Genomic DNA, 72089 nt, shown 5'->3' with positions numbered 1-72089 from the left:
GGGGTCTTCTGTGCAAACCTGGGCTAACATATATAGAACAATTTTTTTTTTCCTGAGAGAATATAAATTTTCTGAAGGTTCAAACATCTTTTTGAGAAATGCTTTCAAGTATGACAAAGACATAGCATACTATACAACGGAATGATAAGTGTTTTGTACATTTTCATGCTACTAAAGTCAAATATTAAGCAAAGTAGAGAATTGTAAAAATGTGCCCCTAATGTGTCTCTTGGTTAACTGGCTTTATAAAATAGTCCTCAATGACTCCTTAGGCTGTATAGGTAATAATTTTTAATACATAAATACGACTAATATCATTACTATTACTAGTGTTTATTTTTTAAATAAACACTAGTTTAAAGTTATTGACTTTTCCACTATTTCCAAACTTTTTTTCCTATTTCCCTGGAAAATTACAATGAGGAATGCCTTAAAAATAATAAGCTGGGGCCGGCCACAGTGGCTCACACCTGTAATCCCAGCACCTTGGGAGGCCGAGGCAGGTGGATCACCTGAGGTCAGGAGTTCGAGACCAGCCTGGCCAACATGGCGAAACCCTGTCTCTACTAAAAAAAAAAAATACAAAAATGAGCCAGGTGTGGTGGCTGGCGCCTGTAATCGCAGCTACTCGGGAGGCTGAGGCAGGAGAATCGCTTGAAATCGAGAAGCAGAGGTTGCAGTGAGCCAAGATCACACCATTGCATTCCAGCCTGGGTGACAAGAGCGAAACTCCATCTCAATAATAATAATGATAATGATAACAATAATAATAATGAGCTGGGTACAGTGGCGTATCTGTAGTCCCAGTTACTAGGGAGGCTGAAAGCAGGAGGACTGCATGAGCTAGGAGTTCAAGATCAGCCTGGACAACGTGGCTAGTTCCCCTTACTAAGTAAAAAAAAGGGGGGTAAAGTTAAAAAATATATAATATGATAGTATGATAGAGTGGAAAACATAAAGGCTTTAGAATTAGAAAAACTGAGTTTGAAACCATAACAGCCTACCACTAGCAAAGTCTGTGAGACCTTCGACAAGTTATTAACATTTTTCTCCTTCAGTTTTCATATCTGTAAAATGAAAATAACATTATTTAACTTGGGGTTATTGAAAACTCAGTAAGTGAGGCGACTTCTGTAGGTCTTACAAGTAATGTTTGTTTTTATTTTATATTCTTTTTTGGCCCTGTATGCACTGAGACAGATCTATAAATATTCAAAAATGAATTTTGATTTAAAGATAATTTAATTGCAGAGACAATGTTTATCAAGCTGTTGTTGGAGGAATATATATAAACTATATATAACATACATTAGGCATGATATATACTTACCCACATATACAGACCTATTAGAACCAGAGTACTCATCTGTGGCTAATAAATTTATTTTAGCCTCTGGGCAACAAATTTTATAAATTGTATTTCAGAACTATTTTTGTTAAAAGCATTATGAATGCATTTTTATCTATATCCAGTGCTATAACAGAAAACACATTTAGAAAGATAAGATCATTCATCCCTATACCTGTGGCTCTTTTTCCTTAGAAGTTTCTCTTAGTAAAGTTTTTCATCTGAGTTGATTAATGTAGATGTGTATATACATACAACTATATCAGAAATTATATATAAAGAGGAGGAGGGGGACTTAGGGATCTACTTAGCCATTGGTTTTGCTCTGAAGATAGGAGAAAATGCTAGCTTTAGACAAGAAGTTCTCTCTTCAAAGGTCAAGAACTTTTCTTAACTTTGATAGCTCTGGCAACTTGTTCAGAAAAATCTACAAATCTAGATCTGCAAATGTTTGAAATGCTCCATCAGACAGACCAAAAATTCAAAATACTACAAACACTCACGGCCTGTAGAAAAAGATAATCTATATTATTCTTTCCTCTTGCCTATAATTTTAGTGCCTGCAACCCTGCCCTCTGGGATGATCAACTGATTTGGGCGAGATGGATAAAGGAGGACAAAGAAAGGGGTGGGAGGTAGGAAACAGCATCATCATTGTCGCTGATTTCCCATTTATTTTAGTAAAAAAATTTGTCCTCTGAGGTTTTTGTATCTAAGATGACAAGCCAGGTAAAAACCTGAGAGATTGGGTAGACTTTTCAGGAAGTGTTATAGTAGCAGGTGAAACCCTGGAGAAAAACCCATACCTGTGAGGGCATTTGAACCTGTGGGAGTGGGGAAGTGGGAATGACCTGTGTCTACTACTCCCTTCCTCTCTCTCCATCCTTGGGTAACCTGGCCAATGGCAGCTGCCAGAAATGAATGACTTCAGCCACTGAACCATCCTTAGGCAAATGAATGGCTTCCATCTTAACTCTAATTTTCCTTTAGCCAATTCTGTTTTTGTGCCTCCTGAGTTCTCGTTAAGGTCAAAACAACATTAGTGGTTTTTAAGGTGTTAAGTTGGTTGTCTTTTTCTCACATTTTACGTGCAAAACACAGAAAATGAGAAACAACAAGAAATCCCTCATGGTCTTAAAAACAATCTATTTGAAAATTCAGTGTGCAGATCCAGTTAAATTTAGACTTAAATTCAGTTAAATTTAACGTGCCAAATTTCAAATGGAAATTTGGTTCTCTGTATTTTAAAATTTGTAACAACTGCTTACAATATTCTGTTTAAAACATATCACAATGTACATGATAGAATTAAAGGGTCATTTATATAAATTGTTATAGACTACAGCATAAACATTGTTTTCAGAGGAATTGTTAAAATCATCTAATCCAATCCACTCATTTTTAAAATGAGAAAACTAAGAGAAATGGAGAGTCTATTCAGAAGCAAAATCACATTGTGGTTTTAAAAAAAAATTCAGCTGGCACATGTGGGTACAAGTATAAAAGTTGTTAAAATATATTGATATATTTCTGCTTCAGTTGGTAAATTGCCACTGCCCTGTGTCCTCTGAGTGCCCCACTCTATCATGGTCTTCTGTCACCTTCCCTAGTAGATTCTGGACCCTTCAATATAGCAACTAAGGAGTTAACACCTTGCAAACAAGAGACCCTTGGGAGCCAGGCTTCTCCACTGAGAGCCAGGTCCTTTCAGATTGGTTGATTGCATAAACATGCAGACAGATAAATAGTTTTTGGTATCTCCCTTGCATGCAGTCAATGGCAGAAATTTAAATAATCAATGGTGGTGGAAACTTGCCAGTTGACCCAGCATCCATTCTCATGCTTTCATTTTTCTCAAAATAATTCAGGACTCCCTACTCTTACCCTAGGCAGTCATCTATCTGGTCTTTCTCATGCAACTCACGTGTTTTTGTAAAAGTTGAACCCACTCTTAGCCTCCTGGCAAAGCCTTGATAGACTTCACTATAAGGTGGGCATGTGACCAACCAACAAGGCTGTTTGGAATGCCAAGACAGCATTGCTCTCTCTTCCTCTGTGCCCTATTGAAGCCACCCTATTAAACAAGGGAGGCAGACTTAGAATAAGGTTTACACGGTTGACTGTAAAGAGAAAAGACAAATACAAAACTAAGCAAAATGAAACAAAACGAAACATAAAAATGGAGTCCTTGTTGGCATGACTGAGCTTCTAGATTAACCAACCTACACCTGAGCCTTCCAAATAACTGCACATATACTCTTCTTTTGTTATTTAAGCCTGTTTGAGTTGAATTTTCTTTTACTTGAAATCCTAAGGGACTTACCTTATAAACTAGTTCCCCACCAAAGCTTTGCCAAGATTCTCTAATACAATCCTTTAGTTATATAATAAGGTAAAATTTCCCTAAATATGTTCTGAAAAGTACTAATTCCAAGAGAAATTAATAATTATGGTCCTGGAGAGGAACAGCTCAATAAACAGAGTTGGATAGACAGACCTGGATTATTTAACAAAGATTTGTGGTATACGCAAAACATGATTTTTATTTATTATTCCCATTCTATCCTTTTAAAATTTATTCATTAGGGCACTCTTCTTCTGCCCTTGCCTGAAGAATTTGGCAGGTCCATTGACTTTTCTTCTTACTCTTTGGGAAGAGCTTTGAAGCATAAAACACAGTGTCAATTTCGTTCTTTCCTTCCTCTCACTATTCACCTACTCACCAGCTGCTCAAAGAAAGGTGGAGTGGGGGTAAGGTTACCAGATTTAGTCAATAGAAATACAAGATGCCTAGTTAAATTTGAATTTAAATGAATAGTAAATGATTTTTTAGTATAAGTATGTCCCAAAGATTATTTCTCCATCTGAAATTCAAATTTAACTGAGAGCCTTATATTTTTTCTGATAACCTTAGGTGAGGCAGAGAGGAAAGGTAAGGGGATTTGGTTTGTTGAGCAACTTCCTGTTCTTTGGGCATGGCAGATAGCGAAGGTTATACAGTTGAGCCAAGTTTAAGGGTTCTTTGAACATCCCATCATAAGAGACATCTCCAGCATCAACTCTCAAGACTTAAATGATACTCCTCATTCCCCAGGATGCCCACCCCTCTTCAGCCTCTGGTCCACCAGCAGAGGGACTATACACCAGTTACTACCCCCCATCACCAACCCTTGGTTCACAGGCAACAATGAAGCATCTTTGCCCCCATGCAAAGTGGATTCCTGGCCTGATCATCTTTGCCCCCATGCAACATTGCCAAAGCATCTTTGTCCCCACGCAACAGTAAATTCCTGGCCTGACCATCAAAGTCCTAATGAACCAACTTTTGCATTTAGACTTTTCAGGAGAGAATCAACTTGTCTAGAGTGCTCTGGCATACTGCAAACACACTTAAGCTCTTTAAGAGTAGTCCCACGGAAGCCCCTGCCAACTTGCTGGGCTTGGTGTAGGAGACAGTAACTTTCCAAAATGGAAAAAACTGAGGCCCCATAGCACAGCTACTAGTTACTTTTAAGGAAAGCTCACAAAAACCCTCTCTTTATTCTCTGAAGGGATCCAAGAGTTTGGAATCCATTCCCAGATATTATGCTTGTACCATCTGCATATTGTGACTTAGCAACTTACTTGAGATTTTTGCATTATTTTATCTTTATGCCTTGTTGAAATTTCAATTTTAACATTCTGTTATATAGCTTTCTTTTCTGGGAAAATTCTCACAACTTTTAATATAGCATGACTAAAGCAAACCTGAAGGAGAGCTGAACTGCCTTCCTAGACTGGCTGTCTCACGCATGACCTCTACTATTTGCTGAAAATATCCTCCCTATAACAAAATAATGGCAGGAATTTTAGGGGACTGGATTATTTTAAGATTCCTGGTGAAACCACAGTCCCCAAACCATACCTTGAAAAAATTCTTGCAAGAGTTAAAAACATTTCCCCCTTATTGTATTCTTCTAATCTCCCATCTCATTCTACAAAACTCCTCCACGGAGGCCTTTCCTCCTCAGGCTTCTTATCTAAGTAGTGCCACGTGTCAAGCCCAAGGTCCCTGAATAGAAAGATTAGACTGGGGAAAACAGGAGTATGGCTTTCATGGGATCTGGGACCTATAATAACCTCTAACTATGAAGTTTAGGTGACAGGCTTCCTCATCCGGCTACAAAGACCTCAGTTTCTTAGGTGTGAAAGGAGGAAGTTGAACTACATAGTTTCAAACGACCTCTCCAACCTGAAAAACGTATGACTTTGATTCTAAATTCATAAGGGAGTAGGACATGGATGCTGCAATAGTCTTATACCTTAGGTTAATTCTAAGAATTAAAAGAACTTTCACTGAAAGGAGAGTGACACTGACGAAGGTAGAAAGTTTTTGTGGTAGCTTCCTAAGGAAAATGTGGCAGAATTAAATGATCCTACTCGGAAATAGAGAAGTAAGACTTGTAACTACAGCAGACCAAGCCATTCCCAGGCAGTGGATCTCACCGGGCAAGCAGAGACCTTGGCGTCTCTCACTGTACCTGGGCCACTTTCCATAGTCCATGCTCTGCCAGTGTTACTGAAACACCAGGGGTTTGGTCTAGGTCCTGCCGCTCACAGCACAGAAAGTCAATCACTGAGATAATGGTTATTGCCAAGGAAGAAGACTTTAATCAAGTGCTATAGCCTAGGAGATGGGAGGTCAGTCTCATATTCATCTCCCTGACTGACTAAAATTAGGACTTTATATAGCAGGAAAGAAGTGTAACTATGTATGGAAAAACAGGAACTTGGGAGGGATAAGGGTGCAATCATGATGAATGAGGGGCCCTGAGTCTCAGTGTCTGGATGCTATGATCTGGTGAGTTTCAGTTCTTTCATACTTTTTGAGAGGGCTAGGGGTCATATCCTCAGGAAGAAACACAGATAAAACAAATGTAAGTTTCAAGCTTTAAGAAGAGAAGGGACAATTTCTATGTTTATCCAAAATAACTGTCTATGAAACTATTGGGTGAGTTTCACCAAGTTTGAGTCCAAAGCCTATCTCAAGTCAGGTAATCCATTAATGGAAATGGAATCTCTCTCTCTCTCGCTCTCTCTCTCTAATTGTACAAAACTCTTAGATTACACTAAAAATGCCTCATATTCTTTCGTGGTATTAGGTGATGTATCAGGATCCCAGGAGGCAACAGACAGCTTGCCAAAATTAATCAAAGGGTGCTTTCCAAAGGGGATCACAAGAGATAGTGCAGCAGCTTGGGGTTTGTAACAACAAAACTTTTATCTATGTCCAAAAAGAAGAAGAAAGAGCAGTTCTAAGCCCCTGAAAGAAGACAGTGTGCTGCCCTCTCCACATTTCTCTAGAGAAGGCTTCCAACTTGAAGCAGCCCCACAGGGAAAGTGCCAAAATAAGTAGCCGTGAAGCCAGTAAAAGACATTTTGAAGTCATCCCAGTTCTTGCTAGCTGAAGTACTTTCCAAAGCAATTCTCTTAATGCTTACAGTTCATTGAAAGTGTATCCTCACTGAGGAGAAGCCAGAGGCAGAAAATTCTTCCGGCAATGCACATGCAAAACAACACTGACTTTCTGATGTGGGTTAGGTGTGAGTACAATCTTAATCTAAAATGACTCCTTAAATATGCTCCTCTACCTGAGATTAAGGTACTGGGGAAAAAAACATTCTGAAAGTTTGCTACTTGTTATTCTTTCTAATTAAATACAGGAAAACCTTATTTTTCTTTGGATACACTCAGTGTAAATAAAATTAACTCATGGACCAAATTCCTAGATTTAAACTGGAAGGAAGGAAGCTCTAGAGCCCTATCTTAAATTCCCAGCATTGTTTCAGAAGGCCACTGGAGTCAAACTTTCATAGCCTTAGCGTAGAGTTGTTTCATCTGAGGACCTTCTCGTGTGTCCTGCTCTATCCAGTATATTTCTTCATTTAAAAACTTCAGTTAGATCTTTTCTCTTAATTGCATTTTTATCCAAAAGAATAAGCCAAATTCCTGCAAGGTTTAGGAAATATATGGCAAAGTACTGGACTAGTGAATATATGGCAAAGTACTTCCTCACTTCACACCCATACTCAGAACAGATGTGGCTAATTAACTGTTTCCAGTTCTTGGAAATTGTAAAATATGGTAGTGAGTTTCTCTGTCAACAAATTCTCTGTTGGCCAAAGGAAGTAGCTTCTGCGTCCTTCCTCTTTTAGTACCTTCAGGCCTTTCAAAGTGCTATTAATATATACTATAAAAGCTTTGTTAGGATCTATGTAATAAATCATTACCTCATATAAATAGATCATTCCCTGTAATTAACCTTTTACCAGCATTACTAATCAATTATGCTTCTCTTTCTTATCTGCTCCTGTTAATCTTGTAACATTCCGTATGTTAAGAAGAAATCATAACTAATTAACATTTATCCTTTAGGTAGGCCAGGCTACTTACTAAAAATACTCTGCAAAACAGTTGTCTTCTTATGGTTTACTGTTTACAACCTGAGCCAGAATCCTTCCACTTCCGAGTAAGACTGGGGTTCAACTGAGGTGGGGAGCACATCAAACGAGGGGGTACTTCATTCCCTCCTTGTCTAATGCTTTAAGACTAATCAAATCAAATTCTGTAATACTAAAGTTGGAAAAGAACTCTCTTGATGCTTAAGATAAGTAATTTTTAAGACAATGTAAATACACTTTAATGAAAGGAAAGAAAAAACGGAAAAAAGACAATGTAATACACTTAGAACAAAAGACTTGTCATACACAATACCTAACAAAAAAGATTAGCTTCAAGAGAATGTAGATAATTGCACGATGGTAGATTTTATCTTTCACTCATTTGTTCAACAAACATTAACCATTACCAAGCCAAACACTTGCCAGATACTGTTTTAGGCATTGTATATAGGCTCATCCCAGACTTTAAAAATTGTCTGGAGAGTAACCACCAGGTTGCCATACATAATATCCCTGGATTGGTCTAAAACAGGTAGGATTTGGGTGGATGAATTGTAAATCTGATCCAGTTTGGCATTTTTTATAATCTAATAACAATTCATTGTGTATATTGATTTAAGAAAATATAGAAACATAATACTACCTAATGGAAACCCTTTGATCTGAGTGATAAAGAATTTGTATAAATAGACAAAAATAAACACCCAGACTGAAGTCCTACCTGTTCACTTGATTAAAATTGTATCTCTTTAAAAGATGGATACTTTGGCCAAATAGGTGGCTTTTTCTGTTCTATGTTCTGAGCTACACCAGTTTCTCCAATATCAAAGTTTCCTTTTCCACCACCTTAATTCACCATCCTGCTGTCCAAAGCTCATAACTTCAGAGCTTCACTTTGTCCCCAGACTTATACGCTGAATTCTAGTGAACCAGAAAGAATGCTCATAGAATACAATTAGTGACTAAACAATTCCAAAATGCTATTGGTTTGCTTTCTTTCTAGACGATGTACTTAGAAGAACAATAATAAAGTTTCAAAGGGACCAAAATCTTTCTTCCTGCTCCTCTCACATGAATCACCACCTCCTTTGCAAACAAGTGATTATTTACAAAGCTTGTTTAAAAAGTAGTTTAGGCTTGCATTTCATTTAGAATTGCTCTATTGCTCCGTATTGTTTTCTCCTATGATTTAAGAATAGTTTTATTGTACATATCTTTACAAATATTTAAAACAAAGAGAATTATTGTAGTTTAAAAAATAGAAAAATGGGGCCAGGTGCGGTGGCTCATGCCTGTAATCCCAGCACTTTGGAAGGCTGAAGCGGACGGATCACCTAAGGTCGAGAGTTTGAGACCAGCCTGACAAACTTGGAGAAACCCCATCTCTACTAAAAATACAAAATCAGCAGGGCATGGCGGCACATGCCTGTAACCCCAGCTACTCGGGAGGCTGAGGCAGGAGAATCGCTTGAACCCAGGAGGCGGAGGTTGCGGTGAGCTGAGATGGCGCCATTGCACTCCAGCATGGGCAACAAAAGTGAAACTCCATCTCAAAAAAAAAAAATAGAAAAGAAAAAGAAAAAGAAAAACAACAGAGGAAAAAACATGGCATGGGTTATGAAAACAGTTATCGAAACAAAAGATTATCTCAGGTGAAAAAAGGAAATTGACAGTGCTACATAAGCAAAAAGATCTCAGATTGTACTTGTTGACCAGGAGGTAACTGGTAATTAGGAGAGTAAACATTTCTGCCCTCATCTACTATGCAAAACTACATTGTCTTTTCATAAAATTTTGCAGAATCTTACCTTAAAGGGGAAGATCACAGGTTACTACATCACTGCTTTTTTATTCAAACTAAAAATCATACTTCAGTGTTTTTAAAAAGTTAAATGAAATCCAGAAAGCCAAATAAAAGGCCAATAGAGAAAAAGAGAAGGAAGCCAGATGCATGCCTGTATTTCTGGAAGGAGAGTTTCTGAAAGGCTTTTTTTTGAAACCTCCTTAGCTAGAGCTAAGGTTTGAGGTTAGCTGAGCATCGCGTGCCATTCTTGAAGGGTCCTAGGCACTGACTCATTTGCTTTATCATTTCTCATAAAAACAAGAGGTGGCAGCCATCACCAGAGAGCAAAGGGGTAACTTGGTGACTGATCTCGTTACTGAACTAAGGAGAGCACTCACACGCAAGGTTCAGAACCTCCCCACACCCAGAGAAACTCTGCCAGTTCATAGAAAAGAAGTTATTTCCACCCAAGAAGACAAGTGGCAACTGGAAACAGATGTGAAGAAAATAAGAATAAACACCTTTTTCAGAAATATAACAACTGTAACAAATAATCAGTTTTTCTAGCTCCCACCGGTACACCATGCTCTCAACTATATACTGCAAGTTAAGACAGAAGTGATCACGGTTCTGTATTTTTAAATTCTCTCGCTTTCTAAATACATCACTTCACTTTTAACAGTCCAAAGAGCTCTTTATAATTTACTTCCTCTAAGGTAAATTTAGGTGCAATTTTAATAGACTGGTAGGGGCAAATGCCTCATGCCCACCCAAAGTGTTGAGGAATGAGTGATGGACACAGTGAGCCAGGAGAAGCACAAAGTGATCAGTGCCCTGTGGGAAATAATGGGAATGGGAATGTCACAGATTTCTTCTTTTCTGGGTCACTGGGGCATGCCTTTTGATTGAGCATAACACAGATTAATGTCATCGCCTGTAGGTTTTGGAAGGAAATTGCAACAACTTTGGTTGATCACTTACTGGAGACGGGGAGAGACAGATACTTTTCTACTTTACAAACATATCTATTTCAATCCTTAAAACGACCAGGAGAATAAATATTTTTATTCCAATTTTAGAATAAGAAAGTGGACACATGGAGTTAATAGAAAAGGAGAGTAAAAATGATGGAATCCAGGCAGACTGGCCCCATTGTCAATCTGGAGTCTGAATGTTTCAAAAGCACATCTGTCTTTTTTGTGACCAATAACCAGCATTTTTGTATAACTATAATTAGTGAAGCATGTCCTCATATATTATCTCAATTTATCCTCATTAAAGCACAGATAGAATGTGCTATTCTTAAGCTTGTTACTCAGGTGAGAAAAACGAGTTTCAGGGAATTCTCAAGATCACTCATCCAGGAAGTGATAGAGCCACCACCAGAACCCAAATCTTGTGCCTTCAAATCAAATCCTCTCCTCTTTCAGTTTTGCCTCTCACCTCTCATCTCCACTCCCATCCTCTTATGATTCATGGGAAGGTTGTGAGCTGCTGTAGACTCTCACACCCACTTGCAAGCTGAACTGGAGCTTTAGCCTGTCAGCTATAGAGCTTCCTTGTAGTACTTGAATCTTTAATCAGTTATTTGCACCTTAATATGACAAAGGATATGAGATGAGGTTTTTTGGTGACACATTGTAATAACCCAAAGTTGTTAGTTTACATTAGGGCTCACTCCTGGTGTTGTATATTCTATGGGTTGGGACAAAGGCATAATGACATATATCCACCATTACAGTATCATACAGAATAGTTTCACTGCCCTAAAAATCCTCTGTGTGCCACCTATTAACCCCCCCTACTCCCCACAACCACTCATTTTTTTACTCTGAGATGAGTTTTTAACGGTAGGAAAAAAAATGAAAATTTGAACAAACAGAAATACAGAAGATGAGGGCATTTAGTACTTAAAATATGTGGGGTTATGTGGGTGGGAGAACTGAAGATCTAAGGAGAAACTGCAACTTTGTAAGTGAATTAGAGACACATCTTTCTCTTCCCCACCCATCCTCACATCTTGATAAAGACTCAGATCAGTGGTTTGCAAACATTTTTTTAAATTTAATTTAATTTTATTTTAAGTTCTGGGATACACGTGCAGGATGTGCAGGTTTGTTACACAGGTAAATATGTGCCACAGTGGTTTGCTGCGTCTGTCAACCCATCACCTAGGTATTATGCCCAGCCTGTGTTAGTTATTTTATCCTGATGCTCTGACAGGCTCTGACAGGCCCCAGTGTGTGTTGTTCCCCTCCTTGTGTACATGTGTTCAAAAACCCTATCTTGAAGTCAAAGCTTACATATATATACATCACATATTAGGTAAGAACATAATTGACATAAATTTGTGTTTGAATAAAAGCATAGCTATTTTAATCAGATTTATAGTCCTATATGTACTTCAGCATTCACTTCAGCTGTTTGGAAAAAAAGAAAAAAAGAACAAAATAAGAAGCTGGATCTCTCTCAACCCTTATGTCAAAATACATTTCTGGTGCAGTGATGTGCTAGAGTTGGCATGTATCAGCTGGCAAGAGCCAACTGTGCACATCTTTCCCTAACTCTGTGTTCAGTGAAGTCACATGAGCAGCTTGAAATTGGACATGATGGGAGTATTTACACTTTGGAAATTGGCAAATACTACAATTCAGAGCTTTTTGTTGTTGTTTTGAGAGCCAATTTTGTAGTCATTGCTACTGGTAGGAAAAAACTGGTATCTTATTAACTCAGAAGATAACATAGGAGTTTTCCTTTGAATATTTCCCAGTATGGTAGGGAAAGCTTTATAAAATCTAAAATCTTTTTCTAAAAGATACATTTTACACAAACACATAGACCAATGGAACAGAATACAGAACTCAGAAATAAGACTGCACATCTACAACCATCTGATTGTCGACAAACCTGACAAAAACAAACAACGGGAAAAGGGTCTCTATTTAATAAATGGTGCTGGGAGAACTGGCTAGCCATATGCAGAAAATTGAAACTGGACCCCTTCCTTGTACCTTATACAAAATTAAAACTCAAGACGGATTAAAGATTCAAATGTAAAACCCAAAACGATAAAAATCTTAGAAGAAAATCAAGGCAATACCATTCAGGACATAAGCACAGGCAAAGATTTCATGGTGAAAACAGCAAAAGCAATTGCAACAAAAGCAAAAATTGAAAAATGGGATCTAATTGAACTAAAGAGCTTCTGCACAGCAAAAGGAATTATCATTAGAGTGAACAGACAACCTACAGAATGAGAGAAAATTTTTGCAATCTATCCGATGGACAAAGGTCTAATATCAAGAGTCAACAAGGAACTTAAACAAATTTGCAAGAAAAAAATAAACAACTCTTTTTAAAGGTGGGCAAAGGACACGAATAGACACTTCTCAAAAGAAGACATTCATGCAGCCAACAACATATGAATAAAAGCTCAAAATCACCTATCATTAGAGAAATGCAAATCAAAACCATAATAGGACACAATTTCATGCAAGTCAGAGTAGCGATTACTAAAAAGTCAAGAAACAACAGATTCTGGTGAGGTTGCTGAGAAAAAGGAACACTTTTACACTGTTGGTGGGAATGTAAATTATTTCATCCATGTGGAAGACAGTGTGGCAATTCCTCAAACATCTAGAAGCAGAAATACCATTTGACCCAGCAATCCCACTACTGGGTATATACCCAAAGGAAAATAAATCATTCTATTTTAAAAATACATGCATGCGTGTGTTTATTGCAGCAGTATTCACAATAGCAAAGACATGGAATTAACCCAAATGCCCATCAATGATAGACTGGATAAAGAAAATGTGATATATATACACCATGCAATACTATGCAGCCATAAAAAGGAATAAGATCATATCATTTGCAGGGACATGGATGGAGCTGGAAGCCGTTATACTCAGAAAACTAATGCAAGAACAGAAAACTAAGCACTGCATGTTCTCACTTATAAGTGGGAGCCAAATGATGAGAACACACGGACACACGGTGGGGAACAACACATGTTGGGGTGTGTCGTGGGGGCAGAGGGAGGGAGAGCATCAGGAATAATAACTAATAGATGTTGGGCTTAACACTTAGGTGATAGGTTGATCTGTGCAGCAAACCACCATGGCACACGTTTACCTATATAACAAACCTGTACATCCTCCACATGTACCCCAGAACTTAAAATAAAAATTGATGAAAAAATAAAAGATACATTTTACTACAAAAAGTAAACATTTTCTGCCCTAAAAAGATATATAAACTATGTTACAATAAAAATTTCAAAACGGGGAAAAACATGCATACTTATAAAAAAAGGGCAAATTTTCTTATTATACAAAAAGCTCTAATAGGAAAAAGATCAATTCAATATAAAGCGAGTAAAGACATAAATTGGCAGTTAACAGAAATATAAATTGTCAATGAATATTTTATAAATGCTCAACCTCCTGCATAACTAAGTCCAAGTTGGAAAAAAAAAACTTTTTTAAAAGTTATAAAATGGCAAAATTATAGTGTGAGCTTCAATGTTGAGGGTAGGTATGGGGAAGCCCACTCATTCACTGTGGGACACTGTTAAATTAAATTGCATATTATTAAGTGAAATTTAAAATTCACATTCTTTTCAACTATTTTCAATTTTATTCCTAAGAATTTGTTTTACAGACTTTTGTATTCTCACAAAAATAAGTAGACGTGGATGATCATTGTGACATTGTTTGTCTATTAGTTATCTACTCCTGTGCTTAAAAATTACCCCAAAACTTACAAGTTTAAAGTCATAATAGACATCATTATCTCATAGAGTTTCTGTGTCTCGGTTATTGGAGAGCAATTTAGTTGAGTGGCTGTTTCATGGGGTTGTAGTCAACATGTTGACAGAGACTGCAGTCATCTCAAAGTCTTTCTGGGGCTGGAAGATCCAATTCCAATTTGACTTGTGGGCTAACAAGTTGCAAGAGGGCCAAGCTCCTCACCCCTTGCCTCCCAATATAACTGTTGGAGGATCTTCATGATAAGTTAACTGGCATCACCCAGAATGAGTAATTCAAGAAAATACAAGGCAGAGGCCACTATGCTTTTTATAACCTAGTCGTAGAAGTCATATGTTGCCATTTGCACAATGTCTTCTTGTTACACAGGACAGCCTAATTCAATGAGGGAAGGGAATACACAAGGAGATAATGCTCATTGGGGGCCATCTTTTGAGACTGTCTGCCACAGTTTGGAAGGACAAAAAAAACAAAGAAAGGAAAAGTATCGTAATATCCATTGATAAAGTACTGGGTAAATAAATTTTTAACCTTAATTAAATGTTATAGTGCATTTAATATAGTAATTAAATGTTATAGAGCTTTTAATATATATTTAATATGTAATATAAAAGTATAAGGTGTTTATTAAAAAGAAGGAAGCAGCCTAAATGTGTTGCTATGGAAAAATGCCCAAAATACACTAAAGTATATAAAGCACATATTTATATATTTATTATATGACTCCCTCAATATTTTTATAAAAATAGACATTTATGCATAGTTATATGCATAAGAGTGAGAAATTTCCTCAAAGATTTATAAGGAGATCTATCAGTGGGTGGTGAAACCTGGGGGTGAGATAGTGGTAGGGATATATAACTTTTTATTTTATGCTGTGTACTTATACTAGTAATGTTTGAAAAAAAGTTACAATGAAAATATATTACATTTATAATATTTAAAACTAGCAAAATTATGCTCCACAGAGCTCTACAGGACACATAGCCAAAGGGGAATATCATTTGAGCCAAGCTCAGACAGACTTCTCCCTGACTATCTCCTGCTCAGAGGAGCTGAGTATGTAGGCAGGAGAAACATACGTTGGTTTTCTGAATAGAGAACTGAGAGCTACCCAATCTCTAGTCTTCAGCCTTTGCAAAGCTGGATTAACAAGATGGTAATTATCCCAAAAGTAGAATTCTATTGTGGCACATTTCTCCCTATTCTGAAGCCATAGGGTCCATCAGAGAATCAGGAAGCTGAGAATCTGCAGGGATGGCAGGGTGTGCAGTCGGCAGCAGTTACACAGCATCACACCACAATGGAAAACCTCTCAGCAACTTGGTGTCAGCAAAACTCAGCTCCAGTGGATTTCCAAAGCATCCACTACTATTATAGCAAAGCCAGGGCATCTGAACACCTGTCTTAGAAGATTTTCAGGAACTGTAGCAGCTGGGAATTGAGTGAGCACTCTTGATGGATTACCTTGAAGTGATGGAGACCCAGGTTAGCCCATGCTCAGATGATTACAAGGCCAAGTTGGGGGTTTGAACCCTCAAAAGAAATCCTCCACTGAGTTGAGGAAAAGGATAGCTGAGAATTGTCTGCAGCAAGAAACCACAAAACCTCTGAGTCATAGAGCTTTAAAGGAAGCCTTCTAATAGCTTGTATCAAAATGCAAATAATATAATGATAAGAATTACACAGATGCAGTTAACATTTATTGAAGACTTATTTTTCATCTACTAATTATACTCATTTTGTAGATGAAAAAGATGAGAATTGGAGAAATTAGGCAATCTTCCCAAGGATATTACACATCCTTCAAAATTCTCAGTTTTAACAAATGATTCAAAAATGTCTTTTTAAAAAAATGAAAGTTTGATCAAACATTTTAAGAACTTCTGAAACATTTCTGCACAAGACAGTTTAAAAACCACTGCTTTGCTGTTTAACCACTGGAACCAGTAGGTGGAATTTATGGAAAGGTAGATTTCTGTTCAATATAAAATATAAATTTATTCATAACTAAATTATCCAATTATTAAATGAAATTTTCTGAGGGATAGTTAAGTTCTCCATCACTGGAAATGTTCAAGCAGAATCACTATTATTACCTGTTAGGTATATTAGAAGTGTGAGCAGCATACAATTGGATTTCCTTCCAAAACTAAGATCTGATGTTCTCTGAGAAGAGGCTTCACTTTTCTTTCTTTCTTTCTTTTTCTTTGTTCTTTCTTTCTTTCCTTTCTTTCTTTCTTTTCTTTCTTCTTTCTTTTCTTTTCTTTCTTTCTTTCTTTCATTCCTTTATTTTCTTTCTTCTTTCTTTTCTTTCTTTCCCTCTTTTCTGTCTTTCTCTCCTTCTTTTCTTTCTTTCTTCTTTTTTTCTTTCTTTCTTTTTTTTTTTCTTGAGATGGAGTCTCGCTCTGTCGCCCAGGCTGGAGTGCAGTGGCACGATCTTTGCTCACTGCAACTTCCGCCTCCCAGGTTCAAGTGATTTTCCTGCCTCAGCCTCCTGAGTAGCTGGGACAGGCACGTGCCACCAAGTGCAGCTAACTTTTGTATTTTTAGCAGAGACGGGGTTCCACCATGTTGGCCAGGCTAGTCTCAAATTCCTGACCTCAGATGATCCATCTGCTTCAGCCTCCCAAAGCGCTGGGATTACAGGTGTGAGCCACCGTGCCTGGCATTCACTTTGTTATTTCTCAGGTTAAATTGAGTCAAAACTTCTGATTACAGAAGGCTGAACTAAGTATATTTCCTGAAATTTTGGAGTTTTAATAGTAATAGTAAACATGTATAAAGCACTTACTATGTGCTTGGCACTGTTTTAATTGCTTTACATTTGTTAACATAGGTTATCTTTTCTACTGTCCTATTGAGGTATGTATTATTTATACAGAATTACATTGAATTCTAACCTCAAAATCTAGCTACCAAGTCCATGTTCTTCAGCAGTTTGTGATATTTATGCTACATATAGTGATACAGTTGCAAGTATATGACCCTACAAATGGATAAGAGTTTAGTGAAAACACTGCAAATAAATGAATAAACAGATGCAGGAAGTGGTTTGTTGCATAATAGGGAGTTTTTATCCATGTTTCTATAGTTGTGTCACCAAACCACAGGTTGGTACTTTGAAAAAAATCAGTGCTATAAAAGCTTTCATATCGTTAACATTCCTTAATTCTGAACTCAGTAAAAGCTTAATCAAAGATGGTATTAGGAGAATATGAGTTCTCTAGCATTTTTTATTTGTTTGTTTCCATAACTATAGGATTTGTTTTCAAAGAGTAACAACCATAAGACATTTACAGTTCCTTTCTTGAATGCAAATAATGGTTAGGGGCTGGAGTCACCTAAACTGTGAGACAAGGTATTGATTCATATTGAACTTTCATAATTCTGGTTCAGAGTGATGTCAGAGGCCAGACTATTTATTTATTTATTTATTTTTTTTTTTTTGTGGCAGGGTCCCTCTCTGTCGCCCGGGCTGGAGTGCAGTTGCGTGATCTCAGCTTACTGCAACCTCCGCCTCCCAGGCTCAAGTGATTCTCGTGCCTCAGCCTCCCAAGTAGCTGGGATTACAGGCACATGCCGCCACACCTGGCTAGCTTTTGTATTTTTAGCAGAGACTAAACAGGGTTTCACCATGTTGGCCAGGCTCGTCTCAAACTCCTGGTCGCGAGTGATCCGCCTGCCTTGGCCTCCCAAAGTGTTGGGATTGCAGGTGTGAGCCATGGCACCCAGCCCAGACTACTTTTTCTCAACACTTGGCTCTGTGGGGGTGAGCAAAAGCTTCAACCCTCCACACCTCAGTTTTCTCATGCATGCAATGAGAATAACTTCCTCGGGGTTATTTCAGATATTGACTAAGTTAACTTAAGTAATTTTAGAACACTGTCTGGCACCCTCAGTGTTGGGTATTAGCACTAGCTGGTGTGAAGAGAGATAGAGCATCTAAATGTAAATTTAAGTTTACAAAGAGATAAATAATTTGACTGAGTGTTATGTGAGAGTCAGGTGACAGTTACAGATACCAAATATACCTGGGTTTAAAGAGAGGTGTGACTGTTACGGGTGGCAGTGTTGTGGCCCACAGGGGCAGACTCTCAGGGTGAGGATACTTGAGCAGGGCGAGGAAATGTATTATTTTGTTCACCTTTGATGTGGCCCACATTCAAATGCTTCACAAGTACAACGTTCTCAGCTAAGCTAAGGTGGTCTTCAATATGCACTTGATCACAACGGAAAAAAAAAAAAACAAAGAATGAAAAAGTTAAACAACAGGTGGGAAGTCAATGCTGAATAAAAAATTAAAATACACAGAAGTTAACATGTTATTTCCTTCCTAAATAAAACACATGTGCATGTGAAAATACATGTATAATATTCTGATATATTTATAAATACCTGTCCTTGAATTGTTTTTCATTTCTCCTCATCAAATTACTGAATTTTCCTAGCTTAAAAATTATTATTTTTGATTTTGACTAGAGAAAGTGAAAGGCAATTTACTGACACATCTATCTATATTACATAAACATACATGCTCACATATACTTTCCACGGGGACGGGAAGAATCATGATGTGAAAATGACTAAACTCTTTCTCTCTGACTGATCTAGTCTCCTCTTCTTTCTACCTTTAAAGTGCTGAACAGTCATTTGCCCAGCTTTCTATGTATCAAATATCTGATTGTTTTTTTTAATGTCTTCACTGTGTCTTTAACTGATTTCCTGAATACCTAATGTCCACATAACACTTAACAGCTTGTAAAACTCTTTCCCACATGTTATTTTATTGACTTCCCACAGTAATTTTTGGAGGTACACATTACTCATTCTCTTTTACAGAGGAGTTAAGAGTAGAGTCTGTGTGATGTCCCCCAAATCACACAGCTGTGACTGGTCTGAAATATGGGCTCAGGTTGTATGGGAATACTACCAAAGATTTCAGAAATGATCGTTATGCATTTACGGGTCCTCTGGTGCCTGGTTATAAAGTAAAAGGGTGAACAATTCAGATTTATATTTGAATCTCTGTCTATAAAGTTTTTTTGTGTTACAGCCACTTGTCTTACTTTTATTTCATTTTTGTTTTTTTTTCTCTTCTATCTGAAAGAAAGCTAGAGAGTTACTTCCCCTTGCAAGCTTCAAAAACCTGCCAGGCAGAGACTGATTCCCACAACCCCTCTCTGTGGTCTGGGCTTCAGGGAACAAGAAGTAGAGTGGCGGACCACATTCTTCCTCTAGTAGCAGAGACACACTGGACCACTGGGTCCTGGGAAACTTTTCCCAGGGACTGTCTTTATTGGTCCACTCTCACCACAATAACACACACTCAAACAAGCACTCACGTAACCCTGTATACAGCTACATCAGCACCCAGAAAATGTGGCCTAATGTAGCAAAGGTAATTCCTACCGTAAAGTCCTTTAGCAGAAATGGTTCACGATGGGCCTATAATAATGTAAGGAATTTTTACAAAGAGCCAGGGGTAGGGCACAGGGAGAGGGTGGGGAAGGGCCATTAGGGGAGATGTAAGCAGGACACTTAAGATGGACCAGGAACTTATTCGAAAGCAGTAGTTAACAACCAGAAGGGAGAAGAATTTCACCCAACCCAGGAAATAGGAACCCGTGGCCTAACGACCCCTTGGGAATCCTGAGTCTTTAGCGGAAGGTGTGAGAAAAAAGGAGTAAAGTGAAGTATAACTGAAGCTTCAGGAATTAGAGAAAATGGAAAGCGTGCATGTAGGAAGGAAAAGAAAGACAAGGTGGAGGTTAAAGGCAAGTTGCAGGTTTTAGTGGCATGGTGATTAATTTTATGTCAACATGGTGGGGCCATAGTGCCCAGATATGTGGTCAAACGTTATTCTGGATGTTTCTGTAAGAGTGTTTTGGATGAGACTAACATTTAAATAAGTGGACTTTGAGGAAAGCAGTTTGCCCTTTATAAAGTGGGTGGGCCTCATCCAGTCAGTGGATGTTCTAAACAGAACAAAAGACTGACCTTCCTGAGCAAGAGAGAATTCTGGCAGCAGGCATGAACTGCAGATTTGGGACTTGCCTGTCGCTATATTCACCAATTCCTTAAATAAAGCTATATACAGACATACACACATGCATCCTGTTGGTTCTGTTTCTCTGGAAAACCCTAACTATCACAAGCAGGCTGTGGTCATCAAGCTACATACGGAGGGATATGAAGCTGGTGAACAAAAAACAGGGATATAGCAGGAAGCCAAACTGCGGCTCTATTAGGCAAGCATTTGGACACTGACCTTGCTCTTGGCCTCATCTTAATTTCCCACCATTAGTTTCCCTTTGTCAACTTTTCTTATTTTTAATTGAATTCATCTCATTATATTTTATGCATTATTGTATATGTCACCTTAAGTCCTTTCTGGGACAAATTAGAAGTATAAATAAATAGATTATCGTCATTTGGAGCAATTATGTAAGACTAGATTTAGATTCTCTACAAATAAAGAACAGACATGAATTACACAAATCAAGAAAAAATGATGAAGAGATATAGATGATAAATGACATAAAATTTAAAAGATGTGCAGTAGAAATCCAAGTGTGTATGCAAGGGAAAGTAGTTTAGTCATAGGATAGAAAGTATTGAGATTAATCAAGAGGCTAAAACATCAAACCACAGAGATATAAGCAAGAAGCAAAAACTCTTCATTTAAAAAAAAAGTTTACAAATCAAAGAAAATGCATTTTGTGTTAGTATGCCCACCTAAATTTTTTGAACATTATGTAATTAAAATATTTTCTGATGGGAGAAATTAAAAGGTTCAAGAATGAAGATGTACGAGGTCATGAAAACATAATGCTGTGTTCTCTTTGTAGAGTAAGACTTCTTACTCTAAAACAATTCTGAACTAATAAAAATTCAGGTGTACTTTTGCCCTATGTCAATAAGATGAGTTGATGGGCTTTTTGACTTTACCTAAGATTATAGCAAAGCACTAATAAATTGAAGAACAACAGCAGTTAACTTAGACTTTCACACCACAAAAGCAGAGTAAGAATGAGAGGACTCCACCCCAGCTACCCACACAAGAACCGGGCCAGGGTAAAAATCAAACTCTGTTGTGGCCTGAGACACAGGGTTTGATTTTTACCCTGGCCAGGTTCTTGTGTGGGTAGCTGGGGTGGAGCTACCCACACAACAGGAACAACATTGAGAGGAAGCCCAAAGATTTCAGGGAGAAGCATTCTTCAACTTGTTACCCATTTTTCCTAAACAGAAAGTGTCCTTCAGTCTCATGCTTTGCTTATCCCTGTGGTATTTACACCAAGCAGACCATGAAGTGATGACGCTGTGGTGGCAGCACAAAAAAACTACGTTGGAGTTTTGAAGCATTGATAGCATTTCCTTCAAATTGTCACTAAAATTTAATTTGAAGAAAATAAGGTAGAGCTGTAAAAACCAGAATATGCTTTTCTTTTAGTGTCTTTCTATACAAACAGAAATATACCCAAGTTCCTCTGGAACTCATGAGACATCTTCATGATTGAGCCAGAGGGCTGCTGTGTTTAGAAAACATAACCCTAGACACAGTGATCAGTGATTTAAATGTAACTTCTCAACTCTCAAGCAAAAACTTGAAAAAGGTCACACATCTGAACCATTGTCCAGCACCCACTTTATAAAATACCTTCCCCTATACCTTGAAGTGTACAAAATCTGTGACTTAGTTTGCATTTTATAAACAATAGTTTTACTTATTATTAATATAGACAGAAAAGACATTTGGGCACCATGTATAAAGTTCTATGAATCTTTAAGAATAATTGGAACCTGTTAAAGAATACTTTTCTCAGAACATATCTTACTTCTTAAAGTTAAAACTAGTTAGAAGATAACGTGTATTTTATTCAGCTCAACAGTGAGGTCAAAAACAGGAAGAGGTCTTTAAGAACAGTGGTAATTGTAATGGCAACACATGATAAAAACTAAAGTAACAGAATGGAAAGTTTTTTCTAATAAGAAGCATCTATATGATAAAAATATGCACAATTAAAATGTTTTGAGGGCTTAAAAATCCATGGCCTTTACTCTTTAATATTTTTATTAATCTAATAAATAAAATCAGTTAAACAATCAAATAGTAGTAACAGGTTATGACAAAACCCAGCAATTCCCTTTCCATTTCTATTCATCCCAACCCTGCTGCCCAAAAGCAACAACTTTTAAATCTTTTTGATCTTTCTATTTACCTCTGTATTTCAAAGTTTAATCTCTTATCTGTTCTATTATATATTAATTAGAAGCCTGCCTGTCTGTGGTCTCTTTACTTATTTTTTCTCTTTCTCTTATATTTGGAGATTTTTCCTCAAATATCTGATGACCCTGGCTATCTATTATTCTTTCTAATGTTTTCTCATTGATTCAAGTCATTTTGTTTGCTCTTATTTTTATTATAAGTTCTAGGGTACATGTGCACAACGTGCAGGTTTATTACACAGGTATACATGCGCCATGTTAGTTTTGCTGCACCCATCAACTCATAATTTACATTAGGTATTTCCCCTAACGCTATCCCTCTCCCAGCCTCCTACCTCCCAACAGGCACCGGTGTGTGACGTTCCCCTCCCTGTGTCCAAGTGTTCTCATTGTTCAACTCCCACCTATGAGGGAGAACATGCAGTGTTTGGTTTTCTGCCCTTGTGATGTTTTGCTGAGAATGATGGTTTCCAGCTTCATCCATGTCCCTGCAAAGGTCATGAACTCATTCTTTTTTATGGCTGCATAGTATTCCATGGTGTGTATGTGCCACATTTTCTTTATCCATTCTATCATTGAGGGACATTTGGGTTGGTTCCAAGTCTTTGCTTTGTGAATAATGCCGCAATAAACATACATGTGCATGTGTCTTTATAGTAGCATGATTTATAATCCTTTGGGTATATACCCAGTAATGGGATAGCTGGGTCAAATGGTATTTCTAGTTCTAGATCCTTGAGGAATCGCCACACTGTCTTCCACGATGGTTGAACTAATTTACACTCCCACCAACAGTGCAAAAGCATTCCTACTTCTCCACATCCTCTCCAGCATCTGTTGTTTCCTGACTTTTTAATGATTGCCATTCTAACTGGTGTGAGATGGTATCTCATTATGGTTTTGATTTGCATTTCTCTGATGACCAGTGATGAGCATTTTTTCATATGTCTGTTGGCTGCATAAATGTCTTCTTTTGAGAAGTGTCTGTTCATATCCTTTGCCCACTTTTTGATGGGGTTGTTTTTTTCTTGTAAATTTTTTTAAGTTCTTTGTAAATTCTGGATATTAGCCCTTTGTCAGATGGATAGATTGTAAAAATTTTCTCCCATTCTGTAGGTTGCCTGTTCACTCTGATGGTAGTTTCTTTTGCTGTGTAGAAGCTCTTTGTTTTAATTAGATCCTATTTGTCTATTTTGGCTTTTGTTGCCATTGTTTTTGGTGTTTTAGTCGTGAAGTCTTTGCCCATGCCTATATCCTGAATGGTATTGCCTTGGTTTTCTTCTAGGGTTTTTACAGCTTTAGGTCTTACATTTAAGTCTTTAATCCATCTTGAGTTAATTTTTGTATAAGGTGTAAGGAAGGGATCCAGTTTTAGCTTTCTACATATAGCTATCCTTGGCTATCTATTCTCATAAAGAGGCACTAAGAAGCAATTGGAAGCTCTGGGAGGAAATTAGGGGCAAAGAAAAGAGCGAATAATTTTGTAGTGAAAATATTAAAGCCTCCAGCAGTATTTTTTTTTTCTCTAGAACTATTCATTATCTATTTGGGAAAAAAAAAAAAAAAAAAGCCCTTGAATCTCCTGCCCAGCTGGAGACCAAGTTCCCATAAAGAAACGGGGCAGCTGAATCGCTAGAGCCCTCAGTCAGTAGCTCACTTGCTCACTTTCAAGAAATCCCGTATTTCCAGCCCCAGTCAATTATCTGCCTTTGAAAGGTTTAAATAACAGGGGGAGATGCTTAAGGCATAAGAAAGAAAACAGTGACTATTCAATATTCTATATGCAATATGATTTAACTACATTAAAATGTGCATAAAATAGCTAGAAAGAAACACACCAAAATTTTGGGTATTTATGGTTATTTCTGAGTGGTGGAATAAAATGTAATTATATCCTTAATACCGTTGTTTATTTTCCAAGATTTCCACAAAGCATACACACTAATTTAAATATGTGGGAAAAAATACTTGATTTTTAAAGAAACACATATCAGGATGCCAACAAGAAAACCCACAGAAGTGATTGTTAGTATCAGAGTAAGAGTTTTTCTGATCCTATCTTAAAAGATTTTAATTAAATACTTGATATACACATTAATATTTATAAAATATGAGTAAGATACTAAGAAATATTCTATTAATATATTGAAATGTTGAAATGGCCACTTGTATATCAGAATCCAGCTGTAGAACACTACTAAGAACTTTGAAGCCATCTGTGAATCCTGCCTCAGTTCCATTCTCCATTCACCTGAATTTGGTATTTGTCATTAGCTTTTCATTAGTTTTATCACTTATGTGTATCTTTAAATAGCCTATGGCCTAGCTTTGCATCTTTTGAATTTTATACAAATGGAACCACATTGCATGTATTGTTCTGCAGGTTATTTTATCTTCACTCAATATCTGTGATATTCATCCATATTAATTTTCCCAGTTCTATAATTTATATACACATAACATGAGTCTAGGGCATTTCATTTTATTAATATACCAGAATTTATTTATCTATTCTTCCATTTATTAAACTTGGTTTGCTTCTAGATTTTGTCATTGCAAACAATTTTACCTCTTCTTTTCTAATCTTTGTATTTCTAATTCTTTCTCTTGTCTAAACTTATTAGCTTAGCATCTCTAATACAATATTGAATAATAGTAGTGATACTGAAGATCCTTATCTTGTTTCTGCCTGCTAATTTCTCTTTTTCCTTTTCTTCAGTTTGCTTGGTTGTCTTGTAAAATTTCTTGATTGAGAAATAGTTTATTTTCATTTTTTCTTCTTTATCAATATAAATATTTAAACCTTTAAGAAAACACTGTATTAGTTATGTCTCATAGGGTGTATATTATATTATCAGTATTTCCTAGATATGAGTAATTTTGGTTTATATTTCCTCTCTGATCCAAGACTGGGCTAAGAAAAAAAGCTGTTTTAATTTACAAGATGTTGGAGTTTTTAGTTTTTTATTTGCTTGTTCATTTTTGTCTTATTGTATTATGATTAGAGAATGTTGTCAGTATAATTTCTGTTTTTTAAAATTTCTTATGGAGTTTGTAATTTAAAAGAGAATTTTGTCAATTTTTATGAATGTCCCTAGGTACTTGGAAGGGTTGTCTCTATTTTCAGGGTTCAGAGTTCAAAATATATATAAGTTAGAGATACTTTGTTACTCATGTAATTTAGGTCTTCTACATCTTTAATATGCTTCCCCTGGCTTGCTCTGTCAGGTACTAAGTGAAATAATTCAACAGCTTCAAGTGTGCATCAGTCTAGCTCCTCCAGTGGATTTTTTTCTCCTTGTGAATATAGTTATGTACTTTGGTCCATTGATATTTATACCTTTTTACATTCGCATTTTAAGTACCCTTTTCTTATGTTATGCTTTTAGATGTGAATTCCATGATGGCAGGTATGAGTATCATAACTCCTTCATTTTTTTAAGTTTGCACTTGCCTGGTATAGCTATCGTTTTTTACTTTCTGAAGCATTTTGTCTTAAAGGTATCTCTTTTATATAGCATCTATTTCTTTATGGTTCCACTTGAAATATTTTAACAGTATGTTATGATACTTTTATTTATTGACATGTATGTCATTTTTTATTTATTGATAGGATGGGTATGTTTGCTATAGCTTTATCATACGGTTCTTGTTGTTTTCTAAATTTGTAGTTTAAAGTCTCTCACTTTAGTTTGGTTTATATTTCTAGTCTACTGATTACCTTTACTATATTGTATTTAACATCTTCATTCTCCATTTCTTTAGACAGTGTCCATAGTTTTCTCTAAAACCAATGGGAAATTAGCATCCTTTCACTTCCTGCCCTGTAACTCTGGCCAGAGGCAAGAAGCCAAGCTTTATGGTCATTATATTCTTTCTTTGGTTTATCAAGACATTCCGCTTTCTTCTCCACTTTCATTTTTAGTCCATCAAATTGTAAAAGCGTATACACTATTTGAATAAGCAATTTTTCAATTACAAGCTGCTGATTTTTTACACCCAAAATGTGCTTGCTTATTTGTGAAATACCCACGTAATTAGATCAATTTATTGTAGACATAATGAAGTCACACACAAACAGAGCTTTTGAAATGATAAAAATGTTTTCTTACCTTTCTTCACTGAATCACACACACCCCCTGGGGTATAGACTCTAAATTGAATACACACATTTAGATGAATAGCCCTCAATCTTTTTAGAATTGTGTTTCCTCTGAGAGTCAAATTAACATTATTCACTCTCAGACAAAAATGTTCACATTTTCTCAGGCAACTCACAGTTCAGAGATGGCCAAGGAACTCAGATGCTAAGCATTTAGACATTCAACATTACTGGAATTATAGACATTGCCAACTTCAGAATCTCCCAATCATAAAGTGAGACATGAAACACAGTGGAGACATTTGACAAGACATAAACAGCATAGTCAAATTAGCCATGCTTGATTAAATATGTAATAACTCCTTTAGATAATCTGTCCAACAACAGCATAGTTCAACAAGAGCCAGATTTCAGATAATTCTCTCATTTCTCTCCTTTGCCTCTCCTCTTTTTCTGTCCTGTTCTCCACCTCTTCTCTCTTGTTTCTCCTTCTTCCTCCAGGCACTTTTTCATTCTCCCTCCTCCTTCCTCGCTTTTCTTTACTTTCTCCTCCTCCGCTCCCCACCAAAAAAACAAACAAAAAAACCCCTGCAGATTAGATTTTCTGCTCCACCTACTGGTTCTTTGAAGAATCTCATATTCTTGAGAAACTGGAGACACTACCTGGTATGTTAATGGAAATAATTTTATCATCTAAATTTTAGTATCTGAGAAGACCTTGATAATGTATAGACTAGGATCATTTTTAAGTGTTAACTTAAATCCCAATTTATCAAACATACTAACATAGAGTATAGAATATGTTAACATCTTCTATTTGGAAACAACTATTGTAATATTTGAGCCTTTATTACAATCACATCCCACTTGTCTCTTTAAATTTCCTTCCTCCTATTCTATTTGTTCAGATAGCTGCTTCTCAGCTGTTTTTCCTGATACCTCATCCCATGTTCATTTCTCTGCCCCCAGTTCGGTCTGTGATGCTCTTTTATTACACTGCATGCACTTCCTTGGGTGGCTTACCTTCTTCCACTTCTTCAACTACCACTTTTACAAAATTGGTAGACTTGTGTTTCTAGACTGAGCTCTCCTGAGTTCACATCTCTAAATACTGGTACAGGCAGCTTGCAAGCATTTCAAGCACCTCAAAACTGCTCTTCTCATTTTTGTTAATGACATTTAATCTGCTTCAATTATCTATTGCTGTTTAGCAAACCACTCCAAGCTTAATGACATATAACAGCAACCATTTTATCACGCTCACAGATTCTACGAGTCAGGAATTCTGATAGGGCACAGCAGCGATGGTTTGTCTTTGCTCCACACACGAGGGCACGTCAGCTGAAGACTGCCTCTTGCTGTTTGGGGAGATACCATATCTCCCACACATTACTAAGATGAAGAGTCGGGGTGGGTGGCAGAGAGGTAAAGATGAAAGTAGGTCCTTATTTTTGCTTCTTAGGAATACATTATTTTTAAGCACCACACTCACGTTGAATAGCATATAAGATCAAGTACACATTAAAAAACAAAAAGTACTTTCAGCAGAATTTGTATTGAGGTAGTTTTTTGGTTTTTTTTTTTTTTTTTTTTTTTTTTTTTGAGACAGAGTTTCGCGCCATCGTGCAGGCTGGAGTGCAGTGGCACGATCTTGGCTCACTGCACTCCCTGCCTCCCAGATTCAAGCGATTCTCCTGCCTCAGCCTCCTGAGCTGGGATTACAGGTGCCCATCACCACGCCTGGCTAATTTTTGTATTTTTAGTAGAGATGGGGTTTCACCATGTTGGCCAGGCTGGTCTTGAACTCCTGACCTCAGGTGATCCACCCACCTTGGCCTCCCAAAGTGCTGGGATTACAGGCATGAACCACCATGCCCAGCCTGTATTCAGGTAGTATTAATTTAAATGTTCTTTGAGGACATCTGAACTAGTTATTTTTAATAAACTACAGTTTGAACTACAAGAAATTGATGAATTTCCATATTATACTAATGATTAGAAGAATGTCAAGCAGCAGGTGTGGAACAGATTCTAAAAGCCTGTCTGCCTCATCAAGTCAGAAAGCGGAAGCAACCTTGACCAGATCTGAGCATAGATAAATTGCTATAAAGACTTTTATTTATGAAAGCATTATTCACTTGCTATTACATAAGAGGCGTTCAGCCAGTACAGCTTTGTGAACTTTGATACCTCTCAACCATCTCATAAGAAAACACATCCATGACAGAGTCAATGTTGCAACTCTAAATGACTGCAAAGTCAGTTTACTTTCCTAGGTGGCTGTATTTACATCAACCCATTGAAACCATGATGGGTTAGATTATGACAAGTTTTATGTTCAAACACATTTTGAAATATGAAGAGATTAACAGTAAAATGATTATTGAAAATACTGTTTGAATGAGCTTAGCATCTAGAATAGAGCTGGCTACACTGATTGGAAGAGGAAATGCAGTTCAACTACCTTGCTCTGCTGGTATATGTTAGTGAATATCCAGTATAAAACCACTTGTAGGCCGGGCACGGTGGCTCATGCCTGTAATCCCAGCACTTTGGGAGGCCGAGGCGGGTGGATCACCTGAGGCAGGATTTCAAGACCAGCCTGGCCAACATAGTGAAACCTTGTCTCTACTAAAAAAACACAAAAAATTAGCCGGGTGTGCTGGCTCATGCCTGTAATCCCAGCACTTTGGGAGGCTGAGGCGGGTGGATCACCTGAGGTCAGGATTTCAAGACCAGCCTGGCCAACATGGTGAAATCTTGTCTCTACTAAAAAAATACAAAAAATTAGCCGGGTGTGCTGGCTCATGCCTGTAATCCCAGCTACTCGGGAGGCTGAGGCAAGAGAATCGCTTGAACCCAGAAGGCGGAGGTTGCGGTGAGCCAGGATCGCACCATTGCACTTCAGCCTGGGCGACAAGAGTGAAACTCTGCCTCAAAAAAAAAAAAAAAAAAAAAACACTTGAAGAAACAGGTCTGTCAGTGCATTATTCTGTTTTCATACTGCTATGAAGAACTGCCTGAGACTGAATAATTTATAAAGGAAAGAGGTTTAATTGACTCAGTTCAGCATGGCTGGTAGGCCTCAGGAAACTTATTATCATGGCAGAAGGCAAAAGGGAAGCAAGGCACCTTCTTCACAAGGCGGCAGGAAGGAGAAGTGCCAAGCAAAGGAGGGAAGAGCCCCTTATAAAACTATCAGATCCTGTGAGAACTCACTCACTACCACGAGAACAGCATGGGGGTGGTTTACCCCCATGATTCAATTACCTCCACCTGGTCTCGCCCTTGACACCTGGGGATTTGGGGGATTACAATTCCAGGTAAGATTTGGGTGGGGACACAAACCCTAACCATATCAGTGAGGTTTTATGTTGTACAACTTACGACTTGATTTCAGGTAACAGTACAAGGGAATTTAGTCAAGCCATTTACAAATGTCTAAGCATCGCTACTTCAATGTGCTAATTTAGGTTTATTATGAAATTGGATTGTTATGTGTTTCTTTGGGAAGAAAGATGAAATTTTAAAATGTGAGATTTCAAATACATAATTCATACTTGTGGCAGGGATAATACAATACATCCTTGAAAACAATTTCTAAATGGGCTTTTAGAGATACTGGGAACTTCTGTTTTCACAGACTAGGAATAAGACAGTTACACAGACAACTAAACAACACTAAGCTTGATACTACAATATACTGCAAAACAGTGTTGGAAAACAAAGGTTAACACATCATTCACTGGGTAGCAGGTACTATAAATAAGGAAAGATCCACCTTCAATATTTTGTAATAAGTGGGATATGGATTGAATAACTGTAAATAGAATATGTTCAGAGCAACACTAAAAGTAAAATGTGCTGAAAGGGTAGAAGAGATCGACTCCAAGGAAGGTTTCTTGAAGATTTAAAACGGGCATGGAAGGATGAGCGGGCGCATAAGACATTCCAAGCAGAGATAGCAGCAGCCTGAGAAAAGGCCAGAGGGGGTATAATTTGGGGGAAGTTCAGGAAAAGTGGTGAGTGGTGAGTATATGGTCTGAGACTGAAGTGCACAGAGAAATGTAGAAGATAAATCTGAAACACGAGGTAGGGTTTAAATGGTGGATTGCTTGAATGTCAGACTGACTTTAGAATTCTGTCCGGAGAGGAGATTCTTTGACTATTTCAGCAGGGTGGTGATAATGGGACCTAGGAAAATAATTCTGAAGAGAGGGAAAGGTCAGAGTGCCCAGAGGCAGGGAGAGCATTGCAAAAGTTCAGATGAGAAAGTATGTGAGACTAAAGTAGGGTGGTGGCAAAGGGCAGAGGAAGGAAACCAGGAGTCATTTCAAAGGGGGACTCAACAGGAACTGTTAGGGTAATGTGGAGGGTTAAGAGTCCAATCTATTTCATGGTTTTGAGTGTGGAAGGCTGTGTGGAGGTTTTGAAGATGACTGGGATCCAATTTCCTTCCACTCGAATCTGGAACTGGCCTTAATGACAGACTTGTCAGGAGTCCAGTGGAATGTGGAGAAAATGACACTACATAACCTCAGTGTTTAGAACAGAAAACCACCACACTGCCTTTGCCTTGTTCCATGGAATTCATGTTCTGAGCCACCCATAGGCAATGCAGCCTGCAGTCCAAGATGAGCTGAGCCTTTGAGTCATCCTCACCTATGTACAGACATGCAAGTCAAAAACCTGCAGAAGATTCCTGCCTCTAAATATTGTAACAGCAAAAGACACATGGAAGGATAAGTCATAAAGAAACATTTGGCTTTTCAAATCTTGTACTCCTTAGCATGCAGAAGCACTTATCTCAAATACTCAGCTGACTAGGAGGGTCAGCAGAGTACAGTGATGAACAGAAAATAGTGGTTAAAAATTTGCTCCAGAGAATTTCCATCTCTCCCTTCCAGACACCCTTTATTACCATGAATCTGCATGCATAAGACAGTTAGGTGTTCAGGTCATTTGGAGGTGCACTGTGGTGTTCAGGTAGACTGAATTAACACCAGTAAGAATTTGAAAGAGAAATTCACTTTGAATAATAGTAGGATGATCTATTTTCCAGTAGTTATGCAATTCTTTTCAGACATAGCCTAATCCATAGTAGAAATGCATGGTTATTGAAGAACTGAAAACAAATGCACAGAAAAATTTTATCTTCATTTACCCGCCATAGCTTTAAACACAACTAAACTGGCTAGCATTTTAGCATTATATCATCATTATGTAGTGATTTCCTATTTTTTAAAAGCTAAACTGAGGTTGATCTGAACATTTGTTCCTATATGCCTATATTGTTTTTTCCTAGTATTGGCTTTATTGAAGTATTATTCACATATACAATAAAATTCCATGATTTTAAGTTCAGTGAATTTTGATAAATGTATATACAGTCTAATAACCATCACCACAATCAAGATGTAAAACATTTAAATCACCTCAAAATACTCTTTTGTTCCCTTTCACAAACCTGCATCCCCTAGCCCCTGCCATCCATTGATCTGCTTTCTGTCATTAAAGCTTTGCTTTTTCTACGTTTTCTTACAATGTAGTCATATAGTAAGTACTTTTATGTGTGGCTTTCACTTGCCATAATGCTTCTGATGTTCACCCATGTTACTGTCATTAGCAATAATTATTCCTTTTCATTGCTTAGTATTTTAATATATGCATATATCACAAGTTATCTGCTCACCTGCTGTTAGCCATTTGAGTTGTTTCTAATTTTCGACTATTGAATAAAGCTGCTATGACCATTGAGTACAAAACTTGTATTTTTCTTGAGTAAAATACCTAGGAATGAGGAACTATGGCATTAGTGTAGCTGAGCCTTGAACAACACAGGTTTGAACAGTTTTGCTTCTTCACAGATTTTCTTCCACCTCTGCCACCCTTGAGAGAGCAAGACCTACTCTTCCTCTTACTACTCCCACTAAGCTTACCCAACATGAAGACAATGAGGAGAAAGACCTTTACGATGATCCACTTCCACCTAATGAATAGCAAATATATCTTCTTTCTTATGATTTCCTTAATAACATTTTCATTTCTTTAGCTTGTAAGAAAAGTATATAATACATATAACATAAAACGTGTGAATTGACTATGTTATTGGTCAGGCTACCAGTCAACAGTAGGCTATTAGTGATTAAGCTTTGGGAGAGTCAAAAGTTATACAAGGATTTGAAACTGCGTGCGGTAAGGAGGAGTTGGGGCCCTTAGCCCTAATGTTGTTCAAGGATCAACTGTACTGAGAAATATTTGCGTTTTCCTATATTATCCTGGTAACAAAAAATATAAATATTTCTTAGTCTTATTTCATAATAAAATTTATTAGCAGATCTGTTGTAAGTCAGTTGAAGAATCCATACATTTTCCAGCCCTAAAAAGGCCACACACAATCACAAACATTCAACGTGTCCCAAGATAATGATATGTATGAGATGCTGTTCCTTATAAACTTTATTATGAAGCAAATAAAGTAATACACTCATAATATATGAACAAAGAAGTCATACATTGAGAATCCTGTTGTGATGTTAAGAGCAAAGAGCTGCAGAATCTATAATATAAAAAAGAGGACATTTTCAACGTGTCCATTTTCCTAAGAAATGTGTGTATGAAATGCCTCCAAGTTTCTCATACTATATATATTTGCTTTAAAGAAGGAAATAATTTCTCATTTCATTTTCCAAATGAGAAACATTGCCTAAATTCATGACATCCCTAGGATTATTCTTAGTCTCAACTTCCACATGGAGATGTCTGAAATAGAAAACTTTAAGTATCAGAATTCAGGGATGTAAGCTTTCACATTCAAAAGTGCAGAGAATCCCAACATTAACAAACAATGGTTCCACAAAAATCAAAATTACAACTTAGACATCCCTTAAATAATAGTAATGTCACTTTAGAGTTTACAAACTACAGAAATAACTGAATTGTAACACATGCAGAAATTAAGAATATTTCAAGTGCTTCCAAATACCTATTAGAAAAATGTGTATCTACTTGACAATATTATGTTCTCTGGAGAAAGATATATAAAGATTACATCAGAGACTTCAGTATTGACAAAGTAAAATTTTTACCTTCAAGTTGCATTCTAAAATTACTATGAAGTCTCAACTTCACTGAATTAATGAAAATAAAATATATTTCACTACAGATTTTTGTGGCAGAAAGGAAAACTTTAAAAAATACATGGAACAAAAACAAGATGAGGTTTCCTGATACACATAATACTATTTACATTCCCTTATCTCAATACTTGGAAACTCAATGTCCTATTTTGTAAACTAGTCATATAAAATGACACTAAAATTATAAATGAGGTTTAATCAATTGACTCTGACAATCTGCCATCTCATCATTCATCACCGACAGCATTCAAAACATGTTATCACCTGCCCACGAGGTAGGGTGCAGAGTGGAGAAGACTAAGGCATGGGTAACTGCCACACAGTGGCAAAGTGCCGACCAGCGGCATGGAGAGCACACATCCTGTGCCCTCCAAACCCCTGCACAGCCACTCTGCCTGCATCAACGCACCCAGTCCCTTGGATGGCGTAGAACTTCCAGAATTTCAGCTTCTTTGGAATTCTCTGAGGGTGAATGCATGTACTCCCATCTATGCATGTCCAAAACAAAAGCAAAAAGATCATAAAAAATAATGACACACATACCTCTTTACTTAAAATAAATGAAAAATAAAATCCTAAGAATAAAAAAAAAAGCCTTATACTTCTTTGTTTCTACTGTGCCTGATGTGCCTTGTACCAACTTGACCTTTAAAAAAACTATTTGCCAAACAAATAGTTGCTTAATAAGTCTTGGGTATGCTTTGGCTAACATTAATATCCCAGAGCCAAAATACACCTTTAATATAAACCAGGGTTTCATAAAGTGTAGAACCTCAGGTGATCCACGGGCAAACTTTCTTTAGCTTAATACTTATGCATACCTCTTCTCAGAAAAACAAATAGGCAGAGAAGGTCCATCTCACCTCCTAGCCACCAGGACTCAGCCTGTGTTCTCTCTCCCTCTAGTCTCTCCTTGCCCTCACAGAATTGTGGCATTCACCATGGTACCACTTAAAATACCCAATTTGATTTGCCTTATTTGACTGTGATTTTCTTATAAAATCAGCAAAGTCAAAACTAACAAAGACCTAGGTATGATATCTGCGGTGTTAACTTTCATATTTTGTGCGTTTTTGGGAATTGGGAGTGTAGGGATAACTACAAACTATAAAATGAGTCATCTCCTTACCGGGCAGTTAGAGGTAAAGACATCAAGATACTTTCAATTCTGGATCCTGGAGTGAAGAGGCCAAACTTTGTGCCCCGATCATACAGCAGATTAAATTCTACATACCTGCCATAAATACATCAAATAACATTAAGGGCCAGCTCAATAAAATCTTAAGACTAACCCATAACAAATACTTAAAAAGGGGTGGGTTCCTCCCCCCAGTTCCCATCAGCTGGAACTGGCACAGAGGACACCAGCCTACAGCCCATTGAGAGCTCTCCATCTGGACAGGCAGAAATAAAAGGGTATTCAACCCACCAAACAATAGAATATAGATTCTGCCCCAACATAGAGCAGTCACAATACAAGGTTATGTTTTCCCATAAGTAAACAGAATTGACATTGACACAAAGCTGAGAAGTTTAAAGCACAACAATTAAGAAAAAGAAATGCCTCCCTTCTCAGGATAACCCAGCTCTTTCTGGCCTTCCTCATAATCTGGAATGTTTCGGAGTCAAAGATTTCATTTCGCTGCCTGTAACTCACAAGTACTACTACTAGGATGGCGTAAAAGTTCTGATCTGAAAGGCCAACTACAGCTAACCATAATCTATTAATAATGGACTACGATATTCTATATATTCCTCTTTCTTAAAGTAGTTAATTGCATTAATAAGCAGTCATATAATTCAGTCTCTCTGCAGATTAACAGCAATCATAATAAAAGGTAGTGTTGAGTTGCAGTGTTTTCATTTTTTTTTTTTTTTAAATACCCTTAGCATCAACCAAAACTTGGTTCAGTATATTAACTGCCCTAGTCAGATCTGGACTCCATCCAGTTTAAAACCCTGCATCTGCCTTTAACATAGGATGTAAAAGGGTCTCCTGCTCCGATTTCAAAAGGACAATTTCTACTACTCAAAAGAATTTAGACTGATACATAATCTGGAAAGTTCAATAAACAGTGCCCCTTTCAGATCATTTCTTACCTTATTCAGAAATTACTCCCTTGGTCTAAACTTCACTCACATATTCTTACCTGTTGGTTACTGTCTTGATGCCCATCTATAGCAAAATAGTCTCTAGATTCCCATAATAATTTTTTCTTTTCTTTTCTTTTTTTTTTTTTTTTTTTTTGAGATGGAGTCTCACACTGTCGCACAGGCCGGAGTGCAGTGATGCGATCTCAGCTCACTGCAAGCTCTGCCTCCCGGGTTCACCCATTCTCCTGCCTCAGTCCCCCAAGTAGCTGGGACTATAGGCACCCCCCACCATGCCTGGCTAATTTTTTGTATTTTTAGTAGAAACGGGGTCTCACCGGGTTAGCCAGGATGGTCTTGATCTCCTGACCTCATGATCCGCCTGCCTCGGCCTCCCAAAGTGCTAGGATTATAGGCATGAGCCACCGCGCCTGGCCCACAATACTTTAATTTTTTAAAAGCACCTTTTGTATGTGGAACTTGTCAAAAGCCCTGCAAAAGTTAAAGAATTTTATCTATGCTCCCTTTCTAACTCTCACCATTTATCACTGACTTTTATGTACAAAAAACTATTTAATACTTTCTTATGTCTGTTTCAAAAAATAATTTAAGTGAATCTTCTGAATCCTTTTCTAAGACCATGGAAAATAATTTCATCTTTTGGCTACCTTTTTCACCTGATATTATCTTTCTGAAACATCTCTCTAAGGGATGGGTATGGTTCTCTAGTTTATATTGATGTATTTGAAGACCTATCGCAGAGACCCTTGTAAAGATTCCTAAATGAATATTCTGTTGGATCCCTTCCTTTATTGAGTGAACGATGCCCCTTTCTCTACATTGGACTCTCTACCTCCCACCAAGTTGCACTTAGATCTGATCTTTCTTTTTTAATAAAAAATTTCCATCTCCTATTCCTGGTATAGATCTGATATTCTATATATTCTTCTTTCTTAAAGTAGTTAATTGCATTAATAAGCAGTCATATAATTCAGTCTCTCTGCAGATTAATAGCAATCATAATAAAAGGTAGTGTTGAGTTGCAGCATTTTCATATTTTTTTAAAAATAATATTATTTAATCTTTTCTGATCCTTTCCATACATCTGTCCTCTCTGGGGTGCCTATAAGTTAGGGACTTTAACCAATCCCTTCAATTTAACTAATGCCTAAATTTTATCCTGTTTCCCTTTCCCAGAATACAACGAACAAATAAGTTAAAGGCCTTTAATTTCTGTTTTCCTATGAAAAGGATAACTGTAAGACTGACATTCAAGATCTGGGGGAGGATAGCAGTAACTGTGGGCAAGAAACTGGATGAGATTGCCAAATAAGAGACTGTAAAGTCAAAAGGGAACGAGACTGACTGCTGAAAGGGAGACCTGTGTTTGGACAGGGTGAAGTCAAGGCAAAGTGGATAACAGTAAGTGAAAAGGATACACATAACTGGTCATGACTGCAGTATTAGAAACCAAAGACAGTGTTGATAGCCCCAGAGAAGAGCTGGAGTTATCGTAGGCCCCAGAGTTTATTGCCATCTTAAGGCCCAGAGATAAGGGAGGCAGAAAGAAGTGTGTGACTGTTCTTTGAAGAACAGGCACACACCATACCATAGAAAATTAATCTAATACCCCACAGTTCTGTCTATCTCATGACACCAGACATGCAATGATACACACACAACGACTTTCAGAATGATGTGCCATCAAACGATGTATAAAAAACAAAACCGCAAAACAAACCATCACTCCCGTCTATGAAGTTTTAAAGGATTCACTTAATTAGTATTGACAAAATCTGCCAAGTTTTGCCTATGAAATCTTGTGCAAAACTAGAATACTTTACTTTGCACAGAGTTCTAAATTGTCCTCTTGGGTATGTCTTCGCCACTAAACTATGAGGTTCTTTTTGGCAGGTCCATGTTACGGCCACCTGGTAACCAAGATAGTGCCTCATCACAGGGGCCCCAAAATAAATATCAAGTGAAAGAAGGAAAGAGTGGTAAAGGTATATTCAATAACTTATGGAAACAAACAAAAAACATGTTCCAAAATAGATGCATTCTTTAAGAAATTTCTAAAAATTTACTCTCATGTTTTTCAAGTTAATAAATGGGAACCAGATAGCATAGGCAGTCATAAGAAAGGATATACACAAATGTTTATCTTTAGACTGGAAACATTATTTAAGTTGACCTCTTTAAGGCAAAAGCTTTACCTCTTTAGTACCCAAAGCTTCTTCTGCCTAACACAGAATTAACGTCAATGAGAAAATCCATTTTATAGCCATGTTTCAGTAGTATACAGGCATTTAAGGTGGCAATGAGAAACTGATTGGGGCCAGCAGGCTGTATAACTTGGAGTGGATTTACAAGTACACCGTGGCTGGAGACAGCCTCAGACTGGACACCCCACTGAGCTCACCAGGCTCACTGCACAGAACAGGGTGGTTAAAGTGAGTATCATGGTAAGAAGCACAAACCTGCTTCAGCTGCTTAACTTTAGGCACTGCACAGACTATAAGTTTTGAGGTCATTTTGACCCAGTTCCAAATCTGAGATCTTAAATTTACCAGCTGTGTCTCTTGGGCAACAGACTTAACTTTCTGAAAAAAGATGATTACACCTATCTTACAGGTTTGTTGAAAAACATCAGATACAAAATGCCTAATGTAGAGGCCGGCAAAATTTCTGAAATTATTTCCATTAAAATAACTTCCGTGAAATCTTTAAGATGAAGGAAAAAAGGTGTGATTCCAAATTTACAAAGCAGCAAAGACATTAAATGATGTCTACATCTTGACATATGGCTGGAGGGTATTACTAGAAGACTAAGAGAAATCAGCAGAATTAAATTCATTAAGTACTTACTACATGCCTACTGTGAGTCTCGAATGTATAGATAAATTAAATAAACTTTGCTATAATTATATTACTTTACACAATGTCTTTTAATTCACTTAATATTCATCTAGCTATGAAAAGAAATTAACACAACTATTACAAAGTATCTGACAACACAACACCCGCTATTATTAAGAGCTGCTCCACCTCCCCCACTTAGCCATGAAAGAATTCGTTCTCCAGTCACTTACCGTCCTCTTCTGAGCTGCTGCCACAGCTTCTCCTGGGGGGTGAATGAGTCATCACAGTGCTTTTTCACAAGGGGAATATAAGAAGGAACTACAGCCCTGGCACAGCTCTGTACAAAGCGAAACACCTCCTCCTTGGATGGAGAGTCAAGATCATCAAAAAAGATACCACCAATGCCCCGCCGCTCTCCACGATGGGCTATAAAGAAGTAATCGTCACACCTGGAAAACACAGCAGCGCCAAACCAGGGATCAAATGGAAAAAAGAGACATGAAAATCAATGTGAGCCTTTCAGGTTATAGCACTATCCTCAACTAATGTCAGGATGGTGTCCTTACTTGCTGTCCAACTATGAAAATGAAATGAGGACTTTAGACAGATTTTTTGCAGATATCACCAAGGTAGAAAATGCTTATCCTCTTTTTTTTTTGAGACGGACTCTCGCTCTGTCCCCCAGGCTGAAGTGCAGTGGCGCGATCTCGGCTCACTGCAAGCTCCGCCTCCCGGGTTCACACCACTCTCCTGCCTCAGCCTCCCAAGTAGCTGGGACTACAGGCGCCCACCACCACACCCGGCTAATTTTTTGTATTTTTAGTAGAGACGGGGTTCACCATGTTAGCCAGGATGGTCTCGATTTCCTGACCTCGTGATCCACCCGCCTCGGCCTCCCAAAGTGCTGGGATTACAGGCGTGAGCCACCGCGCCTGGCTGAAAATGCATATCCTCTTATTTTCAAAGCAACCAGGCAATTTCACACAAGTCTCTGTAAAGGATGTGAAACTCTAAGAACTTTAGTGAAAAGAGAAACAGTCCAATATCGACACTGTATTTCTTGGAATAAGCTGCTGCCTTCGGAAGCACTGCTGCTTTTGTAGGAGGCAGGAGGACAGGAATCTTCCACTAACAATGACACCAACCATGGTGCAAATCCAAGCTCTCTTGAGTGAGTTCTTTATTCACCAAAGGAAGGTACTATAAACAATCTCTCAGGTCTCTTTCAGCAATAAAATCTGATGGTTCTATAGCATGAAAGACAGAGGGAAAAGTTGGTGGAAAAAAAAGTTCAGGTAATATCTTTTATTATTTCATATGTCATATCAGACATATGAAAGTTTACCCTGTGAGGCAGCACATAAAACTATTAATCTGTTCTTGAGTCTTTTCCCCTCTATGACTACTAGAACAGGTTTCCTAAGAAGCCATTTCCTGGGCCAGGCGCAGTGGCTCACACCTGTAATCCCAGCACTTTGGGAGGCCGAGGCGGGCAGATCACGAGGTCAGGAGATCGAGACCATCCTGGCTAACACGGTGAAACCCCATCTCCACTAAAAACACAAAAAATTAGCCAGGTGTAGTGGTGGGCACCTGTAGTCCCAGCTACTCGGGAGGCTGAGGCAGGAGAATGGGGTGAACCCGGGAGGCAGAGCTTGCAGTGAGCTGAGATCGCACCACTGCACTCCAGCCTGGGCGACAGAGTGAGACTCCATCTCAAAACAAACAAACAAACAAACAAAAAAGAAGCCATTTCCTAACTGTTAAACTTGTAAAATAGTTTATATCCTAAAAGTAGTTCTTTTGATAATCTCTGCATAAGGGTCCTTAAATAGAAAAACATGTTCAAACAAAAACTAAAAGCTATTTAAAACGTTACCTTAAATACAGCTTCAATTGCTTAAACAACAACAAAAAACAATAGATGCAAATCCCTAGAACTGACGCATCGGTAGAATTCACCTTAATCGTGACTTGTTGGCCTTCTTTATATGCACATTTTATTAACATAGTCTAAAAAAGTATATCTGAGCAAGGTTGTAAAGTCAGTTTTTAACCCAAATCATACTATTTCAAAATCTCTCTTCAAAACATTATAAAATTAAGTGATCTACTTATTTCCTAGTCGGTGTTCCGTTGCTTACAACAGAATAGCTGAAACTGCATAATTTATAAATAAAAGGAACTTATTTCTTAAGTTATGGAAGCTGAGAAGTCCAAGGTTGAGGGGCTTCATCTAGTATGAGTGTTCTTGCTGGTGGGGTCTCTGCAGAGTCCTGAGGCAGCGCACATCATCACATGGCGGGGGGCTGAACGTGCTAGCTCAGGTCTCTTCTTATAAAGCCACCAGTCCCACTCCCATAAATTTAACCCATTAATGCATGAATGGATTAATCCATCCATCAGGGCTCTGCCCAATCACCTCTTAAAGGCCCCAGCTCTTAATACTGCCAGATTGGGGGTTAAATTTCGACATGAGTTTTGGAGGGGACAAATATTCAAACCAAAGCATTTATACTAAAAACTTCTTTTTAACTAGCTAGCATCCTAGATATTGTATTACCTAACACTGCTTAAAGTCATCTCAGTAATAGCTAGAAAAAGGAACCAAAAAAGAGAACTGTCTACTCTGTTAGTCCTCCTGGAAGGATGCTAAGTTCTGAGAGAGAGGAAAAAACAAACAACCAGTATCTGCATGCATCCATGGCTGTGTAGTTTTCAGCAGTAATGTTAAATCAAGAGGAGAATATTCAAATGTTTCATCTTTCCTGACGATTTTAAAGCTGAACTCCATACTCTTGCATAAATGATATTAACATTCCACAACTATTAGCTCTAAAAACAAAGCAAAAAGACAAAAAGTCTTTCTGTCCTTCCTTTTTCAAGAATGCCAATTAGCTCTAAGCAGAATTGAGTACATCACCCATATTCCAAACAATTTGTGCCAAGATTCCATTTGATGATAACAAATATTCTGGGTCTTCTCCCAACTTTTGTTTGTTTGTTTTCTTATCATTAGAATTTCTTTAACAAATTCTCTAATTCTTCTTTCTCCTTGGCCAAAATCTCTGGTATGTTGGCATCTCCCTCTAGTGGTTCTCCAACCCTTCCCATGCCCTTAGACATTCCCAAGTCAACATCAGGAATAATAATTCTCATCTGGAATGAGAATTTAACAACCCACTCTAGATTAAAAAGCCTCTCATTCTCAAGCATAGATCACCTTATAGTTTATAGTCTACCATTCTAAATCACTTGGAATAAAAAGATGTTACGACTCAATTTATATTATAATATTCCTAAGTAAATAATTTAATACAACCACTTAAAACTAGTATTCTAATTCTTCTGATGAGCAAAGTAAGAAAACTAGTTCCATTTTCATAAGCAGAAGAGGGTATTTAGTGACATAATAGTTGCCTTCAGAAGGAATAGAATGTAATTTTGGGGTCATGAAAGTTCGGTAACTTTACCTACCATTTTTTAAATTTGGGGTAGAGATCTGGACCATGCTGATCACAAGCCTCCTTTAGAGTTCTGTGAAAATGGACAGCGTCTTCTTGATTCAAATATGTTGGAGTGAGGTCACATCCACCACCAAACCACCACTGCTTGTTGCCTACCAAATCAAGACATGGGATTCTAATGTGGACTTTTGAGATTCAGCATTACTGGCTCTATTAGGAAACTTAATTTAGCAGCTTAATTTATTCAGCATAAAATGGATGACAATAAAAAAAATTTTAACTGATTTTAGCTCTGAAGACCAGTAAGGCCTAGGCAGAAAAAAAGAGGTAAAAGCAGCCAGGCAAGGTGGCTCATGCCTGTAATCCCAGCACTTTGAGAGGCCCAGGCGGGCAGATCGCCTGAGGTCAGGAGTTCGAGACCAACCTGGCCAATATGGTGAAACCTCGTTGCTAATAAAAATACAAAAAATAGCCAGGCGTGGTGGCCACCTATAATCCCAGCTACTCGGGAGGCTAAGGCAGGAGAATCGCTTGAACCCAGGAGGTGGAGGTTGCAGTGAGCTGAGATTGCGCCACTGCACTCCAGCCTGGGCAACAAGAGTGAGACTCCATCTCAAAAAACAAAATAAAACAAAACAACAACAAAAAAGAAGAAAGGAAGAAAGGAAGGAAGGAAGGAAAGAAGGAAAGAAGGAAGGAAGGAAGGAAGAAAAAAGAAAGAAAGAAAGAGAAAGCGTGGAACTTGCAAGGAATGATATGCAGGGCAGTGAATGATAAAACAGTACGCTGGTGGATCAGGAAGTGGATTGCAACTCTGGCTGTATATGAGAATCACATGAGGAGCTTAAAATAGCTCTTCTAGATCACAATAAACACACAAACACACACACACACACACACACATCTCTGGCCCAGGAATCTGTAGTTTATAAAACTCCCCAGGAGATTCTGACACTCCTTGTATTAAGAACCACTGCCAACCCCTCCCCTTTCCTAGAAAGTGTAAAAACACTTGCTGAGGTAACTTACCACTTGAGAATAACTGTTTCATGTGCTCACAGGTCCATGAGTTGTCAATACCAGTTACCAACTTTAAACATAAAAGGTTGAACCAAGCTGAATGGCTTCAAAATGAAAAGTTAAAGCAGTGACTTTAAATGCCATCACCTACAGAGACACCAATAAGAATAGGTGTGGCACTGCACATGTACTCTGACATGTGGTATCAGATAAAAGACAGGCTGGAACTACGGGCACAGGAGGCATGATCAACTGCATCCCATTTTAAACCCACTGCTAATGCCCTGGTGACTAGCAAAGCTATGCATATGTAAAATATTTTCCAAAAGCAAGTTCTCTATTTCAACTTAACCTCGTACATAAGGTGTTCCTTCAGATGTAACGAATTTATGTTTGCAAAGAATTCTGGGTGCACACTGAAGTTCAGGTTCATTCCTTCTATGTTGGAGGAAATATGGGAAGGTTAGAGTCAGTCAATACCATTCTTTTTTTTTTTTTTTTTTTTTTTTGAGACGGAGTCTCGCTCTGTCACCCAGGCTGGAGTGCAGTGGCACAATCTCCGCTCACTGCAACCACCACCTCCCAGGTTCAAGTGATTCTTCCACCTTAGCCGCCCGAGTAGCTGGGACTACAGGTGTGTGCCAGTACACCCAGCTAAGTTTTTGTATTTTTAGTAGAGGGGGTTTCACCATGTTGGCCAGGCTGGTCTCGAACTCCTGACCTCAAGTGATCTGCTCACCTCAGCCTCCCAAAGTGCTGGGATTACAGGCATGAGCCACCATGCCTGGCCCCATTCATACTTGTCATGTCTCAGGCATAATCCATTGCACTTGCCAAGAAATTGCATTTATATGCCTCCTGAAAGACCTAATTAAGACTACTCTTTCTCACTTTTAGATGTTATGCCCTCTTATCTGTTTTAAAATGCACATTTTGCACAACAGTACTTTCCATAGCTCCTGAGACCCTTACCATCAGCTTCTTCTACTTCAAAGTATCTGTAGTTGAAATGGATAGTAGGAGCATGAGGATTCTTGGGGTGGATAACAGAGCTCACGCCCATAGCACAAAATGGCAATTTACCTGGAAAGTAAAATACGAGTAGTGAGCTATATTCAGTTACCTTGAATGGCTTGATACAATTTAACTCTAATATGATTTCTAAGTCAATTCTCAAAAGCTGCTTTTTAATTTGTCTCTTAAAAACATAATTTTAAAAAAGTATTTGTCAACATGCAGCATATGAACCCAAATGGCTTTTTTCAGAAGCAATATTTATTTTATAAATAAAACTTGTGGGCAAAATAAGGTTTGCAGGGACTATTAGAGACTATCAAGACTGTCTGATTTACCATCTTTAGTCTTCAGAACTTTTCCTCTGCTTCTCATTTGTTTTGCAGCTTCCTCTGAAAGATTTCCATGAACAACAGAAATGCTCACCCCAGCCTTTTCGAAAACACACCCATCTTGAAGTACACAGCTGATGCCGCCACCTCCTGTGTATAGAAATGTAAAAAAGGAGAGAATGTAAGAGTACGTGCAAAACAGAATGCAACCCTTGCATGAAGATGGTTATTTTCCCATTTCCCAAATCTTTTATATCAGTGTATTTATCATTTTATGTACAATACAATTAGATAACTAGCTTAGCTTTATGACATATGCTATTAATATTGGGCAAACACTGGACCTTCTCATATCACTAAACTGAATATTTCTTCAACATTCTCCTGCCATCATCTAAAATAAATCACTGGAATATTCTCCCTTCAGATTCTACTGTTCAGAATGGCATCTATCAGTTATGACATATGAGAGAAAGCTAAGGTTAAAAATAGGAATGGGTAGACTTGAAGGGTGTTCTATTATTACTGAATTTAAGAGATCAATAATGTTTCAAAAATTTCTTTCTCAGTGGGCTGCTTGCCTTTTAATTTACAAGCAATTAAGAAACAGTAGGTAAACTTTGAAGGGATTCAGAACCTTAGAGTGAGTGAGATGCACATTAGTATTCACGTGTATCAGCCTTACTAATTTTTTTTCTTAAGGTACTAGGGTCACTGCAAGGGCAATGTTTCATGAAAGTTCATGTTTGGCTTGTTTTATTTCTAAGAACATTTAGGACTGGATGGGACATAAGATGATCCAGTACAACCCTCATATATTCCAAATGAGAAAACTGAGGACCAGAGGGACAAACATCTTATCCAAGATCAAACTGCTGACAAGTGGCTGCAAAAATTTGTCTAAATCCTGTCTATGCTTCAGACAATATTCTAAGCACTTCACGTATATTCCATTCATATATGTATGGAGATATATATATGGAGATATATAGATATGGAGATATATATATGGAGATATATAGATACGGAAATATATATATATATGGAGATATATAGATACGGAGATATATATATGGAGATATATAGACATGGAGATATATATATGGAGATGAAATATATAGATATGGAGATATATATATGGAGATGAGAGATATATATGGAGAGATATATATGGAGATATATATATGGAGATATAGATATGGAGATATATATATATGGAGATATATATATGGAGATATATATATATGGAGATATATATATGGAGATATATATATATGGAGATATATATATGGAGATATATATATATGGAGATATATATATGGACATATATATATATGGAGATATATATATGGACATATATATATATGGAGATATATATATGGACATATATATATATGGAGATATATATATATGGAGATATATATATGGAGATAGATATATATATGGAGATATATATATATGGAGATAGATATATATGGAGATATATATATGGAGATTATATATATGGAGATATATATATATGGGTAGTATGAGGATTAAATGAGATGAAATATATATATATATCATAGATCAGAAAACAGCCATAAAAAAGTAACTTCTGAGGATCACACAGCTGGTCTAGTACTTGAGGTTGTGTCCTGGTTCAGTGGTCTTTGCTTGAAAAGATGGAGAAACTAGACTGAACTTCATTTAACATAGATGTGGCAGTATCACAGCTCAAAATCTGCCAGTGAGAAGCTGCTGTTGTATTTCCAGCTAGGAAAAGTCAGGAATCCTTCAGGTTTCCACTCAAGATGTGGGGTTTCACTGTATGGGCAACAACATGGTCATGAATGTATGCCTCTATAAGAACTGGGTTTTGATGCTCAAGTATTTTGATAGTGGAAGAGAAGATTTTCCTAGCAGGAAATCTGATGCGTGCATTTGGTAGTGCCACTGAGAAACCAATCAAATATATCTTGTGCAACAGTAAAAAGAAGTGGGAAGATTCTGACACCATGACATCCTGGCTGGAGGAGTTTAGCCGACACTTAGCGCACAGGAGATGAGTTCTTTCCATCTCCTAAAGAGGAAAAAGGGCAAATTCACCCAGAGAAGGAGACAAAATGTGTTCCATAATCTATTGAAATTTATGTTCAATAACGAACTTTGGACATCTAAGCTTGTTAGTTGCAAATACCCCTTAAGAGTTCTACAAAAAAAATGCTGCTATGGAATTGCAAAGATTTTGAAATGCAGTACTACAGTGACAGCTGATCCGGGTCCATACCTGCAAGCAGAGGGCTGGTGACCCTTTCGTGTCCATCTTTTTATTAGCGGCCTCTCTGTGGGTACCCCCTACCTACCCCATCCCATATTGTGAACTATTATATTTTCTGTCTGCAACCTGGAACCTGACCCTTTTTTCCCGTCTCCACCTCCCGCCAGGGGCCGGCCTCCTTACCTTCCTTCCTCTCCCACCGGTCCACAGAAAAGCTGGCGCCCCCGTCTACCTGTGCCAGAGCCTGGCACACCTGGGCCTGGGTCTCCAGGATCAGCAGTTCCATCTTGGTCTTCATGTCGCCCGGCCTCCTTCGCAGCTCGCCCAGGTCGGTCACAGGCGGAGCCATGAAGCTGCTGCAGCGGCAGGCCAGCTCATCCTCTTCCTCCGGCCTCCCCAGCGAAGTGGCTCGCGTCCCCGAGCTCTTGGGCACCATCTCCGCCCGCTGCACATGCCCGAAGGCGGCGGCGGCCAACCCCACCAACCCCGCCAGCGCCGCGGCCCGCCCTGTCCCCACCCAGGGGCCGCCTCTCGCCGTCGAGCCGTGCCCCAGCCCGCGGCTCTGCTCCGTGCCAGCCGGGCCAGCGGGGCGGCAGATGCGTCCGGCTGCGCTGCGTTGGGACCAGGCTCGGAGCCCTCCACCGCTACATTGGGACCAGGCGCGGAGCCCTCCACCGCTACATTGGGACCAGGCGCGGAGCCCTCCGCAGCCGCCCCGTGCCACGCGCCAGCAGGGGCCTGTGCTCAGCCTCCCCAGCTGCAAGGCCATGTTCCCGCACTATCACCCGGAGCAGTGCCTGTGTCCCAGAGCCCGGCGTTTGAGCCCCGACCCAGACCACCAGAGGACTGAGCCGGCGAGCCGCACAGGCGGAAAGAACCTTTCGGGAAGAGCCGCTGCAGCGTCGGGCTCCGGCGGCGGGGGCGGGAAGTGGGGCGCGCTGGGAGCTGGGAGCTGTAGTTCCGGCTCCTATCGCCGCCTGCAGCGTCCCGGCGGCGGGGGCGGGAAGTGGGGCGCGCTGGGAGCTGTAGTTCCGGCTCCTATCGCCGCCTGCAGCGTCCCGGCGGCGGGGGCAGGAAGTGGGGCGCGCTGGGAGCTGTAGTTCCGGCTCCTATCGCCGCGAGCTGTAGTTCCGGCTCCTATCGCCGCCTGCAGCGCCCCTGCGCGGGGCGGGAGATAAGAACCCGACGCGCCCAGAAGGGCTGGTCCGAAGGGAAGAGAGCGGGGCGGGGACGGTGCTGTGGAAGCGACCGGAGAGATAAAAAAGGCTTTCTTGTACAACCTCGGGTCGGCCGTTTACTCAGCCAAGGAGAGAAGATAGAGTAGGGCTGGGAGGCTGAGGGCGGACTGGGGCGGAAATGTGGCAGAGATCCCAGTCCCGCTTACATTTTCAAACAGGGTTTGCAGAATACAGAGCCTGGCTCAGGATCTGTAGATTATAGACACGCCCTTCGCCCGGGGTCCTGGTCCTCTAGAGTTTTTAGAGGGGATGGGCAGGCTGGGAAACTCCTTGCTTAAGGACGGTTTTCTAAAGAGAGTGGGAGAAGCTAGTAATGGACTCGGAAGAGAATCTAGAAGACTTTCTGTGATCGAGTCCACATCACAGTTCTGTCCTTAAGATTTCCCCAGGCTGGGGCCGGGCGCGGTGGCTCACGCCTGTAATCCTAGCACTTTGGAAGGCCGAGGCGGGCGGATCACATGAGGTCAGAAGTTCGAGACCAGCCTGGCCAACATGGTGAAACCCTGTCTCTACTAAAAATACAAAAAAAAAAAAAAAAAAAAGCCGGGCGTGGCAGCGTGCGCCTGTAGGCTCAGCTACTCGGGAGGCTGAGGCAGGAGAATCGCTTGAACCCGGGAGGCAGAGGTTGTAGTGAGCCGAGATCGCACCACTGCACTCCAGCCTGGCTGACAGAGTAGGACTCTGTCTCAGAAAAAAAAAAAAAAACAAAAAACAAAAAAAAAAGGTTTCCCCAGGCCTTGCTTCTATAGTGCCTACTTGATTATTTTAGAAAAAGGAAAAGCAACGTGACTGTTTTGGTTAACCAGTAGAAAATTCCTGACTTGGTGTGTTTTGGTGATTAACAAATAAGAATCTAAAAAATAGTTATTCTACTACTGTAGGGTGCTCCCAAATATTGCTCACATTTAATACTTACAACAACTGCTATAAACTAGGCAGGGCAAATATCCTCACTTCCTCCCACTCTGTCTCCCTTCCCCCACCCTTTAAAGAAATGAGGAAAGAAGCTAACAGATTTGACAGGCAGGTCTTTGTCTCCCCTGTAACCATACCACAGCTCCATGGTTCCTGGACGTAAAAGTGTGAGAACTATTGTCATGGGCTAATTTGTCCCATAAGTCTCCGGGATGATTTTAATTTCTAGTAGTAGATAATAATTTAAGCCACTGGTAGCTTTTCCAACAAGTGTTTTCTTAGTGGCAGGATGCACTGATGGAACTTCAATGGCTTTTGAGTCAGACCAATTGGCATGTTATCCACACACAACTGCACCTGGCAGCTCTCACACTGGGACATGATGTTAGCAAGGTGGGTGTGCTTGCCCAAGCCTCACCACTGTGAATCTGAAAAGTAAAGGCTTGAATTGAGAAGTGACTAAGCTACTTTTAGGGAAGAAAAACAATTAGCTTTTGGTCATAGTGCAACCTGCCAGGAGGCCAAGTTAGAAACAGAGGAAAGGAAATAAGAATTGTCATTGTAGGAAGGGTTGATGGCCTCTACTGGATGCCTGTGATGGGGTTGGGCTGGGCCTGGTGATGATAAATGAACCTCATCAAATGAAAAGGAACCTCCCTGGTACGTTTATTTGTAAGAAACCCCCTCATTATTGCTCTAATTCTGCCAAAAATACCCATAAAGTTAGTAAAGCCCATAAAGTTAGTTAAAGCTAAGTAAGAACAGACTGTTTTGAACATTTGCCCGGTCACAAAGGCTGATCCTGAGCAAATTGCATACTAGATTCCAGGTTTCCATCCCTCTCATCCTTAGCCTCTCTATACGAAGGGCCTCACTCCTTTCTTCCTCTGGTTCCTAGCACCCTCCCTACTGACAACCTGTTATTCAATGCTTAAGAAAGGCTTCAATAACTTCGTTAGTATGAGTTTAAATCACCTTTCTGGAGGTTCAAATTGTTCCCAAGTGGGATACTTATATTTAAGTTGTATTTGTCGGTATGGGGGGGGCGAAAAAAGACATCACCTATCTAAGTAATTTCTTACATCAGAAAACTAGTTGGGACAAATAAAAAGTTTCTAATAAGTTGTAGCAAGTAAGGTGTAAAGTAGAAGTTCTTGTCTGTTTTTTAGCTTAGTTTCTTGCATTGCTTTCCAACTATTTTTTATGTGACCCTATCCCAAAAATGATTCTGACTGGCCTTATAGGTATTAGTACATAAACATCATTTTTCAAACTCCACATGCTTCTCAAAATCCTTACGAACTTTTCCTTCTCCTAAAGCCCTGTTGAACATAACTTACTTTAGGCCTGCTGGTGCATATTAGAGAGAGTTCTAATGTTTATCCCTCTGGTAGCTTTACTGCCTTCTAACAACATACACACACCCCCCCCCCGGAATTCTCACTATTTTTACTAAACTATACTATTTTCGACAATTATAAAATTCTGAAAGCCAAAGTTAATAAGTGTATTACCAAATTCACTCAGTTCTGTTGTTTTCAGATAGACACAGAAACTCAGGCTAATTAGTGACAAAATATTGCTGAAAATCTGTGTTTGCGTTGGCACCCTTCTGCCCAACTCATCAGAAATTGTGGTGGGGTGATGGGAGGGGTGGTAAGATTACCAAGGATGTAGAATTTTTAAAATGTTAACTCATTTTTTTCTCCTAGAATTTGTATTTTAAACTTTTAGGTCTGTAGTAGCAAATGCTTACATAGATTATTAAAATAATTGGTTCTTAAAGCTGTTTATATGTATAGTCTAAATATCCAATGCAATTTAGTGTTGTCAACTTGCTTTTTCTTTAACTGGTGTAATTTTAAAATTATTTTTTCACAAAGGTATAGATACCATTTCAGGGAGGTTTTATGAAAGGGACTAACTCATGGTACCTATCCTTTCAGTCCCTGTGACTTCTCCCTAATTCTTCCCTATAGTAATATTGATATAATGTCTGGAGTTGCAGCAACCATTTTGTGACTAAGACTCTGAAAGTCCCATGTAAAAGTTTGCAGAGCAGTCGGAAAGAAGGAACCTTGGTCCTGATGACATCCATGAGAAGTTACACCAGCACTGGGCCACTAACCTTTGAACTTCTTGTTATATGAGAAAAAATGATTTAAAGAACCGTCTGCCAGGTGTTTTGTTGCAGCTTAAGCCTTTCTTATATAGACTGTTTCCCACCTTGGTTCAAATACCTACGCTGGGACCAACCAATAAAAAATAGCCATGAGTGAAAAACTGGGATCATATAAGAACATGGACGTTCCCGTTAGTGTTTTGGGGCAGGGAAGTTGGAGAGTATGTGGGATATTTCTAGAGAAAGGGAAATGTGATGAGCAGAAAGTACCATAAATGCCCACCAGAGGGAGAAATTTTTGAATATGATTCTAGGGTTTTGAGCCTACATATCTAAGATTAACAAAAATAGGGAACTTAGAAGAACTAGCAGGTACAGGGCAGGAGTTTACAGGGAGGACAGGAGATAATCAGTTTGATAGAGACAATTATTAATAGAAGTATTCCCACCAGTTTAGCTAAAGCTCTCTGGCTGTTCCATTTGCCCAGGTACAGGAGCTTCCTGGCCACTCCATCCCTTCAGTATAAAATGCTCTTACCATACATTCTCAGAGTCTTAAAAATGTTATGGGCCAACCAAAAAGGTGAGTCATTTGAGAAGATGCTGAGGACAAAGTGTTGGGATATATATAGGTGTTCCTCCTGTGAGGCAATCAAAGAACAATGGATATTTGGTACATATTTAATGGTCCTCATCAGGCAGCAATAAGAAAGATATTTAATGTTGTTCCTGTACCTGCCTCCATGATGCTTTCAGGGCACTTGCAACCAGTGGTACTTGCTCAAGAAACATAAAGCTACTTCCACTCATGTCATTGAGAGTTCATCTCCTCTGGTGGACTGGAATACTCTCTTGAAAAATACACATTTAAGACCTTTTACTTTAGACCCATATCAATATCTATGTAAACCTGGGAGTCAAAAATCAATTCCCTTTGTTCTCTGCATCTATCTAGAGTGATCTTTTCCCCCATGTCTAACTCTTTAGCCTGGGCCAGGACCTATTTCTGGAATTAATGAGGTTGAATGAATGCAGGAGGAGGGAAAAGCTCATTTGAAATATTCTCTTACTGCACACTTACTGCAGACATGTTGAACTTGAGACATTAGTAGCTATATAAATGGAAACATGAGGCCAGAAAGGGATGAGGGCTGGAGAGATAGATTTTTGAGATACCCATAGTGCTGGGATGATGAGCTCATTCAGAAGAACTCTTACAACTAAAATATAAAGGGCTCAATGTCAGAACATGGGACAACAGTCACATTTAGGGACAAAAAGCAAGAAGTCTTGAGGCCTTCAGTGTGATGGTGATGTCACAGAAACATGGAGGGAGACAGCACCAAAGAGGAGAGTGTGGTCAGCAGGCAGAAAGCTTTACTCTCTGATCATCCAGAGAACAGAAGTACCGAGTAGAGGCTATGGGAAATTATGAAGTCACTGGCTGCCTTTGAAACAAGAGTTTCGGAAAACCTGTTGGGGTGGCAGCTGAAATGAAAGAACATATAGAACAACAGTAGCTCAGGGTGGGAAGTTGTGATGTTGATCTTTTATTTGGAGTGGAAGTCTAGAGCATGGTTCTGTTTGTTTTTGCTTAAGGAAGTGAGGCAACAGAGAGAACTAAAAATACAAGAATATGTGCCACTCAGAGACCTCATGGTCAGACTCAAAGTTTGTTTTATTTTCTTCTCTTCCCAAATTGCACCATTCAGGCTGCATTCAAGGAGTATAAAGGTCAAGGGGAACGAGAAAGAGGATTGAGCAAAGGAATAGCCATTTGGGGTTCTAATATATGTACCTTCAATGGATCTGGCTTGCTTTCTCCAAATATTTGTCCTCACCTTCATTCTAACCAGCACTCAGGCAGCCTTCCTGTGTAAAACAGCAACTCAACTATAATTGAAGGGTTATGAGAACTTTGTAGGGTAACTACCCTTGGTCAAACTGAGTCCCAAATCATTTATTCTTTCTATAGACATTTACTTAGCACCTTCTACGTGCTAGGTTCCAATCAACCCCATAAGGTAGACAGGACCATTATTGTCACTGCTCACATGATAGATTAGAAAACTGAAGCTTAGATGGGTTTAGTGACAGACCAAGTCTAGACCTTGTCTGTAAGGCTCTATTGATGTTACAACACTGCTCTTCATCTGACCCAGAGTCATTGTATGCTAATACAATGTCAATAACATTTACTAAACACCCGCACCTTACTAGGAACTTCAGGACACACAGAGGAGCTGCCAGCCTTTCCCATCCTTCTAGGAAAAAAGGATTCCATTTGAGCCACCAAATCATCTCTTCAAATGAACTATTACATATGCAGTACTCACTTCACATGGTTCTGTGGGACCATGACAGTGACCTTGCAAGCAGAAGCCAGTCATATCATTCTTAATAATAAATAGGAAGAAATTAGGATTGTTAGGTGATCTTTAATATATACATACTTTTTGAGACAGAGTCTCGCTCTGTTGCCCAGGATGGAGTGCAGTGGCGCGATCTCAGCTCACTGCAACCTCCGCCTCCCAGGTTCAAGTGATTCTCCTGTCTCAGCTTCCCAAGTAGCTGGGATTACAGGCACAAGCTGCCAAGCCTGGCTAATTTTTGTATTTTAGTGGAGACGGGGTTTCACCGTGTTGCCCAGGCTGGTCTCGAACTCCTGAGTTCAGGCAATCCACCCACCTCAGCCTCCCAAAGTGCTAGGATTACAGGCATGAGCCACCACACCCAGCCGTGATCTTTAATTTAATTTTTAATAGAAACATTAAAAACTAAGTTACTATAGGTTGTAGATGAAAAACAGTAAAACTAATTTGGTTGGTGCACTGTAATTTAAAACATTAGAAACATTGAGAATGAATGTTTTTATTTCTTCACACTTCTATAGAGTAGTTTGAACAGTGCTTCCCTTCTTTTTCTTATTGTATAACTGAAGATATGAAGCAAGAATCTTTTCTATGCCTCAGTGAATTGTCAGACTTTCTAAGTCTGGATCAGCTTTCAACATTTGATCCTTTGTGCCTTCAGTGTTGTGAAATATTCCACTAGTTTCTTTAATGTGAAATGGGTTTTTTCTTTTTTTTTTTTTTTTTTTTGTGGCATCACTTCCTCTGAAATATCTTCATCCAACACAAACACTTTCCTCATGTATGTCAGTAAGTTTGCCTTCACTAAGTTCCTGTGATGGTTAATTTTCTGGGTCAAATGTGCTGGGCTATAGTGCCCAGATATTTGGTCAAACATTATTCCAGATGTTTTTGTGAGGAAATTAACATTTAAGTTAGTAGACTTGAAGTGAAGCAGATTGTCCTCCAAAATGTAAGTGGGCCTCATCCAATCAGTTGAAGGTCTGAATACAACGATAGACTGATTTCCCCTGAGCAAGAAGGAATTTTGCAAATTCTGCCACCAGATGGCCTTCGGACTTGAACTGCTACATCAGTTATTCCCTGGATTTCTTCTGGCCCACCCTGCAGATTTTGGACTTTCCGGCCTCCATAATCCTTAAAATCAATCAACCAATTCCTCTCTGTCTCCATATATGTAAATACATATACATTCTATTGGTTCTGTTTCTCTGGAGAACCTTGACTAATCCCATTCTTCTGGGTGAATATCTAAGTGCCTCAAAAGGCAACAATGTTAACATTGCCCTGGTTAGCTATTTTTTCAGTAATTCCATTTAGGTTCAACTAGAATTTCACTTCCAGTTTTGTTGCTTTCTGTTTCTTTGCTGCACTTTCATCTTTGTTGACCAATTCCCTCTTTCAATGATCCATTTTTGTAAAATGCCACATGCGTTTATCATGGGGCAACAAAGAAACAACATAGCTACACACTTTGCATAAATTGTGCATAAACTGAATAACAGATGGGCACTGACCAATCACCAACAGACTTTGAAAAAAAGTAACATGATTGGTCATGAACATGATGCATATGTGTTATTTATGTAGTGATTTGTGGACTGAAGAGTTAGCACCAGATTTGTACTTTGCACAATTACCCACAGTTATTTAATGTGGTAACTGAAATTTGAACTCTGTTGGGGAGCTGGTGATGTTTAACCAAATCATGATAACGAAATGAAATTTGTGTCTCTTGGAACCATGAAATGCCATGACTGCCTACATTTACTTTTGAACTGATTGCCTAGGTTCATAATAAAGAAGTCCCTACCTACCATGAAGGACCATGAACCAAAGAAAACAAGGTTCTCAACAGAATCAGCAGCATCTCTATAAAAATTCTATTATTTTCTGAACTTGAATTCTTAAAATACTAGAGACTTATTTTTCTGCCTATTTTCTGTGAATAATTGACACTTGTAGAATCACATAAAAATATACAAACAGAAGAAATGGTTTGTGACAGAGACAGCTAGTTGCCCAACAAAAATCCATTTTTCTCTTCTTACTTTAATAATCATTCTCCAGGTTCCAATGGAGCATATAGCAGCTTCAGCTAGCAGCTATAGTAGAGCAGAATACTTCCACTACACTCATATCCCCTCTTGAAGCTTATGATCAAATCCTGGCCAGTAGGATGTGAATAAAACTATTGTGTGTCACTTCTGAGTTTATTCTTAAAAGGAATAAATGTGCTTCCTCTGGCCTTTTTGCTACTGGCCAGGATACAGCTGTGAAGGCAGGAAGTGGAACAGCCACTTTGAACCCAGAAATAAAATCTGTGTGTTGAGTGAGGATGACAGAGCAACACTATGCATCTTGGACTATGACTCTGGAAAGTTCAATCAGACAGAATGAACTTCACTCTTGTTTCAGCCACTGAATTTTGGGGTCTTTTGTTATAAACACTTAATTATAACCTGATAAATACATGAATAGAATCCTTTCTGAGAATAACCAATAGCCTAACATAGTAACATAGGAAGTTTACGCACATCACACTAAATAGTGGATGGATTATCTCTATTCTAACTTTCACTTAAAGATGACAGGAAGAAAGACTGAGGGCCTCAAGTGTAATGGCATTGCCTTATGAGGGAATAAACTGAGAGGGGCCCACTGAAGACAATTAATGGTCTAGTGCAACCAACACAGAAAGGATGGATAAAACCTGCCTCTTGCAGAGTGGACGTGATGTTTTTCACTTAGCATTTATTGTGCACTAAGGCTATGAACCTCCATTCTTAACCACCAGCTGTATTGGGAAGGGGGGCCTCCAATATTTAAATTGAATTTCTAGGAGCTATTGGGGTCTAACGAGAGAGATAGTGTTTATGGCAATGCTGTTTTTATAGAATTCGTGTCAAAAATAAATTTAAGGTGGTACAAACCAGTTTAGTCATTGACATGAATATAATTTATTCAACTACAACCATTGAAATACATGCATCATGAAATTTGGCTCTTTTTTACAGAGCACATTAGAAAACATGATACATCAACAAATGTGTAACACTCACGTGTGTACACTAGAGGGCACTCACCTTCTACTAATTTGCAAACCAGCATCTAGAAGAATCACCCTGGGATCTTGTTAAAAATGTTTCAAGGTTGTAGAGGAGCCCGTGAACCTGCTTTTTAATGGTATACTCTCTAAATGCATAGTTAAGGGAATGGCTCATGGAGTCTGATGGCCAGGGTTTGAAAACTGGCTTTGCCATTTGTGAACTTAGGCAATTAGGTAACCTCCCTGTGCCTGGATTTCCTCATCCATTGGATGAAGTTAGAAATAACATTTCCCTCTTAGGGTAGTTGTGATGATTAGATAAGTTAACTTAGAACACAACTAGTGCCTAGCAATATATATTAGCTCTATTATTATAAGTATTATTTTTAATAATCATATTTATTGATTGTAGAGCAGGGGACCTTAGAGCCACTCTTGAGAAATACAGAACTATTTAAAAAATTTAAAAAGGGGCCGGGTACGGTGGCTGACCCTGTAATCCTAGCACTTTGGCAGGCCAAGGTAGGAGTTTTGCTTGAGGCCTAGAGTTCGAGACCCCTGTAAGCAACATAGAAAGACCTCAACTCTACTAAAAAATAAATAAATTAGTCAGATGTGGTGGTGTATGCCTGTAGTCCCAGCTTCAGGAGGCTGAAGCAGGAGGATTGCTCGTGTCCAGGAGTTCAAGGCTGCATTGAGCTATGATTGCTCCACTGCACTCCAGTCTGAGTGACAGAATGAGACTCTGACTCAATCAATCAATCAATAAATAAAGAAGGATCCTCTTAATAGTGAGTATCCAGTCAGGCCAAAACCTCATGTTCTGACTCTTAGCTACGGTGATAATGGAATGGCAGAAGCAAAAATTGCAGAACGGAAAATGGAGCGAAATGAGGCTGGTCTTTTTATGCTCTGTTAAAGAGCTTGTACATTATTCATAAGTACATAGAAATCCATCAAAAGGCATTAAAGCAGAAGATGGCATAATGAGGTTTATATCTGAGATAGATTATTTTGGAAGTGAAATGGGGGAGGGTGGGAGGCAAGTGAAGAGGCTGGAGGCAGTATATCGAGGAGCTCAGATAGATGTAATGCTGCTCCTTTTCCAACCAAGAAAGGGTTTCCAGAAAACTTTAGGATTATCCACATCAATGACTCACAATAATTTGAACATTATAAATCCTTCCTTCTTTGGAGTTCAAACTAGAGCTCAAGCTTGTAATACAGTACTCTGCCTCAACCACAACCCCTGATTTATACACACATATACAATAGAGTACCTGGCAGGCATCCTCCCTAGGTTTTGAGCAGCAGGTCCTGCAAGGAGAACTCCTGCGAACTATGCAGTCACCAAAGAAGAACTGGACTGTTCACTGTAGCACCAGAAGCTGAGAAGGGGGTACATCCAGCATCTCACCTGGTGATCCTGTAGATAGATGTTGGGGTAGATTTTCAGGAACTGTGGCAGCTTTTAAGTGTTTGACCTAAGAAATACTGAAATAAACTTCAGTTCTGCTTATCATGCCAGTAGCTGCCACAGGGATGGGAGAGGCTAGAGGAAGAGAGGTGATCTAGGGTGCTGCTCTCCTTGACTCTGCCTAGAATTCTGATGCCATTCTGATACCATTATCAGCACCATGGAAAATAACTATATGAGTATTTTCTCCAGTACCTGAGGAGTGAGTATGAATGATGTCATAAGAAAGGAATTCATTCCTGGGGGTCCCTCTGCCAGGAGCAGTTCCTACTTATGTACTCAGCCAAGTCTTATGTATCATCCACATTTCTAATCTTTCAGCTGAAAACATACAAAATGTAAACAGTGAAACAGCTCTTCCTTCTGTTAGAGTTTTTGAGATTGCAGAATCATGGGATATTGTCTTAGACTGTTTAGAGCTAAAAGGAACCTTACTCCAGTGGTTCTCAGACTTGATTTAGTATGAGATCTCTTTAAATAAAGTCTTATGAAGAAGTCCAACTCCTATGTGAACAGAAAGCAGAGCTGCTTTTGTTGCAGGAGTGTTCTGGCTGGGCAATGACTCTCCTGTTTGTCAGCCTCTAACACAGGATTATCTGAGTCTCTTCTTTGAACCCCTAGGACCAAGAAGAGCTAAGTCTGAAAGTCATGATTAAATGAATTCCTCCATTTTACAGAGGACAAAAATGAGTCCCAGACGGTTAACAATTAATTTAGTAGAGTGAAGTAGAGTGAAAGACCCTTAGGGAGGGTGCATAGAAATAAGCTGAAGGTCACTTGTTCAAATTAATGGTAGAGAATAGAGATTAGAGATATTTAGGATCTAGGCTCACCGTATCCTCCGCCTCCCAGGTTCAAGCGATTCTCCTGCCTCAGCCTCCCGAGTAGCTGGGATTATAGGCATGCACCACCAAACACAGCTAATTTTGTATTTTTAGTAGAGATGGGTTTTCTCCATGTTGGTTAGGCTGGTCTCAAACTTCGGACCCCAGGTGATCTGCCCACCTCGGCCTCCCAAAGTGCTGGGATTACAGGCATGAGCCGCCATGCCCGGCTGAGAAGAAGGTTTAATTTAGATCCAGAGAAGGATTTCCAATAGAAATGAATACAAACCTTTGGAACTTGGAAGTCTCTGGCCTGGAATCTGTTCAACGTAGCAAAGCTGCATATCTGTCTAGAGAGAATGAAAACTAGTTTTAATTACAGCCTTATATTCAGGTGGAGACTATCAACCAGCTGTTAGTCACCATCATCTTTGGCATTATCAAACATCGATTAAAGGTCTTTACAAGTTAGACACAAAGGCGCTTTTCCTTCTGGACACAGTTTTTGCAGATCCATAGTTTAGACAGACAACAACATGGTGATTTTCTGATGACTTATGGGAGGAACATTACCCAGTTCCAAACTTTTTCTCTTTCCCCTCTGTCGAAAATTAAACTCAAAACTTACTTGGTTCAGGAAATGTCTACCCACGGGACTCTACTTACCATTGTAGCAACTTTTATTCTTAATTTACTTTGTTGAACCTCTGTTCCTCACCTGTAAGATAGGAATAAGAAAATTTCTCACTGTTTTTGTATGAAAAAAAGGAAACAAGCTATCTTAGCTGTTTAGCACAGTGCCTGACACTTAGTAATTATCTAAAAACTTTTAGTTTCTCCTGTGACGTGAATCTCGGATGACTTATTAATTTGACTCAGTCAATTTTTTTTTTTATTTGACGGAGTCTTGCTCTGTCGCCCGGGCTGGAGTGCAGTGGCGCAATCTCGGCTCACTGCAACCTCTGCCTCCCAGGTTCAAGAGACTCTCCTGCCTCAGCCTCCTGAGTAGCTGGGACTACAGGCACATCCCACCACACCCAGCTAATTTCTGTATTTTTAGTAGATACGGAGTTTCACCATGTTGGCCAGGATGGTCTTGATTTCTTGACCTTGTGATCCGCCTGCCTCGGCCTCCCAAAGTGCTGGGATTACAGGCGTAAGCCACCACGCCTGGCTGACTCAGTCAAATATTCTATCAAAATAAGAAATTTTCTTATTATTCCTATCTTACCGGTGCGTAACAGAGGTTCAGCAAAGTAAATTGAGAATAAAAGTTGCTACAGCGGCAAGTGGAATCAGGTGGGTAGACATTTCCTGACCTGTTAAGTTTTGAGTTTAATTTTCAACACAGAGGGGAAACAGAAAAAGTTTGGAACTGGCTAATGTTCCTCCCATGAGTCATCGGAAAATTGCCATGTTGTTGTCTGTCTAAACTATGGATCTGCAAAGAATTTGAAAAAGATCAAATTTCTCTTTATCTTCCCATCTTTTCTTTTAGAATCCACTCTAATTTCTAGGCCCTGTTACTTTTTGTTTCATCCATTCCTCCCTTTTTTTCTTTTATTCTGGAATAATAACAACGTTAACTGATGATATAAAGAAAGTGGAGACTAAAGTTGACACCCATATTCAACACCGTAGTTTACCTTTAGTTACAAAGCTTTTAGAATTTCTTTTCCTAAAACATTCACATTTCTTTTCTTTTTTTTTTTTTTTTTTTTTTTTTTTTTGAGACAGGGTGTTACTCTGTTGCGCAGGCTGGAGTGCAGTGGTGCAATCTTGGCTTACTGCAACCTCCGCCTCCCAGGTCAATCAATTCTCCTGCCTCAGCCTCGCACATAAGTAGGATTATAGGCGCCCACCACCACACCCAGCTAATTTTGTATTTTTAGTAAAGATGGTGTTTCTCCATGTTGACCAGGGTGGTCTTGAACTCCTAACCTTAGGAGTTCACCAGCCTCGGCCTCCCAAAGTGCTGGGATTACAGGTGTGAGCATCATGCCCAGCCAACATTCACATTTCAAATGCTTCTTTCATCTTTAGATGGTTAGAAAACATCTTTTATCTTAATTAATAAATTCTATAGCTTTGACCAAGGGTAACTATCTCTGAAGATAAACTTATGGTCAATCCAGATGAGCGAAAATTTACCCATGTTATTCAAGTGGAAATTCCAGAACTGAAAAATTCAATATCTGAAATGAAAAGTTTGAAGATGCACTTAACAACAGATTCAAGATTTCAGAAGAAATCTGGAGATTGAGGTTCTTGAGATTGAGAACAAATCAACAGAAATTATCTAATCAATATAATAAAGAAGAATAAAAGATTGAGATAAGAATGGACAAAGCCTCAATGACATGTGGGACAATATCAAGAGATCTATATATCCTTGTAGTCACAGAGAGAGAGAGAGAGAAAAATGGGGGACTGGGGCAGATAAAATATTTGAAGAGATAATGGCTCCAATCCCTCCAAATTTGGTGGAAAACACCAGTTTACAAATATAAGAAGCTCAACAAACACCAACAAGGATAAATACAAAGAAAATCACACCTTGGAATATTATAGTCAACCTCATAACCACCAAAGATAAAGAGAAAAGCTTGGAAGCAACCAAAGATGAAGGACACGTTCATACAAAAGGAAAAATAATATGCACAATGGTTGACTTCTGATGGAGGCCAGAAGACAATGGAATGACACACCCAGAGTCCTAAGAGAAAAACAAATCTATCAACCCAGAATTCTATATCCACTGAAAATATTCCTCAAAAATTAAGGTAAAATGAAGACATTTTTTCAGATTTAAAAAAGTTGAAGGAATTAATCACTTTCAGACTATAAAAAATGACTTTTTTTATAATTGTTTTGAAAAACAACCAAATGCTTAAAGCTAAAATAACAAAAATGTGTGACTGATTTCATAACATATGTGTGTATGTATGTATATATATACATATATATATAATGACAATAATAGCACAAAGAATGAGTGAGGGAGGAGGCATACTGGATTATTCTGTTGTAAAGTTCTTAACTGTATATAAAGTAACTGTATATATAAAGTATATACTGTATCTATAAAGTATATACAGTATATATGGTATGTACTGTATCTATAAAGTATATACGGTATATATGGTATGTACTGTATCTATAAAGTATATACGGTATATATGGTATGTACTGTATCTGTAAAGTATATACGGTATATATGGTATGTACTGTATCTCTAAAGTATATACGGTATATATGGTATGTACCGTATCTCTAAAGTATATACGGTATATATGGTATGTACCGTATCTATAAAGTATATACGGTATATATGGTATGTACCGTATCTATAAAGTATATACGGTATATATGGTATGTACCGTATCTGTAAAGTATATACGGTATATATGGTATGTACCGTATCTGTAAAGTATATACGGTATATATGGTATGTACCGTATCTGTAAAGTATATACGGTATATATGGTATGTACCGTATCTGTAAAGTATATACGGTATATATGGTATGTACCGTATCTATAAAGTATATACGGTATATATGGTATGTACCGTATCTATAAAGTATATACGGTATATATGGTATGTACTGTATCTGTAAAGTATATACGGTATATATGGTATGTACTGTATCTGTAAAGTATATACGGTATATATGGTATGTACTGTGTCTATAAAGTATATACGGTATATATGGTATGTACTGTATCTATAAAGTATATACGGTATATATGGTATGTACTGTATCTATAAAGTATATACGGTATATATGGTATGTACTGTATCTATAAAGTATATACGGTATATATGGTATGTACTGTATCTGTAAAGTATATACGGTATATATGGTATGTACTGTATCTATAAAGTATATACGGTATATATGGTATGTACTGTATCTATAAAGTATATACGGTATATATGGTATGTACTGTATCTGTAAAGTATATACGGTATATATGGTATGTACTGTATCTATAAAGTATATACGGTATATATGGTATGTACTGTATCTATAAAGTATATACGGTATATATGGTATGTACTGTATCTGTAAAGTATATACGGTATATATGGTATGTACTGTATCTGTAAAGTATATACGGTATATATGGTATGTACTGTATCTATAAAGTATATACGGTATATATGGTATGTACTGTGTCTATAAAGTATATACGGTATATATGGTATGTACTGTATCTATAAAGTATATACGGTATATATGGTATGTACTGTATCTATAAAGTATATACGGTATATATGGTATGTACTGTATATATAAAGTATATACGGTATATATGGTATGTACTGTATATACAGTATATAACTGTATATAAAGTAACACAATACTAATTCTAAGTAGACCATGATAATTTAAGGATCAATACTGTAATCACTAGAACAACCACTTTAGAAAACAAACAGCTAAATACACAGTAGATAAATGAAGATAGAATACTAAAAACAATTTGATTAATTCAAAGGAAGGAATAGAGGAGTAAAGACATGGAAGAAACAGAAATCAAATAGCAAGATGACACTTCTCAATCATTTCAAATAGTAGAAAGGAACAGCTCCCTTTTCTGAACCCCTAATCATTCTCACAAATTTTTTTTTACATTATACCTTGCATGATAAGTATTTGTTTACTATTTTTTTCCTCCTACTAAAGTTCCTCGAGGATTAGTACTGTGGTAAAATAGAAGAAGAGATGAAAACTACACAGACCTTGAAATTCACTAGCAATTCAATTTAAAGGTCTTCTAGAAGTCTTGTTTGCTCCTATTTGGAGAAAAAAACCATAAGTAGCCAAGAGTAGGTTCAAGCAATTTTACAATTTCTTGTCATATTTCAAATAAATTTTTTGCCTCCTGACCTATTGATCTAATCATTTCCACATAGTCCCAACTGATCAAGAGGTCACCATAAACTACATCTAAATCAGATAGCAAAGAAGTTTCTTATTGATGAGGGCCAATTCCAATTAGACATAGTTGCTTTAATGTCAGCCATGGGTATTGTATGGGAGTGGGAAGTGACAGCATGACTGGTGTATATGATAATCTCAATTTCAGGTGTGATGGCGCTAATGTTTACTGTGACCAAAATTCCAGAACAATCCTATAAGTAAGTATGTGCTTAGTTATCACACATGTGTTCAAATCTGGGAATCAGGAAACAGATGATTATACTTAGGATAATAGTATTTACTTGAATTAGCATGGAAGTTCCTAAAAACAGTCTTCTTCAAAAGTTTATCAGTATTTCAGTGTCCATAATCATTCTTCAAATGATGAGATAAAACTTGCTAATTTTGGTCCAAGAGTAAGTGAACTCACTCGATTATTACTATTGATTGTTCTAGTAAGTGCTCCCTAGAGAAGTAGTTTGTAAATAAACACTTTGGAAAAAGTAATGTTTTTATTTGTAGCCTCGATAACCTAGGTATAGATCTATTGAATGTTTTAACGGTAGAAGTTCTTTTTTAGTCCCTTAACTTTCATGCCATATTTTAAAAATCAAAATAAATGAGTTTGCTATTGACTACATAAAAATTTTTAAAATGAATTTATCCTCCTTAAAGCTTACTAAGATGAAAAACTAACTCTAAAGTCATAACCAAATGTTATACAATGTGAGAAAATCAGAATACCCAAAACTAAAACCAGAAAATTAGTATTCATTTCACTCACACTCAAATATCCTTTTACTCAATGTCTAGCTAGTTCCATTACATTTTTCAAAAATTCTGCCACAGAAGCAGCCAATAACTCTATCAATGTTCATCATCAGGCTTCTGATCAGAGGAGTATCCAGAAGTCATTTTCTAATTCCATTTAAAAAAATAAAGCAAATAATTTTCCTTGAAATTTAATTTGCTCTTGAGAGTCTGATTTTTAAAACCTTATAATCATATGACTCAATGTTCAAAATATGAAATCATCTAAATGTTATGCTTTTCTCTAAAAACACAAAAAGGATAGATGCAAATATGAAAAACAACTCATTTTCATCAAAAGAAGAAAGGGATTACTAAAAAACAGCATGAATGTTTGCTTTTTTTTGACACTACAAGTCTCACTTTCTTTGAACTCCTTTTGTACTTACAATTAATACAGTTTATAAGTTACTTTTGATTTTTACACATAAAAGATTTATTAACAATTATATGAAGATGTAATTCACATACTATACAATTCACCCATTTAAAATATATAAGTATCTGTTAAGTCCATTTGTTTTATGGTATAGTTTAAGTCCATCGTTTCTTTGTTGACTTTCTGTCTTGATGACCTGTCTAGTGCTGTCAGTGGAGTATTGAAGTACCCCACTATTATTGTGTTGCTATCTCATTTCTTAGGTCTAGTAGTAACTGTTTTATAAATTTGGGAGCTCCAGTGTTTGGTGCATATATATTTAAGATTGTGATATTTTCCTGTTGGACTAGTCCTTTTATCATTATATAATGTCCTTCTTTGTCTTTTTTGACTGCTGTTGCTTAAAAGTTTGTTTTGTCTCATGTAAGAATGGCTACTACTGCTTGCTTTTGGTGTCCATTTGCATGGAATATCTTTTTCCGTCCCTTTACCTTAAGTTTATGTGAGTCCTTATGTGTTAGGAGAGCCTCTTGAAGATGGCAGATACTTGGTTGGTGAATTCTTATTTATTCTGCCATTCTGTATCTTTCAAGTGGAGCATTTAGGCCATTTATTAATACATTCAACGTTAGTATTGAGATGTGAGGTACTATTCTATTCATTGTGTTATCTGTTGCCTGAATACCTTGTTGCTGTTGTTGTTTTATTGTGTTTTTGTTTTATAAGTCCTGTGAGATTTATGCTTTAGGGAGGTTCTATTTTGGTGTATTTCAAGGATTTGTTTCAAGATTTAGAGCTGCTTTTAGCAGTTCTTGTAGTGCTGGCTTGGTAGTGATGAATTCTCTCAGCACTTGTTTATTCATTTATAAAGATTAGTTTTGCTGGATACAATATTCTTGGCTGATAATGGTTTTGTTTAAGGAGGCTAAAAATAGGACCCCAATCCCTTCTAATTTGTAGGGTTTCTGTGAAGAAATTAGCCATTAATCTGACAGGTTTTTCTTTATAGGCTACCTACTGATTTTGCCTGACAGCTCTTAAGATTATTTTCTTTGTCTTGATTTTAGATAACCTGATGACTATGTGCCTAGGTGATGATCTTTTTGCAATGAATTTCCCAGGTGTTCTTTGAGTTTCTTGTATTTGGATGTCTAGATTTCTAGCAAGGCCAGGGAAGTTTTCCTCAAATATTCCCTAAAATAAGTTTTCCAAACTTTTAGATATCTCTCTCTTTTGGGGAACACCAATTATTCTCGGGTTTGGTCATTTAACATAATCTCAAACTTCTTGGAGGCTTTGTTCATTTTTTAAATTCTTTTTTCTTTGTCTTTGTTGGAGTGGGTTGATTCAAAAGCCTTGTCTTCCAGCTCTGAACTATTTTCTTCTACTTGTTCAATTTTATTGCTGAGAATTTCCAGTGTATTTTGCATTTTTCTAAGTGTGTTCTTCATTTCCAGAAGTTGTGATTTTTTTTTATTTATGCCATCTACTTCTCTGGAAATTTTTCCATCCATGTCCTGTGACATTTTTAAGATTTCTTTAAGTTGATATTCACCTTTCTCTGGTGCCTCCTTAAATAGCTTAATAATCGACCTTCTGGGCCGGGCATGGTGGCTCATGCCTGTAATCCCAGCACTTTGGGAGGTCAAGGCGGGCAGATCACCTGAGGTCAGGAGTTTGAGACCAGCCTGGCCAACATGGCAAAACCCTGTTTCTACTAAAAATACAATAATTAGCCGGGTGTTGTGGCGTGTGCCTGTAGTCCCAGCTACTCAGGAGGCTGAGGCAGGATAATCACTTGAAGCCGGGAGGCAAAGGTTGAAGTGAGCCAAGATTGCACCACTGCACTCCAGCCTGGGGAACAGAGCGAGACATCGTCTCAATAAAATAAAATAAAATAAAATAAAATAATAAAATAAATCAACCTTCTGAATTCTTTCCCCGGCAATTCAGAGATTTCTTCTTGGTTTGGATCCATTGCTGGTGAGCTGGTATGATCTTCTGGGGGTGATTAAAAAAAAACCAAAACCTTGTTTTGTCATGTTACTAGAATTGTTTTTCTGGTTCTTTCTTATTTGGGTAGACTATGTAGAGGGTAGATCTGGGACTCAAGGGCTGCTGTTAAGATTCTTTTGTCCCACAGTGTGCTCCCTTGATGCGGTGCTGTTCCCTCTTCCCCTAGGGATGGGGCTTCCCGAGAGCTTAATGGCAGTGATTGTTATTTCTTTTCTGGGTCTCGCCACCTAGTGGAGCTTCCAAGTTCTGGGCCGGTACCGGGAGTGTCGGCAAAGGGTGCTGTGATGTGATCTCTCTTCAGGTCTTTCAGCAGCAATAGTATAGGGAGGATCCAAGTTTGCCCTAGGGTTGTCTGGATAAGTTTTGTGTTGGTTGGCCTCCAGCCAGGAGGTGGCGCTTACAAGAGAGCATCAGCTGTAGGTAGTATAGGGAAGGAGGATACAGGCTTTCCCTAGTGACACCTGGATAAGGATTTGGGTTTCTCACGTGGTGGGTGGGGCCGTAGAGCTCCCGACAGAGTATGTTCTTTATCTCTGGCTACCAGGGTGGGTTGAGAAAGACCATCAGTTTGGGGTAGGGTTAGGGGTGTCTGAGCTCAAACTCTCCTTGGGCGGGGCTTGCTGCAGCTGCTGTAGGGGATGAGGGTGTGGTTCTCAGTCCAATGGAGTTATGTTCCCAGGGCAATTATGGCTGGCTGTGCTGTGTCATGCAGTTCACCAGGGAAGTCGGGGAAAGCTAGTGGTCACAGGCCTTACCCAGTTCCCACACAGCCGGAAAGGCCAGTCTCACTCCCACCCTGCCCCCACAACAGCACCAAGTTTATAGCCAGGCCGCCAGTGAGCAGGGCTGAGAACTTGTCCCAGGCTGCAAGCCCCTCCACTGAGAACGAAAGCAGAGCTTTCAGGTTTCATGCCTCCCCGCCTGCCGCAGCTTCTGTGCTGAGTCTGCACTCTCAGTTCCTCCCTTTCTCCGGGTTCCATCCCAAAAACGTCACATTGGGTTGAAATTGTTACAAAGCTCAGCTGGAAGTTTCCTACTCCCTGTGGTCTTTCCCCAGTTTCACAGGCAGCCCTCCCTAAGGACCCCTGTGAGCAAAGTCAGAAATGGCTTTCCTGGGGACCGAGAGTGCCCACAGTGCTCTTCCTGCTGCTTAGAAGTAGAGACCCCTGTATTTCGCTGGCTCTCTAAATTTGTCTCAGCTCCAGGTAAGGTCAAATACTTCTCTCATGATTTGGGCCTTCAGGTTCCCCAGTGAGAATGTGTGTTTGGGGGCAGACGATCCCCCTTTCATACAAACTTTGGGCACTCACAGTTTCTCAGCTGTCTCATGGAACCTGCAGCGCCAATCCACTTCCTTTACAGAGTCTGTGGATTCTCTCGGCACTCCTGATACATTCCTATGGTAGTTCTTAGAGCAAAAGTTTGCAGTGAGTCTCCACATGCTGCTCTGTCCATCCAAGCGAGAACTGCAAGTTAGTCCTGCCTCCTATCTGCCATTTTTTGGGTACCATTATTTTTTAATATATTACGATTGAAGGGAACTGGTAAAGAAAACATAGGATTTCTCTGCATTATTTCTTACAACTACATGTTAATCACAATTATGTAAAAATAAAATACAATTTAAAAAACAAACTCCTAGCAAAGTAGGGATAGATGAGAACTTCCAAATTTGATTTAAAAAAATAGTTCTAAAATACATACAACAAACACTATACTTCATATGAAAATATTAAAAGTTTTTCTTCAATATCATGAACAAGACAAGTACCTGTTCTCACCACTTTTATCCAGCACTCTATTAGAAGTTCTAGCTAGTGCAATAAAGCAAGATAATGACATAAAAATTATAAGGTCAGGAAAAGAATAATTAAAACTGTCAGTATTCACAGATAACATGGCTATACATGTGAAACTTCCAAAAAAAGGAGAGAGAATTTTTTAATTAATAAATGCATTTGCTAAGCTATTGGATGCAGAGTCAATACATAAAAATAAATTCCATATGCTAGAAAAAAATTTGAATATGTCATTTTCAATCTAATCAAATAACATTAAATCCTTCAAAGGTTTCTATCACCTCACCAAGTAAAGAACCACAGCCAAATGAGGGACTTGCTGAGGCAAAGGGAATATTGGAGGTAGAGTGGAAGAAGGTAGTTACAAATACCAGCTATGACCACATGACCAGTTACCAAAACCAGAACTGTAATTGTCATATTTCCTGATTTTTGTTATAAATACATTTGTGTATGTGTACAAAGCAAATATTTTTCCTTTCTTATCACCTTATCATGTAGCATAAGATATACTGACTTTATATCATAGAATTTAAGTATTATTAACGTTGCATCATAGTGTTTAAGTTACAGGACATCAAGAAGAGTAAACATCAGCCAAAGACTTTACATCTTCTTCTGGGGAAAGGATTGATGCATTTTCAGTTGTACCCACATAATTCCATACCTCATGTTAGGTAGAGGTATAACCTTGTCCTTATTTGAAGATTAAGTATGGTTTAGGAGATGGATGTGAGCGCCAAGGTGACAAGGAGTGAGCTTGTGATGGTTAATTTTCTGTATCAACCCTTCTGGGCCACAGTGTCTGGATAGTTCGTCAAACATTATTCTGGATATTTCCAAAAAGGTGTTTGTGGATGAGATCAACATTTAAATTGGTGGATTTTGAATAAAGCAGATTGTCTTCCATAATGTGGGTTGGGTTTGTACAATTAGTTGAAAGCCTTAATAGAAAAAACAACTGACTTCCCCCAAACAAAAGGGATTCTGTCAGAAAGTGGTCTTCACGCTTGAACTGCAACATGGACTCTTCCTGGCTGTTTGTGGGGCAGGTAGAAGAGGGACAATGGGGGAACTGTACTTTCTGCTCAGTATTTCTGTGAACCTAAACACTTCTGTAAAAAATAAAGTCTATTTAAAAAGGAAAATAATACCTTTCTAACATTATGAAGAAACACAATAAAGGCTTAGAAAAAGGGAGGCTGGTTAAAAGGTTAATTCAATGAAGTAATAAGGGTTTTAGCTGAGATAAGCTATAAGAAGTTGGTGAATATACCTCCTAACTTTTTTTTTTTGAGATGGAGTCTTGCACTGTCACCCAGGCTGGAGTGCAATGGCGCAATCTTGGCTCACGGCAACCTCCACCTCTCGGGTTCAAGTAATTCTGCCTCAGCCTCCTGAGCAGCTGGGATTACAGGCATATGCCACCATGCCTGGCTAATTTTTGTATTTTTAGTAGAGACAGGGTTTCGCCATGTTGGCAAGGCTGGTCTTGAACTCCTGACCTCAAGTGATCTGCCCACCTTGACCTCCCAAAGTGCTGGAATTACAGATGTGAGCCACCGTGCCCAGCCTCCTCTTAACCTTTCTAATGCTATTTAACTGTCTGCCTTTTAACGGTGAGAAGAAAGACAAATTTAGCCTTATCCTTTTCTGAATTGATGAAAATTAATTTCGAATTGCCGACCTACTAATTAACAAATTTCAGACATATTTATAATGGAAACAATGCTACAACTGAAATAGCACAAGTTTCATATGTATTGACTTAAAGCATGGCAATAACTTTTGTTTATTGATGGACTCTATATTTTTAAATAACTGTGACTAGTTCCACATTACCAACAGTAATGCTAATACCTTGAGACACAAAAATACGGTAATAAGAAGTTATCTTTATTATTATTTTTTAAAATCGTTATTTAAAGTCATATGGTTGTATGTGTAAACATTCCAAAAGAATTACAGGTATTTTTAGAATTTGTAAGTATATTAACAAAGATACTAAATGTGAAGTCAATATACAAAAATCAATTCTATACACTAGCCAAAAAATAAAAAAATAAAATATGCCATTTACAACATAATCAAATAATGTTAAACACTTAGAGATATATAACACAAAATGTAAGGCCTCTACATAAAAAACTATAAGCTTTATTGTGACAAATTAAGGACGATCAAGTAAATTAGAGAATATAAGACAAATAGATTTTTAAATCAATATTATAAAAATGTCAACTTCTGGAATTGACCCATGGAGCCAATATAATCCTAGCCAAAATCTCAGTAAGTTGTTTTTGTTGTTATTAAGAAACAGACAAGCTGATGATATCATTTATATCGAGGCAAGTATAGTCAAGTCACTGTTAAAGAAGAACACCAGAAGAGAATTTGCTCTACTGAGTACCAAGTCCTATTGTAAAGCTACAGAAATTAAGAGTGTAGTACTGGCACAAAAACACAGTCAGACTATTGAAACAGACTAAAAAATGCAGAAACAGACTATGCAATTGTGACAAAAGTAACTGCAGAACAATGGGTAAAGATGGTTTCTTTAATAAATAATGCCAGGCCAATGTGTTAATTTTCTATAGCTTTGTGACAAATAACCACGAACTTAATGGTTTAAAACAGTATCAGTTTACTATTTTAGTGTTAGGTCAGAAGTATAGCACAGGTCTCACAGGGCTAATACCAAGTGTTCGTAGAGCTCTGTTGTTTTCTGGAGGTTTTAGGAGTGAATTATTTCCTTGCTATTTCCAACTTCTAAAGACCACTCACGTTCCCACCATGTGCCACACTGGATAATGACCCCTTTCTCCATCTTCACAGTGAGCAATGTTACATCTCTCTGTCATTCCCTAGTCACAGTCCCCTCTTACTACAGCGTGAAATTGTTCTTCCATGTTAAGGACCCGTTTAATTAGATTGGGTCCACTGACATGATCTAAGATAATCTCCTTATCTCGAGATCACATCTGTCAAGTCTTCTTTGCCATGAAAGGTAACATATTCACAGTCTCCAGTGATCAGGACATGGACACCTTTGTGGGGCGATCGTTCTGCCTAGCACAGTCAATTATACATTCCTGTGTAAAAAATAGGAAACATTTCTCTATCTCTCAACACACACAAAAATCAGTTCCCGATGGACTGTAACTCTCAATGTGAGGGTGAAAAATAAAGGTTTAGAAGATATAGAAGGGTGTCTTCATGACATTGGGGTGGTGAAGAATTTCATAGCCAGAATACAAAAAACAAAACAAAACAAAAAACAAAAACAAACACACACC

At 38.4% G+C, this 72089-nt stretch overlaps 2 protein-coding genes across 2 annotated transcripts in view; one reads left to right on the top strand and one right to left on the bottom strand.

Annotated features, from left to right (window-relative positions):
• Nucleotides 1-32977: 32977 nt before the first annotated feature.
• Nucleotides 32978-47801, bottom strand: CPOX (coproporphyrinogen oxidase). Its single transcript, XM_002813371.5, has 7 exons — nucleotides 47046-47801; nucleotides 44609-44752; nucleotides 44229-44339; nucleotides 42247-42388; nucleotides 39000-39218; nucleotides 34946-35050; nucleotides 32978-34304 (listed from the first exon to the last, which is right to left on the bottom strand). The coding sequence occupies exons 1-7, from the start codon at nucleotides 47629-47631 to the stop codon at nucleotides 34217-34219; spliced, it is 1395 nt and encodes a 464-aa protein (XP_002813417.3). The 5' UTR covers nucleotides 47632-47801; the 3' UTR covers nucleotides 32978-34216.
• A 20211-nt stretch (nucleotides 47802-68012) lies between these two features.
• The window catches only part of LOC129058409 (soma ferritin-like), a 15091-nt gene continuing 11014 nt past the window's right edge, over nucleotides 68013-72089 (top strand). Inside the window, exon 1 of the mRNA XM_054551195.2 lies at nucleotides 68013-68199. The gene's annotated coding sequence lies outside the window, so the exon portion shown is untranslated. The remainder of the gene's footprint in view (nucleotides 68200-72089) is intronic.

Source organism: Pongo abelii, chromosome 2, assembly GCF_028885655.2.
Source record: "Pongo abelii isolate AG06213 chromosome 2, NHGRI_mPonAbe1-v2.0_pri, whole genome shotgun sequence".
Taxonomy (NCBI): Eukaryota; Metazoa; Chordata; class Mammalia; order Primates; family Hominidae; genus Pongo; species Pongo abelii.
This window is presented reverse-complemented; position numbering and strand designations above follow the sequence as displayed.

Bases quoted from the DNA above. Each gene is read 5' to 3' on its own strand.
- CPOX (XM_002813371.5), bottom strand. From the start codon at position 47,631: ATGGCCTTGCAGCTGGGGAGGCTGAGCACAGGCCCCTGCTGGCGCGTG. The intron at 39,219-42,246 runs GTAGGTAAAGTT...TGTGTTTTCCAG, and splicing joins TACCCCAAATTTAAAAAATG to GTGTGACGATTACTTCTTTA. The intron at 35,051-38,999 runs GTAAGTGACTGG...TATTTATGGCAG, and splicing joins CAGCAGCTCAGAAGAGGACG to GTATGTAGAATTTAATCTGC.